Below are 72089 nucleotides of genomic sequence, written 5' to 3'. Positions count from 1 at the left end.
CATGACCTTGCATTGTCAGCCCATGTTCATCTTGGAGTCAACAATGACTCCGAGTTCCCTTTCTGCCTTCATGCTCTCAAGGAGGAAGTCTCCTATCTTATAAGTGTGCTGCTGGTTACTACTGCCCAAGTGCAGCACCCTGCACTTGCCAGTATTGAAACGCATCCTGTTTTTGTTAGCACACCCCTGCAACCTATCCAAGTCTTGCTGCAATCTTTCCCTCCCTACTAGCTTGCTCACCTCACCCAAAATTTTGGTATCATCAGCAAATTTAAACAGGTTGCTTTTCACCCTGTCGTCCAAATTGCTGATAAAGCAATCGAACAGCGTGGGCCCCAGGACCGAGCCCTGGGGGACTCCGCTGCCCACTTCTTTTTAGGCCGAATATGACCCGTCCACCACCACCCTCTGAGTACGACCCTTCAGCCAATCCGCAATCCATCTGATTGTGTAGGCATCAATGCCACAGTTGCCCAATTTTTTTAATGAGGATGGGGTAGGAGACGGTGTCAAAGGCCTTGCTGAAGTCCAGAAAGACTACATCCACGGCGACACCTGCATCCAATGCTTTTGTGACCTGATCATAAAAGGTAAGTATGTGAATTTACAATTCAAAGGGGTCCACATCTCCATTTGAATTTCCAAAGGGGTCTGCACCTCCATTCAAAATTATTGGGACCCTCAAATGAAAAAGTTGAAAGCCACTGCCATACAATATTAGCACTGTTAGGTATACAAACTGCTACTCATGATTCACAACATAAAGTCAGCAACATTAAATTGGAATATATAGTGTCAAAAACATTCTGCTCTGTTGTGGCCTTTCTGAGGTCTGAGAACAGAAGAACTGCTTTATTATTTTTCCATATTCAAAAAACAAGGGATGCCTTAAGCTTAATGAGTTTGAGAACTACTGGGATAGAGTCTGCAAAGCAACCAAAAAAAACTAGACTAGGAAAAGCAGAAAACAAGGGGAGATTTTCATCAGTCAGATACTAACCATGATGGCTGTTTGAACGGCTTTAACTGCTTTCTGGATCTGTTTAAGTTAGCAGAATCCATCAGCTTGTTATCCACAATTTTTTTTTTTTAACATTTTGCCATCTCTCCCTTTCTCTGGATCTCATTCCAATCATCAGCCACAATTAAGCCATCTCTTCTGATAATAATATTTTGGTTAGTCTCGACAATATACGTAGTGTAGCAAAAAACAGCTTTTGTCCTGAAGAACTTACAATCCAAAACAATGTATTTAAACCACAGAAGTATATTTAAAAACAGAGAGTGAACAAGGGACAAAACATGAGAGACACTAAGAAAAAGAATGTGCCCTGATCAGAAAATCCCCTGCAGTAAGGACAAGCCTAAACTGAGATCTTATCAAGAACTGGTATGTCTGAGCAATTAAATTTAAGAGAAGTATGAACAGGGTCCTATGAATTCTGCACATATGCTTTCTGTGGTCAGAAAAAATGGATTTCTGTACCATGAATATGCTACAGACTTCTTGCGGTAACACACATCAAGAACTGTTTCTAACACAGGGGTAGGTGATGTTTTTTGGCAGAAGTGCCAAAAAACACCACAATGCCTACCTCAGAAGGTGCCGGAGTGCTGGCATGGCAGAAAAACAAAACGAGGGCAAGGGGTACATGGCAGGATGCCTTGCTTGTGCCCCTTGCCCCCAACCCAAAGCCCCTAATGCCCAGCCTGGCCACCCTGTGCCCCCACCCAAAGCCCCTGCCCCCTAGCCTGGGCTCTGTGGCTGCCAGCAGCTACCCCAGCTCTGGGTAGCCGCTGGAGCCCCAGCTGGCAGCAGCTCCCCAGAGCCCCAGGCCAACTGCAGCTGGGAGGCTCCAAACAGCTGTGCTGGGCTCCGGCATCAGCTCTGCACCAGCGCGTGCAGGCACACCTCAGAGCGGGCAGTGAGGGAGGGGCCTGAGGGGGCCCAGCCCTGGTCTCTCCCCCGCTCCCAGCTCAGAGGTGATAGCAGGATTCTGGAGCCCAGCGCAGCTGTTTGCAGCCTCCCGGCTGCAGCTGGCTCCGGCTCTGGGGAGCTGCGGCCAGACGGGATTCTGGGCTGCTCCCAGCAGGCAGTTGGGATGCTCCAAGCCCTGCAGCAGCCCCCTGGAGCTGGAGCTGGCCATGGCGTGCCAAGCAAAATGACCTCGCGTGCCATGCTCGGCATGCGTGCCAGGGGTTGCCAACCCCTGTTCTAACATAAGAGGAGAGAAAAGAGAAGTTCTGCCACAGAATTATCATTTTTTAGTTAGTTTTCCTGACTGGAAATGCTGTGTTCCTGGACAGCACAAGGATATCAACTGGACAGAGAGGCAGAGTGTAGCTTGAACTGGATACGACCCACCTAAAGACCTTGCCCTGATTCTCTTGCAAGACTGCAATCTAAATCAGGAGTAAGATTCAACGCCCATTGAACTCAGTGGGGGTCTTGTAACTGATGGTGTAGATAGGCTGTAGACTTGGTCAGTAAGTGAAGCACAACAATATCAAGTTCAAATTCTGGGCCTAATTTGAGACTAAACTCTAATATGTGTTTAATCTTGGATTTTAATCCTAAACAATAGCCTGGGAAAGTAGACTAAGAATCATAGATTCATAGATTCATAGATGCTAGGGTCGGAAGGGACCTCAATAGATCATCGAGTCCGACCCCCTGCATAAGCAGGAAAGAGTGCTGGGCCTACATTACCCCAGCTAGATACACATCTAGCCTTCGCTTGAAGACCCCCAGGGTAGGGGAGAGCACCACCTCCCTTGGGAGCCCGTTCCAGACCTTGGCCACTCGAACTGTGAAGAAGTTCCTCCTAATATCCAATCTAAATCTGCTCTCTTCTAGCTTGTGGCCATTATTTCTTGTAACCCCCGGGGGGGCCTTGGTGAATAAATACTCACCAATTCCCTTCTGTGCCCCCCGATGAACTTATAGGCAGCCACCAGGTCGCCTCTCAACCTTCTCTTGCGGAGGCTGAAAAGGTCCAGTTTCTCTAGTCTCTCCTCGTAGGGCTTGGCCTGCAGGCCCTTAACCATACGAGTGGCCCTTCTCTGGACCCTCTCCAGATTATCCGCATCCTTCGTGAAGTGCGGCGCCCAGAATTGCAAGCAGTACTCCAGCTGCGGTCTGACCAGCGCCCGATAGAGGGGAAGTATCACCTCCTTGGACCTATTTGTCATGCATCTGCTGATGCACGATAAAGTGCCATTGGCTTTTCTGATGGTTTCGTCACACTGCCGACTCATGTTCATCTTGGAGTCCACTAGGACTCCAAGATCCCTTTCCACTTCCGTGCCACCCAGCAGGTCATTTCCTAGGCTGTAGGTGTGCTGGACATTTTTCCTCCCTAGATGCAGCACTTTGCATTTCTCCTTGTTGAACTGCATTCTGTTGTTTTCTGCCCACTTGTCTAACCTGTCCAGGTCTGCTTGCAGCTGCTCCCTGCCCTCCGGCGTGTCCACTTCGCCCCATAGCTTAGTGTCATCTGCAAACTTGGACAGAGTACATTTCACTCCCTCATCCAAGTCGCTGATGAAGACATTAAAGAGTATCGGTCCAAGGACCGAGCCCTGCGGGACCCCACTGCCCACACCCCTCCAGGTCGAAGCCGACCCATCCACCACGACTCTCTGGGTGCGACCCTCCAGCCAATTCTCCACCCACCGGACTGTGCAGTCATCCAAGTCACAGCCCCTTAACTTGTTCACCAGTATGGGGTGGGATACCGTATCAAAGGCCTTCCTGAAGTCCAAGTATACGACATCCACCCCTCCTCCTGCGTCGAGGCGTTTTGTAACCTGGTCATAAAAAGAGACTAGATTGGTCAGGCACGATCTGCCTGCCACGAACCCATGCTGGTTTCCCCTCAGCATAACTTGCCCTGCCGGGCTCTCACAAACGTGAGCCTTGATAATTTTTTCAAAGACTTTGCCAAGGATGGAGGTGAGACTAACTGGCCTATAGTTGCCCGGGTCCTCCTTCCTCCCCTTCTTGAAAACGGGAACCACATTGGCCCTTTTCCAGTCCTCCGGGACTTGACCCGTGCACCACGAGCGTTCAAATATTCCTGCCGGTGGCTCTGCAATGATGTCGGCCAGTGCCTTCAGTACCCTCGGATGGAGCTCATCCGGGCCTGCCGACTTAAAGGCATCCAGTTCTTCCAAGTGACCCTGCACCACCTCGGGGTCCACGCATGGAAGTCTGGTGCCTTGCTGCTGCCTCCCTACACTCCCAGTGAGAGACTTGTCATGCCTCTCGCTTAGGAACACTGAGGCAAAGAACTCGTTGAGGAGTTCAGCCTTGTCCCCTCTGTCCGTCACCAATTGTTTCTGCCCATTTAGCAGGGGTCCTATTCCTCCCTGGGCCTTCCTTTTACTCCCTATATATCTAAAAAACAATTTCTTATTGTCTTTTACTTGGGTTGCCATCCTCAGCTCCATGGTTGCTTTGGCCTATCTAACTGCCTCCCTACAAGCACGAGCAGAAGAGGTATATTCCTCTTTGGTGATCTCTCCCTGTTTCCACTTTTTATGTGCTCCCCTTTTGGCCCTTAGCCTGCCCTGGATTTCTCTGGTCAGCCAGGGAAGCCTCCTGGCCCCTTTCCCTCTTTTACCTCTCACGGGGATCGTCTCGCTTTGTGCTCGAAGGATAGTTTCCTTAATTCTGTTAATTGCAGCCACTAATATTAGGCTGTGCCAAGCATGAATCTTTGCTTTTTGGACAGTTCTGGATTGCAATTAAAAGTAACACTATTTTTGCCCCCTGCCTGCTGAAATAACAATGTGTCTGTGTTAACTGAATATGGAAAGGTGGTGCCAGCCTTGACATTTTTAAGGGGTCTATGCTAAGCTATAGAAGTGCTGCAAAAGCAGGTGGCCCCAAAAGCCTGTTTCTGGGTGACCACAGAATGAAGTGTTGCAGACATAACTAGCTTGGTCAGCAAAGGAAAAAAAGCTATCAAAATGCCTGGGGTAGATCCAGGAGGGTACAGTGATACAGTTGCACCCCACTTCGGCTGTGCATGGCATGCACAATGAGCTTTCCAGGCTCACGGGTTTGTTAGTGCAGCTCTTGCTGGGAATTCTGCATGTGCCCTGAGTTCTGATCAGGAGCCTCTGCTTTCATGGAGCTGTAAAGACCGGGTCAGGGGAGGTGTGCCTCTGTTGTTCATCCTCCCTCCCCATCCCTGAATTCAGCAGCAAGAGAAACGAGGGGACAAGCCGGGCAGCACTCAGCCTCTGGATGCCAGAGCTCCATGAAAGCAGAGGCTGAGCACCACCACCACTGTTCGTTCTGTCTCTTATCCCCTGCAGCAGAATTTAGGGGGGCAGGAGGGTGTACGTGAACAGTAGTGGTGATCATCATCCCCCTGGGCTCTGGGGCCTTGCAAAACCAGGGGCTCCAGCCAGACCCTGTGCCAACCAACTGGGGAAATCAGAGCTCACAACACACATGGGACTCCAGCAGCATCTCTGCAAGCTCACTGGCATACAGGATTTCAGTGAAGGGAGGTGGCCATACTCCCTTTGCAGATGGCACATGCACAATTAGCTCTCTTCATTGCTAAACGGGGTGTGATCACACACCCCTCTCCACAATCCTGGATCCACCCATGAACACATCCACCCGTGAACACATAAAAGGCCTGAAACTCTACAAACTCAAGAAACCTGCTGCTAATCGCCCCCCCCCCCCCCATCTTTACTCTATATTTATATGTGATTTGTTTTAATAGTCTAATAAAAGTTGTCAGATTGGCTTTATTCAGATTTGTTTCACTGAACCTTTTGAACCTGAACCAACCCATTTTGTTATGGTTTTGTGAAAGTTACAATTTTGGAAAGCAGGAATTCTTATCTCTCCCTCTCATTGTAGTGCATGCTGCTTGCCATGGTCCCGTTTTCTTTATTGAAACTGAACAGCACCCTGACTTCTTTCCCTCTCGCAGTCCCACCTCAGCTCAGCCACACCACGCATCCTACACACCAAGCTCAGATACTCCCAGTCCCACACATATGCCCAGACACAGAGTTTCTGTCAATCAGGAGCCCTTCATGGGGGTAGTGCACCTGGCACACCAGGACTCTGCACACAGCACGTGGGTGTGCGCATAGCTCTATTCCAGGGTCTCTTGAGGGTGGGTCAGATAAAGGTTATCTGTTGACCTACTTAACATAAACTAAATGAGCCAAGCCCTGATTTCCACCATTGCACCAGCAGTGAAAATCTACTGTGCTGTTGCGGGTAGCTATCGAGGCACTGAAATAAGTGTTTGTTCTTGTGCTTTTGGGGTGTAAAATGTTTTTAAAAGGCTGTATATCTGTAGATGCTCACCCATGTCAAGGTCCAGTGGCCCCAAGTTTCTCCTGTGGAAGGTCATGTATGTCTCCCTCCCCCCAACTCCAGGGTTCCCCCATCTCCCCCTGTGCCTGGGGTTCTTCATAGCCCATTCTCCCTCCCCTATTCTAGGGTCCCAGATCATCCCTCATGACAGGGGATCTGTGCATGCCTGACAACCAGCCAAACAAATGCCACCAAGCTGAGTATAAAGCCTCACAAGCTCAGCCAAGCAGAGTGAAAGGGTGTAAGTGAGCAGAGAATGAGGGAATAAAACCAAAGGACATGTTAACACACTCAAGATGGTCTTTGATGGTTAATGCCGATGTTAATGGGTTATGGTGGTAAATATACCTTTCTAACACACCTTCAGCATACAGTTCTGAACGTCTCTACTCATAGTGAGGAAACTGTTTCCATTCTGAACACATCAGTGCAGCTTGCATTGGTAAAGACATGGAAATCTCCTGAGAGTTTTACTTCATTGCCTTCACCAGGCAACTTAGAGACTGTTTTTGGACTAAGGATCAGTTTTTTAATGTGAGACTGAATTTGGGAAGTGGCTTTGGAACATTAACAAGCAGATATCGATAGTGCATGAGGGATGGAGAGATTGCAAACTACCTATAATGTCACTACAATGTACAAAGATTCCTTACAGTGATGCTGGTTCATGCTCCAAAACCCCCCCTCAAATTACTGATGCATCTCCTTACCTGAAAAAGAGTAGAAAACAATGAAGTGATTCCATTTATCTACTGCATGCCCCTTGCTATCACTTTCTAATTCCCCAATTATAAATCCTCAAATGTAAGTGTTTTCAATAGGCAGACAAGGTTCTTTGCGTGAATCTGATATCTTTTATTAGACCAACTTAAATAGTTGGAAAACAGTTATTAAGCAAGCTTTCCAGTTCAAAACCTCTTTGTCAGGCTAAGGAAGTTTCAGCAGTCGGTGCGTGCTCTTCCTGGATGAAATGAAAAGTAAAGAAGCCAGAGGCTGGGCTGGTGTGCAATCTGTGTTTTCAGTATGAACATATCCAAAGATCCACTGAAATATTTCATTAGTATTAGTCCCACTTCATTACTAAGACATATTTCCAGAAAGGACTGCCTTGGTTGGCAGAATTATGTTATATTTTAATTTGCCATCACTTTTTTTTTTTTAACTAAGGCACCTTAGAATAGATGCAGTTATCATGACACTGCAGTGTGATCAGGAATGAATTAAGCTTTCTTGCTTTCATTACCTTTCTTTCAGGTTTTTGTAATGAACCTGGATTTCATCACGTTGTAGCTTTACATTCATCTTCATTCTGAAGCCTAGTAATGAAGTCCACTAGAAATAATGCCATATGTTTGAGATCCCAATTTCTGTGTTACCAGCATACCCAGTATTGTACAAGGATGCTGTTGATCCATGTGTCCACACAAGTTTTATTAAATTCCAGAATCACTTAAGCTGCCATTTGTGATGCAAAACCCTGTGATGGTATTTAGCTTAAAGGTCTTTTCAGTGCCACAGACACACAAACAATTGGAATTTTGTTATTTTCTCCACAAGAGACATATGCCATCCCCACCATATGGATAACTACATTATCCTGGTCCCTTGAGTAATGAAGTAGATTGTTTTACCACCTCAAATCTTGGTTTTAATGACTTGTTTACTCCTTTACTGCTTATAAAGAAGGTTCTGACATAGGTCTTGAAGACACAAATGACTTTTTTCTCCACAGAACAAGTATAGGATATAACAGCAGAGCTTTCCTGACACTGTCCAGCCAATGTGCCTTTTCCTGGATGTGGAGGAAATTGCTTGTATGTATGGGAGAGTAATTTGTTTTCTAGGCACATTCAGTCCTCAGCTCTGTGAAGAGCTGTCAGCCAGGGTTGCAAACAGTGCTGGTTATGGTGGTAGTTAATTATATGATCACTTTTTTCTTTTTCTTTTTTTGTGCTGGGAATAGGCCTCAGAGCACCACATTTTTTTCAGGTAGATCATTGATTAATCATCAGGCAATAACTTTCCATCACAGCTCACTACTTACCTGAAATGCTTTCTCATCAGCATGTGACATAGGGGAGGATATCTCTGCATCCTTTTATCAGTCCACTGAGGACCATCCAGTCCTCAAAGTCATTCTTACAGTTCCTAAAAGTAAGGAAACAGTGGTAAACCGGTATATAACAGGCAAGGCCCCCGGGCTGGTCATGATGCCCCCTGGTGGTCACCCTGCTCTTGTGATGTCCTTGGTCCTTTAAGCATTCTCTCTTTTCTGCTCTCCTGCCACACCCTGATGGAAATAAGTACTTGGAGAAGGAAAGCTGCCTTTGGGATCCCTGAGTAAGATCCCATCCATTCCTGAGCGTAGGTCTCATTACTCAGCACCTTAAGGGCTTATTACATGTTTCCAACTGCCCCTTACACCACACTCATGCCTCACAGATGTCACCATTAGTTATCTCATTAGCTGTCCCTCTGTGCTCACACCCAAGCACGCTGCCCATCTTGGCTACTCCCGGGTGCAACCCTGGGTCTCCAACCCGATACTTCCTCTCCTGAAGCGCTGGGCCCCTGGCCCTGATGCTGTCCTTCTATGAGCTGTGGATATGTGATCCTGTAGGTCTTCAGCTGTGGCCTCTCCTTGACTTTTGGCCCCTCGAGGCCTGGCCCCACTCCTAAGCCAGTTAAGACCTCTGGGCTCCCTGGCCCTGTGTGCCCCTCCTGGGCTACATGTTGCTGACTCTGCCTCTTGACCCTTTCAGGCTACAGGTCCCTGACTGTCCTTGCTCTCGTGACCCTTCAGTTGTGGCCCTGCACTTCAGCCTTGTATCTGGGAGGTTCCCGGACTAAGAGGCTCCGGGAAGCCCCTTTGCCCCAGACCCAGGGGGCGTGGTGAATGTTTACCTGTTACAGGTGCCCGGACAGCACGGCCCGCTTAAAAGACGGACCGGAATCAGACCCAGGCACGGGAGCTGTGGAACTGGAAGTGCCGGGGCGAACAGCAATCGACCACAGGGAAGCGGAGGGGCAGATGCACGCCGCCCAGCGTGGAGTCCGCACATTCTGGAGCAGCAGTAGGACACCGCCAGGACGCACGACGAGGAGGCTGGGATCCAGCGGTGAGTCGAGTGACTGTGACGCACTGGAGCAGCGCACTCCAGCGGGAGAAGGGCAGAGGAGAGCCTTGGTGTCCATGGAGGCACAGAGGCTGTTGGCGACAGCCCCGCTAGGCAGGAGTGGAGGAGGGGCACAGGACCCTTCATCAAAGAAGACTCCAGCAATAGGAGCAGACCTGGCACAGGAGACGGGTGGGACTTTACCTACAAATGCCAGAAGCATCCGGAACATTATTCCCCAACACTTCCAGTGAGGTTTGGACTGAAATTGGTTGAAAGAGTTGTAAAGACGTTTTCCACCTGGAGGCACGGGTGAGGGTGTAGGGGTGGAGGAGCCCTCAATAGCTCACGGACCACCGGTCTCACTTATGAACTTTTGCACGCACCGGACAAAATTCCAACTGAACCGTTGAAACATCAAAGTCGTGGCAGACGAGCTCGGCGTGTGTGGACTGAGAGGGAGACTGGTTACAGAAAAACTTGGACATTTGTACCGGACAAGAAAGACGAACGATTGACTCATTCACACCTTGATCCCTATCTTTTAGGCCCTGGCCCTGTTCCCAGGCCAGCTGAGACCACCTTACCTCCTCTTGTCTCAATCCCTAGACTGCCAGCCTGCTTACCGCAGCTTAGGTTTGCCAGCAACCTGGTGCAGCCCTGCTCTTCAGGAGTTCTTCGTCTCTCAACTGCTAGGATCAGACTACTGCCCCAGCTCAGGCTCTGGGTTTATATGCTGCAAGCCTCTCCCCCTTTTGGAACACGTGACCCCGATTGCCTCCTGCATCTGCTCCATCTGCCATCTGCCTCCTCTTAAAGTAGCAGGAGTACCACGCCTCCTGCCACAAGGTGAAATTTTCAAAGCCCAGTCTTCAGCCTCTCTCTTTTTCTCTTTTTTTTTGTATTTTGCACAGTGTCAAGGTTTGTGGTTTTCCAATGACACATTCTGTTGGATCAGAAACAGTCTGGTGACATCTGCAGGATAGTTAATAATAGCATATTACTCCATAATGAACTGAACCGGAGCAGCATGCAAGAGAATCAAATTATCTCGAATCAAATTTACTGAGGTGAAATGTTGGTGCCATAACCTTAACACTTCTGATGTAAGCATGGAGGAAAAGCATCTGTTCTATCTACGTATCCAGGTATTTATAACATATGAATCCTGGTATCTCAGAACTTTACATTTAAAAAAAATTTACTATAGTCAAGGTGGTTTGTTTACACCCAGAATTTCTTTTTCTCCCCTTATCAAAGCACATGACCAATTGTAACCTGCCTTTATGAATGCCTGATTCTGAGGGTAAATTACCTGAATGTTTCTGTGGATTCATGTATTATATTTAAGATGACTTTATTTGGCCATGTGAAGAGGTCTGATTTGGGATGTCCTCTCTCTGAAATTAATTTCATGTCATGCTAAACTGGTTGCAATGTTTGATGACAAACAGAAAAGGGCTCCCTGATTTCTGGAGCTGAAATCTTATAAATGTGAGACAGATGATCATGTCCAAATTAAAAATAACCACTGGCCCCTGACAATTTTTGTCATAGCTGTTGTTTGTTGCTCCATTCTTCAGAGGTGTTCTGGCATGGGATATTCTGAGAACAAGGTACAACTGGTTATTTCTTGTTATCTTCTGTTGTTTAGATAGCTAAGGTAGACATTATTTTTATTCCTTGTGTTAAGAATAACACTTTAGACTACCAGAAATAGGAAGAAATCTAAAATCTAGAATCTAGTTTAATTTGGCTCGGACAATGAAACTAGATTGATCATTTTCCTTTTGTATTTAAATTATTTCCACTTCCTAGTTCATGTGCCTTCATATAAGACTGTTGTGTTTGCATTTTCACCACAATAGGGAAATCTCTCTACTGATTGTGGATTATATAAAATTTTGTCTAGCCAAACCTAAATTGTGGGCAGGAAATACTGGGCAGGGAAATTTTGATATGGAACAATGAAAATTGGACATTGGGGGACCATATCATTTTAAAACAGATTTAAAGAAAAAAGAATGTCTTGCTTTGATTGAAAGTGAAGTTTCTTTGAAGAGAATCCAGGTACCACAGTCAGCCTTTGATGACAAAAGAACTGAGTAAGCCAGAATACAGCACCTCTCCCTGCCACCAAAACATATTTATTTGGTGCCACTTACTTTCCAGTATCTTGGCTGCTTCTTCTTTCACTTGTCTTCTCAGCTGGCCATGGAAATTAAAGTGGTTAAGAGAAGTTCCTCTTGGTCTAAACAATTGGGCTCTACTGTAGGTGTGTCAGTTTTTTTCCTATTTCCTTTGGGCTTTTCCTATTGCTTTTACAGAAATAAATAACATCCTTGCCAGTCAGTGGTACTGCAGTAAATGCATTAAGGCTAGTTAGTCGCCTTGTTGGCTTCTAGTCACATTCCTTCATCTAGTGGAATAGAGATTACTGAAGCACACAGCAAGTGTTTTTCAGAGTCTGCACATACAATAAAAAAATCTTTCCTTTGGTTCCTCTGTGTTTTATGTGTTTTGTTTTAATATGGGCAAATTTGATAAGGGACATTTTCCTTTGTCTTTAATTATATTATTTTTTCCCATGAGATCATGTAGTGTCCATGGGACATTTTGCTTTGGATTCCTGTTGAAAACTTAGGAAAAAACAACCTTTATGAATCTTTCTTTTACACTGAATCCAATATATGCTAGGGCGTGTGAGACATGAGTCAGTGCCATGTGGATACACATCCAGAAAAGACAATAATTAAAGCTATTAAGACTCGGGGTGTCTTTACATGTCCTCTGGGGAGGCAGGGGGGGCACTTTAATTACAGCAGCTCCAAGAGCCACTGTAATTAAAGCACCCACAGCATCTCATGTATTCAGCATCCCACACTTCAAAATAGCAGCAGGCACTTTTACTAAAGTTCATCAAACGAACTTTAGTTAAAGTACCCCTGCTGCCATCTTGAAGTGCAGGAAAACTGAATTTTTAAGACATGGAGGCTGCTGGAGTACAGTAATTGGCATACTCCAGTAGAGTCCATTAATCAAGTCTGCTCTGACATGCTATAATGACAGTGTGTTGCAGCAGTGTCCCTACACATGTACAGATCTTGTTGAAGGAGTGCCTAATAACTGGAGACGCTTACCCAAAATATTACCTATGGATCATATCTAGATTTTACTATAGGGGGCATTTTGCAAACATTTCCTCTCACTTCAGAGATGGATCAACCAAGTAGTGTTTTGATCCAGATTACATTTAGGAGTAGGGTTCTGTAATGGGGCCCCTACACATTATAGAAAAGCAAAAAGAGCCAGGGAGCAACTAGCTGACTCCAGGTCCCTGGAGGGACTAATGGAGGCAGAGAGCCCTTAAAAAATAACTGCTTGACACAAGTATGACACCATAATTGATTGCCTGGTCTTTGGTAGAAGTGGTGGATCAGATGACCTAGAAAGCTGGCTACAGGCTTCATAAGGCCAAGAACATGGCCAAAGAGGGAGGCTGGCTCTGACTTGCCAAAGCAGAAGAACTCCAGACCTCAGCAGGGGGAGCAGGCTTTGGCTCCAAACCCTGGGAGGGTTGAGTTGCAAGGCAGCCCAGCAGCACTAGATATTGAAACAGAGTTGTTTTGCTCATATGCTTATTTGTTACTGTGGTGTGACACAGCTGCCGGCTGCGCAGAAGGATTTCAGTCCAGAAGCAGTTTTGGCCTAGGCTTGTGTTTGTGTTTAAATACTGGGGGACTGCAAGCAGCTCCGAGGAGAAGCTTGTAGACCGCAGACAGCCCCATGGGGTGTGCTGGTATTCTTGCTGGAGGACCACACTACATCAGGCTCTGAGCATGTAACAAAATAGACTGTAGGCACAGGCCCAGATCTAGGAAGGCTTTGGATTCCTTGACCACAGCGTGCACTTCAAGGAGAAAGGACTCCTGGGAAGGGACGGCATCCACCTCACGAGGAAAGGTAAGTCTCTGTTCGCAGCCAGGATGGCCAATTTTCTGGACAGGGCACTGGAAGAGCCACTTTTGTGGGAGCTGAGGGAATGGTTCTCCATCAGTGGCACAGGAAGATGAGGACCTCAGTAGGAGGCTCAGGTGCCTATGTGCTAACACCAGGAACATGGGAAACAAGCAGAAGGAGCTAACCCTCCTAATCTCCAGTGTGCATTATGATCTAGTAGGGATTACAGAGACCTGGTGGGACTCCTCACACGACTGGAGTGTAACTATAGAGGGCTACACCCTGCATAGAAAGGACCAGGGGGGGACAAAAGGTGGAGGCATTGCTCTCTATGTGAAAGAGCAGTACACCTCCTTGGAGCTCGACATCGGCTCCAAAAATGGACAGCTCGAAACCCTCTGGGTCAAGTTGTTTAGGGAGGGTGGAGGGAGGGGGGCACAGTGAAAGAGGCTTAATTATAGGTTTATACAGACTACCAAACCAGGGGGAGGAACTTGATCTGGAGTTCACCTGAGAATTGACTGAGGCCGCATGTGCACGTGACATGGTCGTCATGGGTGATTTTAATTATCCAAACATCCCCTGGGAGGAACACTCGGCCAAGCTGAATCGGTTGCAATCCTTCCTGTCCTGTGTCAAGGAGCTCTTCCTGACTCAAGAGGTACATGGGCCAACCAGAGGTGACACTGCTAGATTTGGTCCTGGCCAAAGGAGATTAGCTGGTGACCAGCTTAAATATAGAGGGAAGTCTGGGCTACAGCAACCAGAAAACCATCATGTTCACAGTCCAACATAAGGTAGACAAATTGGATAGCAGGATTGAAGCCTTGGACTTCAAAAATGCAAATTTCAACAAGCTTAGGTCACTAGTAGGGCAAGTGCTGCGGGACCAGGGACTGAAGGCAAAAGGTGTGCACAAAGAGTAGTTGTTCCTTAAGGACATGATCCTTGAAGCACAAAGGAAGTCCATTCCCATGTGGAGAAAAGGTAACAGAATGGCTGGGAAGCCCTCTTGGCTAAACAGGGAAATCACGGTCCTCTTAAGAAAGAAGAAAGAGGCTTATAAATAATGGAAGCTCAGCCGGGCCCCAAGGAGGACTATTCTATGATGGGAACAGATAAGACAGGCTAAAGTGGCAACCAAACTTAGATTAGCAACGGGAATCAAGAACAACAAGAAGTCCTTCTTTAGGTACTAGGGAACAGAAGGAAAACAAATGGGAGTGTGGAGCCATTGCTCAAGAACTCAGGAGAGCTGGTTACCGGTACCCAGGAGAAAGGTGAACTGAATGACTACTTTGCCTCGGTCTTTCACCGAACCAAGGGGAAAACCACTCCAGGTTAAGTAAAGGATGAGCATGGTAGAAATAATCACCTTCCTATTATTTCCAGAGAATTGGTATATGACCAATTTAAAAAATTAGGTGTATACTAGCCAGCAGGACCGGACGATCTTCAACAAAGAGTGCTGAAGGAGCTGGCTGAAGTTATTACGTAACCCCTGGCAAAACTATTCCACAACTTCTAGCATTCTGGAGAAGTCCCTGAGGACTGGAAGAGGCCCAATGTTGTGCCCATCCATAAGAATGGCAGGAAGGAGGACCCAGCTAACGATAGGCCAATCAGCCTAACTTCCATCCCAGGGAAAATCCTAGAAAAGTTCATCAAGGAGTCTATCTGCAGTAGGCTTGCAGAATGTAAGATTCTGAATGACAGCCAGCATGGCTTCATCACGGGCAAGCCTTGCCTTACCAACCTCATCTCCTTCTATGACCAGGTAACTCACCACCTGGACACAAGAGAGCAGGTTGACATTGTATACCTTGACTTCCAAAAGGCCTTTGATTTAGTATTCCACAATGTCCTCCCGAGAAAATTTGAAAATTATGGGCTTAACTCCAAGACAGTCAGGTGGGTGAGAAACTGGCTGCAGGATAGGACCCTGAGAGTTGTAGTGAATGGATCTGTGTCATCCTGGTGAGAAGTGGGCAGCGGTGTCCCACAGGGGTTGGTGTTTGGTGCAGTACTTTTCAACATCTTTATTAATGATTTGGACACGGGGGGTGAAGAGCTCACTGGCCAAGTTCACAGATATCACCAAGTTATGGGGGAACGTGGTCACACTTGAAGATAGGCTACAGATACAGGCAGACCTAGACAAGCTAACAAGTTGGGTGTATCAGAATCTGATGAAGCTCAACATCAAGAAATGTAAAGTGCTCCACCTTGGGATGAGCATCCCCTAACACACCTACAGGCTTGGCAGCACCAAACTGACTAGCACCATGAATGAAAGGGACCTGGAGGTAATAATAGAACACAGTATGAATATGAGTCAGCAGTGCAATACTGTAGCCAATAGGGCAAATTATAGTCTGGAATGCATCAATCAATACATCTCCAGCAAAACCAAGGAGGTGATTCTTCCACTCTACTTACCACTGGTGAGACCGCAGCTGGAGTACTGAGTCCAGTTCTGGGAACCACGCTTTAACACGGATGTGGACAAGCTTGAGAGAGTCCAAAGAAGAGCCACCCTTATGATCAGAGCTTTACAAGGCAATCCATACAAGGAAAGGCTGAGTGATATGGGACTCTTCAGCCTGAGAAAAATAAGGCTAAGAGGGGACCTGGTAGCAGCTTAGTGCTACACTCAGGGAGTACATCAAGGGCTCGACAGAAGGTTCACCAGGGCACCCGAGGGGAAAACCAGGAGTAATGGTCACAAACTCCTGAAAGATTGATTGTGCCAGAGGGCCAAGGCTCAGACAAAGATTTAAGGCTCAAAGGGCCAACCACCATGTTGAGCCCAGGGGGAGCCCCTCCGAGTCAATACTCTGGAGACAGAGAAACTGACTGGTAGGGTACTATTTCGACCACCCTGAGCTCACTGGCTTATAAGGGCAGCCTCCCCACTTTAGCATCAAGGCATGACAGATGAGACAACAGGGTGGGGCTCTAAGGGGACTTTAAGTAATGGGAATCTTATAGGATCAGTTCTCATATAATTTGGAACAGGAAAGCAGTTTCTTGTCAACTTGAGAACCAATTGTGACTTAAACCCAGGAACAGTTAATTTACACCTGGGGGCCAGCCTCAACTTTCAGAAGTATTTAGGTGGTGGTTTAGGCCTGTCTCTACTTCTTTCTCTGAGGTCATTGCCACCTGGGTAGATGCTGTATAATAACTTTCATAGGTGCGATGATTGTTCTTGACACCTTTTATGCAGGGAGGTCATTGACTGCTAAGTTGTTTGAAATTTGGAAGCTGGGATGTTTTGGCAATATTACCACTAAAGTCTTCCAGTGTCACGATTCAGATTCTAATATAGTCTTTTGTTGGCTGTTTCTTTTATCCACCTAGGAACTATATATATAATTTCTGTACTATATGCTCACATTACCTGTCTGACTGGTGATGAATAAAAAAAGTAAATAAAGCTGTATTTTCATACCAAGAATATCTGCAGATATATTTCCCAAATGCAAACCTCTTATCCTGCATGTAGAGTCAAGTTATGGAAGTGACTTTTCTTAGCTGCTACATGAAGAGACTTTTCTTTCTGAGTATTTAGATAAATAGACCTCTGACAGTTTTGGAAAGCTGTTTATGTGAACTTATGAATCCAGTTTGATTTAATTAAGCCCCTATACAATTATAACTTTAAAGGTGTCTTTTATTGTAAACTGTCATGTCAAATTGCATCATCTGATTTGTGAGGCCTCACTGTCTCTCCTTGAATGGGAAAACTATTAAAGACCACCAAGAGTTGAATAATTTTACCCTGAGAGGAAAATGGGGACTACCAATCAGAGACCCTTGACCTGATGATGAGACTTTCCCAGTGTGAAGAACAGAGAGTTAGAGGAGGCAGTCTGTAGGGGACTGGAGTATAGAAAAGCCTCAGGGGAAGGACAGAAAAATATAAGGTATGAATCTGCTATTAAAAAGAGACTGTAGAAGAGGAAAACCTGAAGAGAGGGCTGAACTGTAGGAGAAGGACTGCAGAAAGATTTTGGGCTCCCTGAAGAACACTAACTCAGACCCAAAAGGCTCTCAGGAGGGGCAAAATATAACCAAGGCTTGATCTTGTGTAAAGGTTTTTATTAGTTCTGTGCACCTCCTGTTATTTTGCTGAGAGTAAAGTGTAAAAGTTTTAAAGGTGCCTCCAAAAAGTCTGTGTTTAATTGGTTATCATGAAGTCCCCAAAACATTCAACTATAGACTGGACTTCTTGTGTTGGTGGAGTTATAAAGAGGGCATGCAGTTGGGGAGACTTAGGGAAGTCTGCACAGGCTTGGAAACAGCATCTAGATGCTGCTCAGATTCAGTTGGTTTAATCAACATGAGAGCTCAGGCCTAGGCTTAAAGAATGAGAGATCCATTTCAAAGGAGAAGCTCAACAAGGACTGCAGCAAGGCTTTACAATAGAGCTGGGTAGATCAAATGGTTCATTTGTTGCACAGCAGAATCTCAGCAACAAGCAGTCACTTTCTCTCAGCAAGAAACAGTCATTTGTTCATCTGCCATGCCCACTGGTTTGCCACCCAGCCCTCCATGGCCACTACCAGCTGCCAGAGCAGGTGGGCCCAGTCAAGGACACAGTGGTGGTGTTGCTGGTGCTTCTGGGCGGCTGTAGCGGCAGGGTGGTGGTGACCCTGCATCAGCAGACCCTGCAGCCTTCCCCCACATCCAGATGTTGGCCCTGCAGAGTCAAGAGACAGAAGGTTTTTGTGAGAGTTTGCAACATTTGAGAGACAAGATGCTCTGCTCTAGGGGCCCTGTGCTGCATAGCCTCAGACTGGAAGGCAGCAGTGTGCAGGCACCCAAGGACCATGGTAAGCTGGCTGGGTAGGTCTGTGCCACCTGAGCCCTGATTCCCCACTTGCTCTCCTGGGGTTGGCCACAGGTTGCCTGCTTCACCCGTTCCTTTCCCAGGGTGGGTCAGACCAGGGTGCTGGCAACACCTGCTGCTGTAGCCCCAGCCCCTGCCCCTGCCCCTGCCAAACTTCCCCATCGTCTGCCCCTGCAGGCCCACCACTGTGTTCCGCTGCCACCCAGCCCCTGGCACCTGTTCTTGGGGCATGTGGGGCTCCTGGACAATGGGGGTGAGGGGCCGGTTACGCCCTTCCCCTCCCCACAGAAGACCTCTCCAGGGAGGCAGCCCAGAACCGTCCTCTGTGCCCCGAGCATACCCCTGCTGTGCGTGTTGCAGGCCATGCCCAATGGGCTGCTTGTGCAGGTGAAGGACTGCCCCAGCCACTATGCTGTGCTGTGCTGATGGTGATCCTGCTGGTGCCCTGGGCACACCTGCACTGCGATCAGGACCCTAAGTTATGACAGTGCAGGGACAAGCCTGGCCTGCCCCGGCCTGCCTTGCAACATCTGCCACCGTCTGGTGGGTTACCTGTCATAGCACTACACATCCCTGCTCCCAACCACCAAGAAGGTCACTGATCACTGCTGGGATTGATGCATTCCTTGGCACGTGAGAGGCTTGTGCTTCCTCAGCCAAGGAGACATGGCCCGCTCAATAAAGTTCTGACCTGTGTGCTGTGGGGGAGAATCTAGGGGAAGGGGAGCGAGGCCAGGCAGAGCAAAGGGTGCAGGGCAGGGGGCAGGAGGCAGGAGCAGGAGGTGGGGACTTACCATGGGTCCAGGGCTTCCCACAGGTCCAGGGCCTGCAAGGCTGGCAGCTCAGTGTGGGTCTCCCCATGGCAAGTGACATCCAACTCTGCCTGGTGTCTGCAGCTGGGCTGGTGCCCAGCCAGGGTCCTCCTGCCTGGGGAGGAGTTGGTGCTGCTAGCAGCAAGCAGTGGTGTAGCTAGCCACTCCTTACGGGTGGTTGTGGGGTGGGGCTGAGGTTGAGGCAGCCATTGGCCAGGGCTCCCCGGACTGCCAGTGCATGCAGCATCTGGGGAGGAGTGTAGAGCGGGGTGCTGGAGGCCTGAGATCCCCTCCTCCAGTGATGAGTTACCAGAGGTGTCAGGGTGGGGTGCAGACATGGCCTCCCAGAGTGCCAAAATGTGGGTCAGCTCCCACATAAAGGACATGGTCCTGGGGGACCCACTAGACTGGTGATTGTAGCTGGTTACGTACCCCACTGAGCCTGAAGGCCTTGCCATTCATGCGGCACTGGTGCACCAACTGCAGATGTCCCGTGCCCATATCCCAGCTGCTAGGGCGTCATAGTTAGTTATATAATTAGATCATATTTACACTAAAGCTTTTAGCAGGATTGTAAATGGATTATAGTTACAGAGTAGCTCAGCTTTAAATCCTCTAACTCTGGCAGTACAAAGAACTTGACAGCATACTCCAACAGAAGAAGGAAGTTAGAGCCTCCTTTTCTGTTTAAGAAACAGAAACAGATTTTTTTTTTAAATTTGACATCGGCTTTATACAGTAGAGAGAAACAATAAACTGGAAACGGTTTCACTTTGCTTTGCTTTTCATTTTGTCTATTTCTAAGCTTTGTAGTTTTTTAGTCTTAAGAACCAAAAGTTGTGCCATGGATATTAGCTGTTTGAAAAGTCACTTGAGAACTCTGAACAAAGGAACTGTAAAAGTACAGGTTTTTAACATGAAAGCTTAAACCTTCACTTATTTGATTTGCACAGCTTAAGAACCCAGCAGTATAGATTTTTTATGACTTAGTTTGCAAGAGCTAACTCTCTTCTGCAGTGACAATATTTGCTACAGTTTGTTGGACAGTTTATTTGCATACAGGAGCCAAACCAACACAGGCTTGCTTTGTCATTTTAAAAAACTGAAGAGACATAGTAACCTCTTAGCTCTTCTTTACTTGTAGAGGAAGGGACTGAGAAGAAATACAGCAGTCATGAATTTGGGTGTTTAAATAGTCAGAAGTTTAAATTGGCTGGAATGCTTTAGGTTCTATTGATTTTAATTGCAGTTGGAAATACAAAGGTGTAGGTTTCTAAGTTTGGCATCTGAAGCTGGATGATAAGATACTGCCTGATGGGGTGTATGCATCTTACCCAGCAAAAAGAAGAAGGGGCACTGAATTTTATTATGAGAGAAAAACCTTGTCCTTTTCTGTGTCATCCCAAGGGGAGCTGTCAAACTTGGAGAGAGGGGCAGACTGCTGGACCTCATTAGGAAAGCAGATCTCTTTAAAAGACATATTAAGAACTTGTGAGGAGAGGCTGGAGGAACTGGGCTTATTCAGTCTGGAGAAAAGAAACCTGAGCAGATTTAATAACAGTCTTCAACTACCTGAAAGGTGGTTACAAAGGATGGATCTAGACTGTTCTCAGTGGCAGATGGCAGTACAAGTTGCAGCAAAGGAAGTTTAGATTAGCCATTAGGAAAAACTTTCCTACCACCAGGGCAGTAATGAACTGGAACAGGTTACCCAGGGAGACTGTGGAGGTTTTTAAGACCTGGCCAGAAAAAGCCTTGCTGTGGTGATATAGTTGCATTCTGTTTTGTGCAGGGGTTCAGACTAGATACCTCCTAAGGTCCCTTTCAACCCTAATTTTCTATGATTCTATGATTAAGCCTACTGGAGAGGGTCATCAGCGCTAAGGTCTGGTCTATAAGTGATTAGGATCTAGATTCTACTGCATATTTTTGGTGGCACAGGTATGTCAGTGAGCAATGTCTGTTGTTTGGAGATGCGGTGTAACTAAGCTGATAGAAAACCCCTTCTGCTACTGTGTGCCATGTCTCCACTTGGGTACTCTGCTGTGCTGGCAGCAGCCCCTTTATGTAGGCAAGCCTTAGCTTTAGGGAGGAATAAGCTCTGCCAGACTGAGTGCTGGTGTCTATCAGGTTAAATAGTGATGGGGGTTGATGTACTTAATGCCTTTTTTATCTCTGTCTTCACAGGCAAGGTCAGCTCCCAGACTGCTTACTACACCAGGCAGCACAGTTTAGGGAGAAGGTAAGCAGCCCTCAGTGGTGAAAGGTTAGGGACTCTTTAGAAAAGTTGGAAATGTAAAAGTCCATAGGGCTGAGGGAGTTGGCTGATGTAATTGCAGAGCCACTGGCCATTATTTTTGAAAACCTGTGGTGCTTTGAGAAGGTCCTAGATAATTGGAAAAGGGCAAATATTGTGCCCATCTTTAAGAAAGGAGAAGGATCTAGGGAACTACAGGCCAGTCAGCCTCACGTCAGTCCCCGGAAAAATCATGCAGCAGGTCCTCAAGGAAACCATTTTTATGCACATGGAGGAGAAGGTGGTGATTATGAATAGTAATAGTAAGCATGCCTGACCAATCTGACTGCCTTCTATGATCAGATGACTGGCTCTGTGGATGCAGGGAAAGTAGTGGATGTGATATACCTTGACTTTAGTAATGCTTTTGATATGGTCTCCCACAGCATTCTTGCAAGCAAGCTAAGGAAGTATGGGTTGAACTGTAAGATGGATAGAAAACTGGCTGGATCATTGGGCTCAACTGGTTGTGATCAATGGGTTGATGTCTAGTTGGCAGCTAGTAACAAGTGGAGTGCCGCAGGGGTTAGTCCTGGGGCTGGTTTTGTTCTGTATCTTCATTAATCATCTGGAAGATGGGATGTGGTGCATCCTGAGCAAGTTCACAGATGACACCAAGCTGGGGGGAGTAGTAGAAACAGTGGAGGGTAGGGCTAGGATTCAAAGTGACCTAGACAAATTAGAGGGTTGGGCCAATAGAAATCTCATGAGGTTCAACAAGGACAAGTATAAAGTCCTGTACTTAGAACGGAAGAATCCCATGTTCTGCTACAGGCTTGGGACCAACTGGCTAAGCAGCAACTCTGCAGAAAAGGACCTGGGGGTTACAGTGGACACTAAGATGAATATGAGTTGACAGTGTGCCCTTGTTGCCAAGAAGGCTAACAGCGTACTGTGCTGCATTAATAGGAGCATTGCCTATTCTAGGAGCAAGGGAAGTAATTATTTCCCTCTATTCCGTACTGGTGAGGCCACATCTGGAGTCCTGTGTCCAGTTTTGGGGCCCCACTACAGAAAGGATGTGGACAAGTTGGAGAGAGGCCAGCAGAAGGCAATGAAAATGGTTAGGGGACACATGACTTCTGAGGAGAGGCTGAGGGAACTGGGTTTATTTAGTCTTCAGAAGGGAAGACTGAGAAGGGATTTGGTAGCAGCCTTTAACTACCTGAAGGGTGATTACAAAGAGGATAGAGCTAGACTGTTCTCAGACGACAGAACAAGGAGCAATGATCTCAAGTTGCAGCAAGGGAAGTTTAGGTTGGATATTAGGAAAAACTCTCTCAGTAGGAGGGTGGTGAAGCACTGGAATGGGTTACTTAGAGACATGGTGGAATCTCCATCCTTGGAGATTTTTAAGGCCTGGTTTGACAAAGCCCTGGCTGGAATGATCTAGTTGGGGATGGTCCTGCTTTGAACAGGGGATCAGACTAGATGGCCTTCTGAAGTCTCTTCCAACCCTAATTATCTATGATTCTATGGAATAGCAGAAAAGGTGCTTTGAACTCAGAGGTTCTTGGGGTAGAGATACACAAAGGATTAAATGTACTTGCTCTTTATTAACAACTCCAATAAGGCTGAAGCCTAACTCTCCAGTCCAAATCCATGACTCTTAGATGCTAAAGAATACCAGTAATAAATAAATATCTACTCAATATTTGAGTCTTGAACTTAACTAATGCTGGACCTAACCCCATTGGGACTTGCAGTTATCAAGAAAGTGAGATTCCTGAGCATATGGATAGACAGAATGCACAATGTCCTGTCTGGCTAGTTCTAAAAATTCTCTGGTGTTCTTATGCTCAGTATTTTAATTGAGGATGGGATAAAAATAATTTATTTTAGGTCACAGCAGAAGACAACAGATGCTGAACATAGACAACATCATATGGCAATGCAAAAGATTTTCTCAATTCCCTGTGTTCTTAGGGAAATCTGTTCATAAAGTTGTCCTTTCTTGACCTGAATTACTAGCCTCATTTGGAAAGTTGTGGATCATTTCTTTTAGGATAGGGGAAGTTGGTAATGGAGTCAGGTCTATCTTTCATAAGAATTTGGTTTAAAAGAATGAACAAAGTTGTGCTTCTCTAAGCACAGCAGGAGCAAACAGCAAATAAGGACTCAAACAGCAAAAGGCATGGTCATTGGAGTGTGGGGAGTAATTGTATTTTGATGTAGATGATATTGTGGTCATGCTGAAGGTCAAAACTGAGTCTATCCTTGCCCCCAGTTCCAAGCTCCTTCCCAGTCACAACTTACCTCAAGATATACCTCTCAGCTTTTATCAGGGCCTTACTCCCTGCACTTGTTCAGATTGAGCCCTTGGTTTTGCCGCCCTTGGTTTTGCCACCCCCATTTCTCTACCATTTTCTTCTGTTCTTTCAAATACACAGATACACATGCAGCTCCACCAAGCAATACCCTACCACCTGTATTTGCTATATTAGCCCCAAAAAGCATGTGGCAAGCATGGTAGTGCATATGCTCAACCTTGCCACACAGCAGCAGTGGCATGCAGTGGCATTTGGGCAGTAGCATTGTTTGGGCAGTCTGTTGTTTTGGTTGCTACTAATTAGAGGAGATCTTAACTGTTCCCTGACTCAGAGGGAAGGCAAGTGTGGCTGTTACAGCCAGTAATTTCAATGAGATTTTACCTGAACCATAGCAATAGCTGCAATAATTAAGCTGCAAGCACTGAATAATCCGTAGGATACAACATATTGTAGACGTCCCTCAAGTACGTTGAGAGGCCATTGAGGAATGGGTTGTACTGTGTAGCTACTTATAATTTCATTTGCAAATTAAAAATTAAAGGACTAAAATAAAAATACACAGTCTTAAGAGCAAAGGAATGGAGTTTTGGGGAAAAATGAGGCTTGAGTTATTCAGTCAGATATTTAACAAACAAAGCCAAGAGCCTTGATTAACTGAAGGGAAAAATGGCACCACATGCTGGCTCTTCACCTCCACCCATTGTCTCTCCTTCTGTGCCCATTCCCTCCCTCTATTTCATTGCCAAGTGCACAATTTAATCTTCCACTTTTTTAAGTGACTTCAGGAACTGTGACCAGATCCAGCACTGCTCTTGGGAAGAAGCAGTTAGAAGCAGAAAGAAGTTCATTCTTCTTATTTGAATGGAAACATTCAGCCATGTTGTTAATTTACCCCAATATCTCTTTAAAGAAAAATGGGGGGGATAAATACAACTTTGTTTGAAATTGACTTTATCACCAGCCAGGTTCCAAGATATGTAGAGTAAGAGACTGTGCACACCCTCCCCTCTTACTAGGCATCTATACTCACACTCCTTTGTGTACTGTGTATTGATCAGCAACTTCAGTAAATACATGCCGGCCCGACCCCTGGACACAACAGGTCTGCTTCATGCCTGGGGCTCGGGTCAGGGACATCACAGAAAGGATCCCGGCCTACATCTCACCTGCAGACCAGTACCCCATGGTTGTCGTCCATGTGGGTACGAATGACGCAGCCAGGGGCAACCCTGATCGCATTATGAAGGATTTCAAGGCTCTGGGAGACAAGCTGAAGGAAACGGGGGCACAGGTGGTATTTTCTTCTCTTCTTCCGGTGAGTAGGCGGGGACGGCGACACAAGGCCTGTATTGGCGTGGTCAACTGGCGCTTATGCAGCTGGTGCTGCCAGGCAGGCTTTGATAATGACCCATGCATTTGGGCGGGGGACTTGCTGGGGTGGGATGGGCTTCATCTCTCTCCTAAAGGCAAGCGTGTCTTCTCTTCCAGGTTGGCTGATCTTGTACGGTAAGCTTTAAACTAGCTTTTCCGGGGGAGGGGGCCACAGTAAGACGAAGAGACGCCATCCGAGCAAGACAGGTGACAAAGGCAAGGAGTGTTAAGGTAAGAAATGGGGGTCCAGACAATCTCCCTAAATGAGGGGTGGCACACACAGTCTTGCAAGGCCTTAAATGCCTATATACCAATGCTCACAGTATGGGGAATAAACAGGAGGAACTCGCCCTCAGAATAGCTAGTTCAAACCCAAATGTCATAGGGCTAACAGAAATGTGGTGGGATTCATCCCATGACTGGGCAGTTAGCATTAGGGGCTATAGGCTTTACAGGCAGGATAGAGAAGGAAGGAAAGGTGGGGGTGTGGCACTCTATGTCAAGGAGCACTACACATCCTCTGTCAGCAGAATGGGGTCAGAGGAAGGACAGGCTGAAGTGCTCTGGGTTAAGATTCAAGGGGACTGTGGGGAGAGCGATTTGATGGTGGGGGTCTACTACAGACCCCCAACCAAGGGGAGGAGCTGGACCGGGAATTTTCGGGCCAGCTTGCAGTGGCACTTAAGGCAAGGGATATAGTTGTCATGGGTGATTTTAATTACCCAGACATCTGCTGGGAGGAACAGTCAGCCAGGACAGACCGTTCCAGGAGGTTCCGAGCTGAGATACAGGACCTCCACTTAATCCAGGAGGTGCATGGTCCCACCAGAGAAAATGCTGTGTTGGACCTGGTCCTGGCCACAGGCAATGACCTGGAAAGGGGCCTCCAGGTTCTTGACCACCTGGGCAATAGCAATCATCGCTTGATGAAATTCACCAGCCAGCGCAGGGTGTCAAGGGCCTGCAGCAAGACGGTAGCCCTAGACTTCAGGACGGCCAACTTCAACAAGTTGAGGAGACTAGTGGGTGAGGCGTTGGGGTCCTTGAGGACAGGGGAACTCAGTGTCCAGGACAAGTGGTCGTTCCTTAAGGAAACGATACTCAGGGCCCAAGGGGAGTCCATCCCAACAAGAAGCAAGGGGGGCAAGAGTGCCCGAAAGCCCCCCTGGCTTACCAAGGGCGTCCGGGAATGCCTACTTACCAGAAAGGTGGCGTACACCCAGTGGAAGGGGGGTGCTATCTCCGAAGAGGAGTATAACTCCTCTGCTCAGGCCTGTAGGGGGGCTGTCAGGAAAGCTAAGGCGGACATAGAGCTAGGACTAGCGTCCAAGATCAAGGATAATAAAAAGTCCTTTTTAAAAAATATAGGGAGGATGAAGAAGGCACCAGGTAATGTGGGGCCCCTGCAAAGTACGCTGGGCAATCTGGTGGTTGCGCCAGAGGAGAAAGCGGAACTCTGTAACCAATTCTTCACCTTCATTTTCTTGTGCAGGGACCAGGACTTCCCCACTGTGATGCCAGACGGACTCGAGTGGAACGCCTCTAGACCTCAGGTTGGGGAGGACCGGGTTAGAGAGCTTCTGGAGGGGCTGGACGTGTTCAAGTCAGCGGGTCCAGATGCTCTCCACCCCAGGGTGTTGAGGGAGCTAGCTGGGGTTATTGCAGGGCCAGGTGCCAGATGACTGGAAGATATCTAACGTGATCCCCATCTTCAAAAAAGGGAAGAGAGAGGACCCAGGCACCTATAGGCCCGTCAGTCTTACCTCTATCCTTGGGAAACTCTTTGAGAAGATCCTCAAGGAGCACATCTGTGATGGGCCAGCTTCAGGGATGATGCTCAAGGGCAACCAGCATGGTTTCATTAGGGGCAGGTCATTTCAGACCAACCTGATTGCCTTTTAGGATCAGGTCACAAAGGCAATGGATGCAGGTATCACCATGGACGTAGTCTTTCTAGACTTCAGCAAGGCCTTTGACACTGTCTCCCACCCCATCCTCATTAAAAAGCTAGGCGACTGTGGCATTGTGGCTCAAGGGTCATACTCAGAGGGTGGTGGTGGATGGGTCATATTCAACCTGGGGGGAAGTGGGCTGTGGAGTCCCCCAGGGCTCGGTCCTTGGGCCTGCGCTGTTCAATTTCTTCATCAGCTATTTGGACAACAGGGTGAAATGCAACCTGTGTAAATTTGCTGATGATACCAAAATTTTGGGTGAGGTGAGCACACTAGTAGGGAGGGAAAGATTGCAGCAAGATCTGGATAGGTTACAGGAGTGGGCTGACATAAATAGGATGTGTTTCAATACTGACAAGTGCAGGGTGCTGCACTTAGGCAGTAGAAACCAGCAGCACACTTATAGAATGGGAAACTCCCTTCTTGAGAGCACGGAGGCAGAAAGGGATCTTGGAGTCATTATTGACTCCAAGATGAACATGGGCTGGCAGTGTGGGGACGCAGTCAGGAAGGCCGACCTCACCTTGTCGTGCATCCACAGGTGCATCTCAAGTAGAGCCAGGGGGGTGATCCTCCCCCTCTATGCGACGCTGGTCAGGCCACAGCTGGAGTACTGCATCCAGTTCTGTGCGCCCCACTTCAGGAGGGATGTGGACAACATAGAAAGAGCCCAGAGGAGGGCCACCCGCATGATCCGGGGACTACAGGGCAGACCCTACATTGAAAGACTGCGGGACCTAAACCTGTTCAGCCTTCACAAGAGAAGGCTGAGGGGGGACCTGGTGACTGTCTATAAACTCACTAGGGGGGACCAGAAGGGTTTAGGGGAGACGCTGTTTCCCCTAGCGCCCCCTGACATGACAAGGAACAATGGACACAAATTATTAGAGAGTAGGTTTAGATTAGACATCCGCAAGAACTACTTCACAGTTAGGGTGGCTAGGAACTGGAACCAACTTCCTAGGGAAGTGGTGGTGGCTCCTACCCTGGGGATCTTTAAGAAGAGGCTTGATGACTACCTGGCTGGACTCATTTGAGTCCAGTCTTTTCTCCTGCCCAGGTGGGGGGTCGGGCTTGAAGATCTACAAGGTCCCTTCCGACCCTACTTCTATGATTCTATGATTCTATGAATGAGAAGAACAAACCTTAAGGCTAGGGACAGACATTCAAAAATTCTGAGCCTGAATTCATTCAGTCTTTGCAAGCTAGTCTAACCTGGCTAGGCTAAAGCAGTTTGTAGCCATTAAGACTCGATGATCTCCCGAGGTCCCTTCCAGCCCTGATGTCTATGAAATCTATGAAATCTATGAAATCTATGAAAGACATCCCAGAAATGCAGGCACATGCCTGCAGTGACTCAGGCTAGAAGCTGGGGGGTGCTAGAGCAGCCCTCCCTTCCCTTTCATGGTGCTGAGCCGAGGGGGGTGTGGCCACGCCCCTGCAGAGTGCTCTGATTAGGAAGCCCCCCCACTGCCCTGCCCGTGATAACAGAGCATTTATCAGCTTTGTTATCAGCATTTAACACCCCATCAGAAAACAAAGCCCCTCCCATTAGTTCAAGTGCTTCTTAAATAACTTTTTCCAAGGAAGGGTACATTCCAAGGAGGGACGTTACCAAGATACCTGTTGATCAGCTCCAAAAAGGACACAGTCTTGTCTGCCTTTGTCCTGTCTGCCACAGTGTGGACCATGGCCATCACGTGGTATGGCAGCTAATGCTGAGAGGTGTCTGTGTAAGGCAGAGTGGAGTGGGAATCCCTGCTTAGCAGAGAGTGGTGAGGGGACGTGGGTGGGGGAGCAGGGGGAAGCCAGGCAGATGCCTGCAGTCTCTGCCAGAGCTCCAGCCAGGCAGCAGAAGGGAGGTGCCAGCTCTGCTGTGGAGCAGAGACCCCAGCCTAGAGAGCATGCTGGGGGACTTTGGTTTAACTCAAACTAGGAAAGGGTCTGGGACAGACATTGCATAAACAGGTTTGACCCATATCAGTTAAGGCTGATACTATATTTAATCAGGTTTATTTCAAACTGGTTTCAGCCATTTTCAAACTGGTTTATGTGCAATGAACATCTATTATGTTACAGGCATAAACCAGTTTCTGGTCATTTAAACCAGTTTATGTGTAATGTCTGTCCCTAGCTTTATTGTGGAGTGGTATACAACCTCTGCACATCCTGTCTGTCTAACTGAGGGACCGTGGCCCAGTTACCAACTTCCTCTAAACTAGGGGGAGTTTTTAAATATAACTTCTATCACTCCTGCTTTGTACCTAAACAGAACTAAAGGGTGGTGATTGGGAAAAGCTGTATCAGTCAGAGTGCAGGTCCACACTACAAAATTTTGCTGGAATAGCCATGTCACCTAAGTATGTAACAAGATAATGCCACCTAGCCAGCAAAATCCTCACCTGGGTGACAGAAGAGGGCCCACATTATATTGGTCAAGGAGGTGGTGCAAACTATGCCAGCAGAAAAATCCCTTCTGTTGGTTTATGCTTTGTAGACTAGAGGCTACTCCTGACAGAGGCTCCATAGTGTACCCCAATCCAGGCTGATTTCAAAGTCTCTTCAGAATGGGATTTCCTCTAATAAGGAGAATGAGTGGGCTAACTCTCTTTTTTCTATTTATTATATATATACATGCTGGGAATCACATTCTGGCTAGGGTCTTTGGGAGCTACTGTAGTACATGCAATTGTTTGGGATTTCTGTACTCTTGTGGTGATGGCTTTCTAGAGAGAACCTTTGTGTTTTTGTGTCAACTTCTCTCCCTGTGCTCACAGCTAATAGTCCTACTCTGTCTGGACCGTGCATGTAGAGCACTGCTTGATCCCCTGGGTGATCACTCCAGGATGTAAGTGCAGGGAAAAGAGAAATAAGCTACCTCACACGCAGATGCTCTTCAGGTGCACTAGGAGTGTCCACACAGGGGAGTCAGTGCAGAGCAAATAGTTATAGTAATAGTAATAGTTATATTACTAGCAATGGTAAATTCACTCCCCTGCTTACTGCAGACCAGCTTCCCTGTATACACAAGCCCTTATTTGCTTTACTGTGGAATGTGTCACTTCACCCTGCCAGTGGGATGGCTCTATGATCTGTCCAGATTCCTACAAATCTGTTGTCACATCAATCTTCATTTATAACACTAGCTTTCAAATAGTCAATGGGAGATTTGTGATGCAAGGTGCTAGGGTCAGGCTTTCACTCCAGGCATCATATCATCAACTTGGGTCAAATAGCTCCTCATTGTATATTGCTTTCTGCATCTGGGAGCATATATTTATTCCAAGCTCTTTGCTTTTAAAATACAAAACATGTATTTTTAACAGCGTTTCCTCCCCCAGGCTCTATTAATGTATTTGTGTCTTCCCCAAAAAAGGCTGACTCAATATCCCATATTTTTTTCTGTGCTTCAGGGAACCTCAGCCCTTGAACTTAAGTGAGTGGTCTTTCCAGATCTTCCAATTAACCTACCTTCCTAACTACTGCACTTGATCCTTTCTGATAGCAGACCTTATTTAGCTTCTATCCTGCCTTCTGCCTTATTTCACTTGCCAGTCACACAGCTTCACCTCAGGTGGTCAGCCTGTATTAAAACCCAGTAGGAAGATACCATCCAAAAATCAAATATATAATGGTGCAATTTATCATTGTAGTTGTACTAAACGTACAGCTGAACAAAATGGTCACAATTCCCTTTGGCTTCAGTAAGATTTTGAAGATAGCTCCCCCTTGTTCTAACTTGCAAGAATATTCCTCCCTCCTATTCTAGCTCTAAAATACTCCTTCTCGTGAGCTATAGACAGGAATTATCCCTGCTTTGACTCCTGATCATCACTTCCTTACTTTATAATGACTCCCAAATTCAGCAGCCTCTAATCCTCTCTCCCTTGCAAGAGTAGAGCTGACAAGTAGAACAACATTTTAAAGATAAAACTTGAAATTTCAAAAAGCCACGGTCATTAGAGTGGAGGGAGTAATTATACTTTGATGTAGATGGGACTGCTGTCATGCTCAAGGTCAAACATCCTTCCTGTCTGGTTTGGTTCAGATGAGGGTATTTAAAAAAAACCAACCTCCTGATGAGCTCCAGCCATCTGCTGCAACCAGCATAACTGCTCCCAAGAGGTGAATTGCTATATCTTTCTCTTTGGGCTGTTGCTAGGATTTGGGGCCAAGTACATGCACACATACACAGAGCAGCTTCATGACTCAGACAAGTGTTTATTATACTAAAATATACTCATTCACTGAAAATGTCAAACAATGGCCTTTAAGGTCATAGTAAGGGAAACTATATCAACAAAAATTAATAAAGACATCCTCACTTTGGCATTGTGGTCAAATTGAGAAAGAGAATGAAAAAGGACAGCAAGGACACTGTTGTATGAATAATAAAAGGAATCTAGGAGTTGTGAAGGGTGTGATATTCACAGCCCTCAGTTTATAAATTGTAATTCTCGTGGTCCTTTTCACTACAGGGTTGTAACTAAAGAGAGGCATTGCCTAATTGGTCTGTCAGGTAATCAGGGACCTAGAAAAGACCTGAAACTCTAATTAAAGAGTAACACTTCAGTCACAGAAGCCTAATCATTCTTGTAACAAGGCTTTGCTTTCCATAATACCTATCAGATTGGCTCATTCTTTTTATAAAAGAGAGAAAACTCTAGCCTTGAGTTTTTAAGCTTGATAGGGACAGATCTTCAAAAAGCCTAAGCCTGAATTGATTCAATCTTTGCACATTAGTCAAACCTGGCTAGGCTGAACCAGTTTGTAACTGTTAAGACATCCCTTCTGGACTGAGGAAGTGCTGGCACATGCCTGCAGTGGCTCAGGCTAGAAGCCAGGGGTGGTGCTAGAGCACCCCTCCCTTCCCTTCAACACTGCTGACCTCAGTGGGGTGTGGCCAGGCCCTAGCAGGATGCTGTGAATAGGGAGGGGCCCCCTCCCCCCCACCACCCAGCCAGCAGGGATATGCACAGCATTTACTTACACAGAAGGGAGTTACACAACATTTATCAGCCCATCAGCAAAACAAATGCCTCTTTCATTAGTTAAAGCTCTTCATAAACAACCTTTTTCCAAGGATGGAATGGAGGAATATTACCAGCTACCTGCTGATTAGCTTAAAAAAGCCCTAAGCGGACACTGTTCTGTCTGCCTTTGTCCTGTCTGCCTTGCATAGACACCTCTCAGCATTACCACATGCTGACTACGGTTTGTGCTGTAGGAGAGAGGAGGGAGGGATCCCTGCTTGAGCACTGAGTGGTTGGGGGGAGGCAGGGGGGTGGGGGGCAGAAGGAAGCCAGGCAAACCCTGCTGTGCCTGCAAGTCTCTGCCGGAGCTCCAGCCAAGGAGCAGAGAGGCAGGGCCAGTCCTGCTAGGTTGAAGCATAGACGCCAGCCCAGAAAGCATGCTGAGATGCTCGGGGACTCTGGTTTAATTTAAACCAGGAAGGGGTCTGGGACATTGCATAAACTGGTTTGACTCAAATCAGTTTAGTCTGATACTGCCTTCAACCAGGTTTCTCAAACCAGTTTCAGCCATTTTCAAACTGGTTTATGAGCACTGAATGTCTGTTCTGTTACAGGTTTAAACCAGTTTCTGATCACTTAAACCAGTTTATGTGTAATGTCAGTCCCTATCCTTGGTGTCCCACTGAAAACACTTGTTGCCCTGAAGGATTCAGACTTCAGCACCATATTTTTCTTTTCTGTTCAGCCAGCAGTAGGCACTGAATACTGAATGCCTTTTCATAGTTCTCTGCATGTTCTGCTACCAACACTCTGCAAAGCCTATTTTGCGAAGGAGAAGGAAAACATCTTCAAGCTAAAGAGGGTCACTGTACCTGGCGACCTTACAGGAGTCGTCTGAGTGCTAAGGGAAGATATCCTTCAGCAGTCTGGACACTATTGAAAAGAAGGATGTTCTTTGGGGAAGTGGAAAGGATTGCAACACTATCCAATAATTTACAGTACAAAAAGCATTGCATTCATTCAGATCCCAAAGCATCTTACAAACCATGCTGTAACAGGGTGGCCTGTCTTCTTAAGAGAAGGCAGCTATCATAGCTGAAGGGCTGCAGCTGTGGGAAGGCTGGCTCACTGGGAATTAAGAATCCCAGCAAACAGAACTAGGGGGAGGGGTGAAGGAGAAGTACTAGAGGTAGGAGATCTCTGGACTATGAGGAGAACAAGCCTATGCCAGGAAGGCTGAAGCCCCAGGAGTCTAATCCCAGAGTTCAGGATAATAAGGTTTTTTGTTTTCTTTGTTTGGTGAAAGACAAGGACTGCACCATCAAATCCTTGCTGTACTTAAGATATACCAATGTCATTTTCATCATTTGGACTGAAAACCTGGAATGTCTGATTGCTTTCCATCAGAAATTCAACAATCAACACCCCATCCATCAGATTCTCTCTTGAACACTCCACCACCACCATTTCCTTTTTAGACACTTATGATCACTATCCAGAATGTTAAAATACAGACTATCATATATACAAGAAACCCACAGATCAACATACGTATCTGCACAGAACCAGCAATCACCCCAAACACACCAAGAAAGCCATAATATACAGCCAATCCCACCAAAGTTGCACTGAGGAGTACACCTGTGATCTTCACCTCACAAATCTCAAAAGGGCTTTCACGCAACAAGGACACTCCCCAAGAGAAAGATCACACTTTTGAAAGAGCCACTCAGATATCATGTGAAGAACTGCTGCAGTACAGAAAGAAAACCCCCATGAATCCATTGGCAATGCGTAGGGGGTGCACATGGGTGCACGTGCGCCCCATGAGATTGTCCGTGCCCTCTCTGAGAGAAGCGCCAATGGCACTTCTGGGTTTGCTGCTGGCACTTTCATTTTTGCCACTGGCTCTTCTGCCGGTGCTAGTGATCGGCTGCCAGGGGACCCCCCCCCAGTTGGCGATTGGCTGCTGGTGCCCCCCCCAGTACTAGGAGGCACCAGTCACCCATGCATGAATCACACACCACTAGTTATGAGATGTTGTCATTCCCTAGAACCTATATGGAAAATCCTCAAATAATTTTAACCCTTCCCAGAACCACCCATCATAGCCTTTAAACAAGCACCGAACTTCGCCAACCTCATCTCCAGAAACAAAATCCCTATGGCCCAAAACACACTGAATGATCCAGACCATGCCATGACAAGAAATATAAAACCTGCCAACATATCTCCACTACCCCCACAATAACTACACCCCACAACAGAGCCATCAGCATTCCCGGATCTTATACCCGCACCTCTAGAAATGTAATTGTCAACGCGCCGGTCAATGAGTTAAAACGTTCCATAGTCGGTGCACGTCCGTCCAATAATTCCTAGTTGGGGCGCACTCACTCCGGAGATGTATGCATCAAATCCGCCTGCCACGACTTTGATGGTTCCCTGGTTCAGTGTCTTTCTATGACGTGTGCATGTCCGAAAATGAGACCTCCAGTCATTCCAAGTCCGAGATCCTTGAGGGCTCCTTCCTCCCCTACACCCTCGCCTTGGCCTCCATGTACAAGTCCGGGTTGCCCTCCAAGTCTCCCCTCTGGTGAGTGGGGAGGGGCAATGCCTCTAATACAAAATACAGAGTTAGCAACCGCAAGCCAAACAGTCAGTTCCACCACAGGGGCCCCTGGCTCTGGGTCCTTGTGTTTGCCGGCTTCCCTCAAGTCCAGCTCTCCTCTTTCAGGAGTCCCCTTGTCCGTCTTATTGGGGTGGGCTGTCTGCCCCCTTAGAGTCTTTTCCCCTGTCTGGGGTGGCTTCGCCTCCTGCCCCCAGCGCACTGTGGCCGAGGCCTGTAGCCCACTTCTCCAGGCTACCGGCCGAGCAGCCTCCAGCTGGGGTGAGGTGCCTCCAGCCTTTACAATTGCCTCGAATAACTTCGGGGCTTGTCACCCCTGGTGCCTCGCCCCTGCAAGACCTTACCCTTTCCCCAGAATGTGCGCGCAGGGTGCGTGTCGGCATGCCTCCGTCGCTCTGGGCTTCTGCCGGGGATCTGCTTCCGTCCCAGCTCTTCCAGTCCCCCTCCTCTCTGTTCCGGTGTGGCTTTTGTGCCCGCCGGCGCCGCCACACACCTGGGAGGGGTAAGTGAGGCTCCCGCCCTGGAGCCCTGCGGGGGACTCACACCTGTAGCCACACCCACTTGGCGGCTCGCGTGCTGAGCTGACCCCGCCACACCTGCACCGCCTGCAGTGCACCCCGCACTCCTCAGCCTCCGGCAATTTATTGCCGCCACGGCTCCCGTTTCGCTGCTTCTGGGGCTTATCGGGGCTGGGTCTCTCTCCCACTCCCAGGCACTCTCATAGTAATATATCTCATTCAGTGCACCAAATGTCCTGATGGAAAATTAGTAGGAGAAACCAAACAACAACTGTGTACCAGAATGAATGCATACCGAAAAGCTATCAAAGACAAAATTATCCAATTACTTGAGTGCACGCTTCTCGCAACACAACCACTCTTTCTCCAATCTCTCAGCTCTAATCCTCAAAGGGAATTTACAAAACACTTTTCACAGACTTCACTTCATCAACCTCCTGAATACAAAAAATCATGGACTAAATATAGACATTGGATTTATGACACATTATAACCTGCCTAACATCTGACACCAGGTAACCTCTCTACTATTTACCAGCTATATTCTTATTACCAGGTCTACATTTGCCTTACCTCCTCACGCCAATACATGTCTTTCACCCATTGACTGACTCAATTTACATTTTCACTTACTGGCTTTCTCGCATGCATACTGACCTCTGGCTTCTTTTCTGTTCCATGCAGGAAGAGCACAGACCAACTGCATATGCTTCCTCAGCCTGACAAAGGGTGTTTGTACCTGCAAAGCCTGCAAAGAAGAATTTTTTCAACTATATTAGTTGGTCTAATGAAAGATATCAGATTTACCCAAAGAACCTTGTTTATATATGGTAAGGGCATGCTGAGAGGTATTTTAGACAGCAACAACTGGCAGGGTGAAGGATGGACTGCAAGTGTTCAAAGGCATTGAGGTTACACATACCTTGATATGCAATTACCTTTGGGGCTGAACAGAATAGCTGTTAATGGCCATAGAAACTCTGCAAAAATGTTTGTGAGAAGATGAAGTCTAATTGAAACTTCAGGGCAAGTGGTTAGATGAGTTGTCTGTAATGACCACATTGGAATCTGATACTGCTCCTCACTCTCATGGAGAGTTCTATGTGATTGTATATTTCTTCTCTCCTCCCTTCCCTCCCGCCCCCCAATCAAAATACTAGTCTTCTTACGGCAGCATTTTAAAACCATGCTGAATCACAGACTCAGCACTGGCTTAGTGGGAAGGGTATACTACTATGGACAGAACTGCCACTACCCGCTTCTGTCACACCTGGGCTTTCCTTGGAGGTGTTCTAGGTCTTGTGTGCATGAGGAAAATACCTGGATATAGGTATTACAGAAGAGCTCTGTTCTGGAATGGTGGGCTGCTGTCCTGCAGGAGTTGTAGTATGCATGGTGAGGGGTGCCTGCTTTCTCTGTGGATGAGGAGGATGTTGTTATCAAAGAAGTGACAAGAGGTAGAGTTCCTGCATAGCTGGGTATCTATGGAGGGGGGCTATGCAAGGGCAGGTGACTAATTGGAATGTGGGGACAACAAAAGAAAGGAGAGTATCAAATCCCAGATATTCCATAGCTTCTAGAGCTCAAGATCATGGAGTTAAATGTTATAAGAGAGAACACATGAGGAAGGGAAAAGGGGAGAAGTGTTTTGCTGCTTTCTGCACACCCTAATCTGGTCACTTGAAGAACAACAAGAGGTCAGAACGTAACCTCTTGAGGAAGGACAAGAGATTAGAAAGCAAGTCACTGCATTTGCATTATATGGGCTGAATTGGCAAGGTGGGTTTGGATTTATCTGAACAAATTCTGCAGGCCTCTATTTTATCAAAACCACTAAGGTTTGGGGAGTGGATATGGATAAGTGATCTTGAATGAAATGTACATCTTCAAAAATCCATTTTAGGTACCAGTTGTCTAGAGATTTATCTTTTCTAGTTGATATTTTTAACTTAACTCACTGCTATTAGATTCCTTAAGAAACATTTTCATTGCAACAAGTTCCATAGGTCCCTTGGTCATTGTTCAGAGGTTTAGTAGCTGTCTCTGGGTACAAGACAGCTGAAATCACTGAACAAATGGTGAACTCAATGACACATTATCACTAACCTTCTTAATGCAGAGGTGAGATTGCCTGCAATTATCTCAGGCCTTTTGAGAATGTTGAGTGCAGTAAACCTGTGTTCTGAAAACCAGGAAGCCCAGAGTTAAAGTACAAACCAAAACAACTGTCACTACCCTTTTGGAGCTGGAAATAACCTCTGGGGAATTATACGCCTGGACTCTAACTGCATTAGGTTTCAGCTGTATGAAATGGTGGTGCAGTGATTATTGGGAGGATTTGGTAGATGCAATTGTGTTAGGAAGGTGAGCTGGAAGAGGCTCAGCCCAAGCAGAAGAATGAGTCTTGAGCACCTTTTTCTGCTCTGCTCTGTGCAAGATTAAAGGGAAAAAAAGTGCATATGCCCCTTGCATGCCTCCTTTCTACCATGAGCGCCAGTAGCTGTGCACAGGGCTTCTCTTAGGGAGGTGGGAATCTGAAAGTGGTCTGTCATGTTCGGGCTGGGTAAATGAAAGCACAGCATGAAATGATGCCTTACACAGAAGGATGAAGAATTGCACAAATGTGGCCACTTATGACCAGATTTTCTTGAGATGAAAATGAGTGATTACAGTTGTCCATAGGTGATGCATAGGCAGGGTATAGGGGAGAAACGTGCCTCCCCTGAGACTGGCTGCTGCTGGCTGGGGAGTGGGAGGGCCAGTGAGGGACCCCCCTCCCCAGTCGACAATCAGCCACTGATGCTCCCCCAGGATCAGGAGGCACCAGTCATCCATGCTGTTATCACTTCTAGAATTGGTGTTGCCAGGATCTGATGGCAAAGGAGGGTTAACCTTGAGCCCAGAGGGGACCTTGGTACAGCAAAAGTCAAGAAGCAGCGGGCTCCCTGGTCTACAGGTTATTGCTTCTGGACAGCCACCTGCTTCTGGCATAGAACCTGGACAACTTCATGAAATGGGTTCAGGGGACCTAAATCATTGCTACAGCTACATGATGTGATTCCAGGGAGAAGGCAAGCAGGATCTGGATGTGCGTGACTAATTCAGCTGGCTCTCATACCTCATGCTGCCATCTGTCAAAAGAGGGTAACCTCTTGGATTATTTGGGCACCATTTAGACTTAAATCATCCTGGGCTGAGTGAGATGTTGACATTCACTCTGTATGTATGTATGTACTGGTGCCTGAACAGCTGCCTATAGCATGAGCCAAAGTGCAGCCAAGAAAGTGACTGGCAAACATTGTTACAGCCCCAGTTGTCAAGGTGATAAAGATACTATTGAGATTTGTGCCCCTCCATCCATCCATCCAGTGAACCAAATGCCTTGATGGAAAATATGTACAAGAAACCAAACAGCAGCTGCGTACCAGAATGAACACACACCAAAACTCTATCAGAGACAAGAATATCTTATTAACTATGGGGCACATTTCTCACACAAAAACCCAATCTCTCAGTTTTAATCCTGAAAGGGATTTTCAAAACAACTTTCACAGACAAGCCTACAAACTTCACTTCAAGCCTACAAACTTCACCCCTAGGGAGCCGCATGACCAGAGCCGCATGAACAGAGCGTGCAAACAGGCACTCTCTGGGCCTGGCACAGGACTTAGCATGGGAGTTAGCACAGAAGTTAGCATGGGAGTTTGTGCAGAAGGGCAAGCAGGAGGGGCACAAGGCTCTAGGTGGCGAGCCTGAAGAGAAGGGTCAGCACAGCAGTAGCCTGGGCTGCTACCTGCGCAATGGTGATGACATGCTGCACCCTGAAGATCCCCCCACCCCTCCCCTGCAGCTGGATGCCCCCTGTCTGGTACCACTGAGGCCTCTACCCAGAACCAGCTCATGGCTCCAGCCTCCATGCAGATGGAGCCCCTGGTTCTTGGCTGTGGGGGCTGCCTGGCACATACAGGCGTCTGGGATGAGGATCAAGGACACATCCCCTTGTGGGGTGTGCTCCACGTTAGAGTCTCTGAAGTGCCAGACAGGGGAGCTCTGGGCTGCAGTGCAGAGGCTGCATGCCATCAAGGATGGTGAAGAGGAGATCAATGCCTACTGCCAGGCTTTTTGCCCAAAGAATGAGGAGGGAGGAGCAAGGAAAGCTAACAGGATGAAGGCACACAAGAGGAGTTCCCATGAAGTCCAGCTGGGGGTCGCTTGGACAAAGGTGGCCTCTAGGCCTAAGGCACCCTGCACCAGGGTCACCACCCCCCTGGAACTTCACAACACATATGAACTCCTCGCAGCACCAATAGAGCCCAACTGAGCTGCCAGCTCCAGCGCTAGAGGAAGAAAGGCAACTTGCAACCACCCCAAGGAAGAAACATGGAGTGATCGTTGTGGGTGACTCCCTCTTGAGGGGGACAGAGGGAGCAATCTACTGTTCCAACCCCTTGGCCTTTAAGATCTGCTGCCTCCCAGTGCCCCATATCTGGGATGTAGCTGAGAGGATCTTGAAACTTGTCCAGCCCTCCGATCACTACCCCATGCTTCTCATCCATGTAGGCACAAATGACATGGCTCAGAGCAATCCCAGCCAGGTTATGAGTGACTACAAGACTTTGGGGGTGGGGCTCAAGGATTTTGGTGCTGAGGTAGTTTTTCCCTCAGTCCTCCTTGTTATGGGTCACAAACACAGGAGGGAGAGATGAATTGATGAAGTCAGTAGAAGACTGCAGCACTGGTGCCATCACAAAAGTTTTGGCTTCTTTGACTATAGCCTGCACTTCAGAAGTGGAGGCATTCATCTGTTGGGAAGGGATAGCCTCCACCTCACTCCAATGGGGAAGAAGCTCTTCTTGGCCAGAATGGCTAGCTTACTCGACAGGGCTGTAAATCAAGGCTTTAAGCTCACTGGGGGATGGGCGGACAACCACCAGTGCAAGCCCACCAAGCAACAGTCACAGAATTAGGAAGTCATGCAGCACAGGGGACACAAGTAAATTCCCAATGGATCTCACTCCTACCCCAGCCCAGGGACAGGACTCTTCTAGGAGTGCTGGGAAGTTTAGGACTTCTGATGGCAGGTGTATTTGCCTGTGCACAAATGCCAGAAGCCCAGGAAACAAACAGGAGGAAGTGGCCCTCCTGCTAAATAAAAATCAATATAATCTCATAGGAATAACAGAGGCCTGGTGGAACTCCACCTATGACTGGACCCATAGGTATAGATGGCTATCCCTTGTACAAGAGGGATCGCCTTGCTAGAAAGGGTGGAGGTGTAGCTTTCTATGTGAAGGAGCAGTACACTTCTCTACAAGTGGAGTTTGGCACCCAAGAAGAGTGACTTGAGACTCTTTGGGTCAGATTATGAGGGGAACATGGTGAAGGGGATATATTGGTAGAAGTGTACTACAGACCTCCTAACCAAAACTATGCATTCGCAGGGGAACTGGCAGAGGCTCGGTGCATGGTTGTCATGGGTGACTTCAACTACCCTGACATGTCATGGGAGAAGCACTCTGCCAAATCTGATCAGTTACCTTTGTCACCTGCATTGATGGGCTCTACTTGTCTCAAGAAGTCTATAGGCCAACAAGAGCTCCTGGATCTGGTACTGGCCAAAGGGGATGATCTAATGAGTGACCTAAGAATCAAAGGGAAGCTGGGAGACAGTGATCATGAGTTGATCGCTTTCTCTATCCATCACAAAGCTGGCAAAACTGGCAATGCAGAATTCCTTGATTTTAGGAAAACTGACTTTCATAAGCTCAGGAGGCTGGTTGCCAAGGCCCTGAGAAACCAGGACCTAACAGAGAGAAGAGTCCAGGATGAGTGGTCGCTCCTTAAGGATGCGATCCTTGAAGCACAAGGGAAGTCCATCCCAGCCCATAGGAAAGGTAGCAGAAGGGCTGGGCAACCCCTGTGGCTAAATAGAGGACTCATGGATCTCTTGCATCTGAAAAGAGAAGCCTATACGAGTTGGAAATCAGGTAACATCATCAAGGAGGATTATTCGGCACTGGTCCTCACCGGTAGGGAGCAAAGTAGGAAAGCCAGGGCCAAAACTGAACTCAAATTGGCTACAGGAATCAGGGACAACAAAAAGTCCTTCTTCAGATTTGTGAGTAGTCAGAAGAAAAACAACGGCAATATTGGACCCTTGCTAAACCAAATGGGGCAGCTGACAACTGATACCCAGGAAAAAGCTAATTTCCTTAATGATTATTTTGTGTTGGTCTTCCACAACCCCAAGAGGATCACCCTGCCAACAAGTTACCATTGCCAGGGTATGGGCAAACACACGCTCATCATTAGCAAAGATCTTGTGAGGGGACCCCTTGAGAGGCTGGACATCTACAAATCAGCTGGCCCGGATGGAATGCACCCGAGTACTAAAAGAACTGGCGGACATCATAGCACAACCAATGGCAAGGATATCTGAGAACTTGTGGCACTCAGGTGAGGTTCCTGAGGATTGGAAGAGGGCCAGCGTGGTGCCCATCTTCAAGAAAGGGAGAAAGGAAAATCCAGGGAACTACAGGCCAATCAGTTTGACCCTAATCCCTGGAAAAATATTGGAAAAAATCATCAAAGAAACCATCAACAACAGGCTAATGGAATACAACATTTTGAAAGATAGCCAACATGGCTTCATTGTGGGTAGGTCTTGCCTGACCAACCTCATTTCCTTCTGTGACCAGGTGACACATCACCTGGACAAAGAAGAAGAGGTTGACATCATCTAGTTTGACCTCAAAAAAGCCTTTGACTTGGTCTCCCATGAAGTCCTCATCATTAAACTGGGGAACTGCGGCCTTGACACCCTCATGGTCCAATGGCTTGGGAACTGGCTCTGTGGTCAGACCCAGAGAGTAATAGTCAATGGAACCATGTCAGTATAGCACATGGTGACCAATGGCATCCCCCAGGGCTCCATACTTGGACTAGTACTTTTTAACATATTTATAAATGATCTAGATTCAGGGAGCAAGCAGACTGGCTAAATTTGCTGATGACACCAAACTATGGGGAAGTGTGATCACACTAGAGGATAGGCTGGCAATTCAAGCTGACCTGGACAGGCTCACAAAGTAGGCAGATCAAAACCTGATGGCATTCAACATTGAGAAATGCAAGATGCTCTACCTCGAGAAAAAAATCCACATCATACTTATAGGGTCAGAAATGCTACACTCACTAACACCATGACTGAAGGGGACTTGGGGGTCATGATTAACCACAAGATGAACATGAGCCATGAATGTAATGCTGCAGCTGGCAAAGTAAACAAAAACCTGGCTTGCATCTATCAATGCATCTCAAACAAGACCCAGGAAGTCATCTTCCTGCTGTACTTGGCTTTGGTGAGGCCACAGCTGGAGGACTGCATCCAGTTTTGGGCTCTGCACTTTAGGAAGGATGTGGAGAAGCTTGAGAGAGTCCAGAGGAGAGCCACACACATGATCAGAGGATGTCTTATGAGGAAAGGCTGAGAGGTATGGGACTCTTTAGCCTGGAGAAACAAAGACTCGGGCAACTTGGTGGCAGCCTATAAGTATATAAGGGGTGTGCACCAGGAACTGGGAGAACGTCTGTTTTCCAGACCACCCCAAGGGAAGACAAGATGTAATGGTCACAAACTTGGAGAAGACTGTTTTAGGCTGAACATAAGAAAAAACTTCTTTACCTTCTGGGTCCCCAGAGTCTGGAATAGACTCCCCCCAGAAGTGGCACAAGCACATATGCTGCACACCTTTAAAATACACTTGGATGCTTATCTTGCTGGGATCATTTGACCACAGGACACTTCCTGCCCTTTGGGCAGGGGGTGGTGGACTCAACGATCCTGCAAGGGTCCACCCTTCCAGCCCTAATATCTATGAAAAATATGGAAATCTAAGTGAAGTGCCCAAAGACAAGGTATGATCACTTAGTGGTGTCACCCAAGTTTTGAAAAAGCCTGGCATTCAAATAGAAGCCCTTTTTCAGACAGAAGTGTGACCACCATCTTGACATTGGACTGGACATTAATTTCATGCCCATCAGGATTTGAGAATTAACTGAATGGGAAACAGATGCCTCCTTTAAGACTGGGGAAGAAGGGTTGGGGGCACCCATGATGCAAGGGCTTTGATCTGCCATTATGTGGCCATGTTTTCATTTGTTTCTTTTTGGCAAAACAAAACTTCTTGCAAAGAACAGCTGAGTTAGCACTGGGCTGAGGTTGAAGATGAACCTGTGCACCATAGACAAGAACTCCATCTAATGAAGAAACTGGTACCAGAGAGTAGCAGGTTCCCAAGACATGTCATGGGGATATTGGCATAAACAGATCAAAGCTCCTATTGAAACAAGCTAGTATCTTTTCAGTAAATAGGAACAAAACTCTTTCAGTGTGGTGCCAGCTGGGCTTGTGCATTGTTTGAGTGGGTCCAAAAGCATATTATGGTCTCCTGTGTCAAAAGCATTGCCTGTTGAGGGTCTTTCACACTGAATCAAACTCAAAAAGGGAGAACAGTTGGATAAAAAGAAACATACTTGGCTAGTCATTTTCAGTGTCCACTTAGCTATTCTTGGAGATATTTGCATTTGAATAAAAACTTTCTCTCTTTGCAGCCCTGTTCCTTCTGCTGCTTGAATTGGCAAATTAAGTTGTTAAAACTGTGGGCCTGAGACATTACAAAAGACTATTGCTATGGAAATAATGGATGTTGAACAGAAAAAAATGGCTGGAGCCAATAGGAGACAATGAGTTGTGGAGGAGGAAAAGTCTTGTTTAGGCACTCAGCTTCTTCAATAATTAGCAAATGTGTACCAAAAATGTATGACTTGACAGTAGAAATGTATACTGGTTCACCTAATGTAAAACTTTCCCATGTTACTGACAATCTCTGCTTCAGATCAAAATAACTAAAGCAAACAGAGGTAGCAGAAACAGCTGAAACATCATAGCCAGTTGGGTATTGCTTGAAGATACTGTCAGATTCTCTGTGATTCTGTGTCATGGATTCAAGTGGAACTGAACTAGACATGAATTCGTTATGCATGGTACTCTTTAACCAAAAAAGGACTTGCCTTTGCAGTGAGGAATCTGGGAATCAGTGCTGATATTCTTTGAAAATTCATTCATTCACACTATTTGGTAAATAATTACAGATGCAGTCTATATATGGCATTTGCAAACAATTCTCTGCTGCTCAGTGTCCATTCTTGGGGCTTTGCAGTGGCTGAAGACCATGGCTTTAGTATGTGGTATTACTATCTCTTGACTGTCTGCCTAGATCAGTTGGTACAGAAAGAAGTGAACAGAAAAAAAAACAAATCTTGTATGACTTCTGGAACTTCATGAAAACTTCAGAATGTTTCCAAGAGTAGTTACTGGTCATTCAAATATTTAAGATCTGTTCAAATAGTCTTAAGATGTTTAATGCAGCTAGCACTCTCTCCAGTTGACACAACTTAGAAAGCTACATTGTGTTAAACTTCTTGGTAAATAAAATATTTCTATAGAACAGAGGTGGCCAACCTGACGCCACAAGTGGCATGGGCAGATCAGGGAGAAGCAGAGAATACCAGCAGATAGAGCGGAAAGCAGAGCAGCTGATGAGGAGGGGAAAAGGATCAGAGTGGCATTCAGGGAGGGTATAGGGCTTACCTTGTGGCATGCCTATCAAAGCAAGCACACAGTGCTTTAGAACATGATATTCTTACTGGGAGGGATTGAAGCTTTTTATAAAAGAGGGATTTGGTGCCCTTTAATCTAGAGCAGTGGCTTTCAACCTGTGGTTCATGGAGTCCTGGGTATCTGCTGACTATGTCTAAGGGGTCTGCAAAAGATTACTATGATCAGTCAAAAGTGTGTGAATATCCGCACTTACAATTCAAGGAGTCCACATCTCCATGCAGAACCTTTTTAGGGGTCCACAAATGAGAAATGGTTGAAATCCACTGATCTACAGGGACAGTTTCAGGAATACATAATTGAAGCAGTATATGTGAAAAGTGGTTCAGCCTTACTGCAGAGGGAATTTATTGTGAAGTGATTCTAGTTTGCTGAGTGAGAACTTTTAAAACAGAAATATTGTAACATGTACATTAATGCCATTATTTAATCAAACAGTCACCTTTATTGGACAGAAGTACAGACATTCTTTAGGCTAACATGCCCTAGGCAAAAGGAAACAGAATGATGGATGGCAAAGATGAAGACAGCTTAGGCCTGTCTATACTTATCCTGCATAATACAGGAGCTGCCACCAAGTCACTACATCCATGCACTCTTGGCAGTTCTGTACTATTCCACACAGCAGCTGTGCTACCAGCATATGAAGTGCACCCTGAGAAGGCACCAGCTGCAGAAGGGACCTTGGAAGCCAGCAGAAGGCAAAGGGATGTTTACATGTGCCTTCTGCCAACTGAAAGCATGGGTATTACTGTACTAGGCAAAAGCAGAATAACTACTGACAGAGAAGAAGGATCTGCCTCTGCAGGGGAGATTTGGGGTGTGGGTGCACTAGAGATCTGCACAAAAACTTTGTAATGTAAGTATGGCCTTTAATAGAATTATTCATTCCTAGGTCTTCCAGTCTTACCCTGTATTATATTAGACCATGGAGCTGGATTTATCAACCACCACCATTACGTAGCAAACATTCTCTGCCTCACTTAAGTAGGGTGCTGGGTCTCAGGGCAGGGAGGGAGAGGATTTCACCCATTCCCTGTGAAGTGCTTTCAGAGATGTTGGGACAAAAGGGACTACTTTCATGCTGTATACTCATATATTTTATTTTATTACTGCGTGATGGAAGAGGAACGTTTTGGAGAAATAGATTGAGATCAGGTTGAAATTTGTCTCTTACCCCTGGTAGAATGCTCTGCCTTATTTTGGCAATACCATGCTGTTGGTTGGTATTCTCAATACTGTGAAACGCCTAAGAAAATTAGGGTGTTGATACAGCAAATGCTATAGCACGTATTGATGCCTAGGAGCTATTCTTTCACAGGAAAGAGTGGCTTTGGATAATAAGTAGAAAGGAAGAGTTAAGTAGAAAGGAAGGAAGTAGATAAGTAGAAAGGAAGAGTTCCACTATAAACCAGTAGTTATCTTCACTGGCTAGCATAGGAGCTGGCATCCCATTCCAAATGCGGCACAGTGGTGTCTTGGGCATCTACAGAATTATTGTCATTGACCTTGTGTCTTCACTATATCACTGTGTATCATGCTTAACAGTTAAATACTTGAGATGTAATAGGCTCATGGGTAACACAGAACAGCAGTCAAGGAGCTTTTTAAAAATTAATTAATATATTAGTTGTTAGAAAAAAGATCTTAACCCAGAGACTAAGAGAACCAAATTTAATTTGAAGCCTTCAGTTGCTCTGAACTACCAGACATAAATTAAGACTCAATCCAATTGCTAGTGACAGGTCTGGGTAATTGAGAAACAGATACTATGTTCCACCAAACTGTGACTATGCCTCTGGGAATGTGATATCAGAGACAAGTATTAGGAAGGGGCTGGCTGGCTGGCTGGCTGGCTGAGCGGATTACTAATGTGGTTAGGGATTCTTTTACCAGCAAAAATTCCAAGTGGGTTTGACTGAAAACTTGATCTTATCTTATGTCAGTTTCCTCATGACCCACACCTGGTAGTACAGACTCAAGCTTCATGGCAGCTGGTTACAAGAGAACACATAAGGGGTCCTTACACTAGGTTCTATGATGTGATACCCCACTGCTAAAGAGCCATGCAGAGCTTGTTGGGAGGTTCACTCACCTCTCACGGCCTCGCTGGTGGGAATATTATGGTTCCTTGATGTTCTCCAGGGCACATGTACATGTAACAGGGGTTTAGTTCTCAGGGTTTTATTCTGTGCTCCCTAAATTGAAATGATGTGTTTCAATTTTTTCATTGCATCATAGCAAGGGGCCTGATCCTTTTTGTAGTTGTAGTTGGAGCTGAAGCCTGCCTGTGGCTGTGGGTAAGCCGCCAATGGTCTGAGCGGTCCCTGAGCTGTGGGGTGGCCTGGTCCTTCCCTCTGTGGTGGCAGCACCCCCTGGGGCCATCTGGGTGGGCTGCTAGCAAGCTGGGAGCTGCTGGTTCGCTTTGTGGATGGTGGCAGGAATTAACTGAGTGGAACAGTGGATTTCCATGTTGTGGGAATGCCCTATACCTGGGTTTGTAGACAACCATTTTGTTCAGGTTTCATTTTAGAATCTCAATGACCAATTTCCCCAGCTCCAGCTTGCAGTACAGGGTCTGTGTTTGCTCTTATTCATGCTAGCCAACTGGAATTGAGGAATGTTAGCTCTTAGGACTCTCTGACCTCCTCTTCCCTTCATAGAAGAGGATCACCATTACTGTGGTAATGCAGAAGAAGAGGTTAATATTTAAAATGTTATAAATGTTTTAAAGTATTTCTTTTGTCTGCTGTTTCAGGCTGCCAGCTTGGATAGACTATTAGCCACCGATGACTGGCACTTGTGTGCCACTGGGCAAATGAGGCAATTAGTATTGATCAGAAGTGCAAAAAAGGGACAGGTTTTCCTCTCAATCAAACAGCAGGAGTGGGGACAGAGACGGAGCATTTGATTTGTTCTCTCTGTGTGTGGATATGTGCTGCAGGCAGAAGAGCAGAGACCCCTACTCGATCCAACTGACTGTTTTCAGAGCAAACAATAGCAAAGCAGTTGGTAGGAAAGTGCCATCCTTCCTTATAAGCAATGTCTGAAGAGGCTGCTCCTAATTATCCTGTAAAAGACTCACTCTCAGAAGGGGAGATCAATGCAGTCTTTAGTGAGCCCTATACAGAAAGCCTGTGTTTGAATAATGGCACCAAGTAGTTCAAATCCCTTAGAGAAACACTTTCATCTACTCTGAAAAATAGCTCTGTAAAAATGGCATCATGGGGTTCCACCTTTACTGCATCTCAGTGGTTCTGGATTTGATCTGCTTCCTCCTCAAGTAAAATGACAGAGGTTTTTCCTAACATGCAAACTTTCACTGGATGCTGAAAATTAAGATGGGCTCTTTTCAGCATATGCATTACTGTTCATAATAAAGGTCCTGTGGGCCAAATACTTCCCTTGTTTGCACCTGCATGATTCCATCTTCCTTCACTTTTATTCTCAGATACACCACTGCATGCTAAGTGTCCTCACTGGAGTGGCATAGGCTTAATTAGGAGAATGAGTTTGTCCAGGTTGCTCTGTAAATGACAAAACAATCAACAATTCTGTTGATGTTTGAGCCAGGGAAGCATCCCAGCTGTCTGCCATTGTTGTACTGGAGGGTTAACAGTTTTCTAAAATCGTACTTTGCCACTGAGCAAGCAGATACGACTATGGTACAGACATGGAGCAAACTAAAAAAAGCAACTTCTCATTTTCCCCAAAGTCACTTTTTCTGCTTACAATCATAATCTGGCCCAATGGAATTCTGATCTGAGTTGGGGGTCTCTGCCGCTAACGATTGTGGTGGAACAGTTGTATTATTTATTTATTCTCTCCAAAAATGTGAGCAGCTCTGTTAATACTCAGTGAAAGTTACTCTTTTACTGTACTTCCCAGCAGGAGACGGTCTGAAAATGTAAAGCCCTGTGATGTGATTCCTGCTCAGATACACAACAAAGGTTCAACTAGAGCTTCAGTGACAAAAACTTTGATAAAACTAATCATGGTTAAACTGCTTTAGGGTTAGCTACAGAAAAAGAAATGATCAGTAATTGAGCTTGCCTTAGCACAGCTATGAAAGGCTCCTGCCTTCCTATGCAGCCAAATGGAAACTGTTCCCTTTGTTCTGCTCTGCATCATCCCACTGGTCAGATACTAGTCTCTTAATCCAATGTTTTTGTTGTTATCTCTTGGTGTTTGTACACATGATGAAGATCGGCCATTTTTGCAGTTTAATTTTGTCACATTGTACACATGGGTTTTTTTTACAATTTAAATGAATTTGCTACATTGCAAACTACCACATCCACATGTAGTTTGGCTTGCAACTAACATTGCAAACTTTGACAGTTCCCCCTTCCTCCCCCCCACCGTGGGAGAGGCAGTCTGAAGGCAGAAGCGGCAAGGGGCCCAATCCCTCCTTTTTCTTCGTGGAGCCTGTCTGTGTCTCACATGGTTGTGAGGCAAGCTGCCGGCAGGCCGAGAGATCCCTGAGCTGCAGAGGGCCCTGGTGCTTCCTTCCATGGCAGCAGTGCTCCCTGGGGCTGCTCGAGCAGGCAGCTAGCATGTGGGGGGCTGCCCCAGCTTGGGCTCAGGGAACAGTTGGATCGGGCTGGGTGTTGCCAGTGAGCTGGGGCAGCCCCTGCCCGCTAGCTGCCCACCCAGGTGGCCCTGGGGGGCACTGCTTCCATGGAGGGAAGGTGGGGGCCCCCCTCAGCTCCAGGCCCACAGGCAGCTCACCCCTGGCCACCGGGGAGCTAAGCAGGTGCCTCAGAAAAAAATTAAAGGATTTAATTTTTTGCTGCTTTTTTTTTATCTTCAGTGTCGCCTGCCCGCATGAGCTGCTGCTGGGCCATACAGCCTCTGAGCTGCAAGGGGCCTAGTCCTTCCCTCCCTTGGGGCCGCCTGGGTGAGGTGCTAGCTGTATGGGTGCTGCTACAGTTTACAGGCAGCACCTGCTGGATCCAACTCTTCCCCGAGTCCACGCACTGGAAGCTCGCTGGGCACTGCTCTTTGCACAGGCCTGAGGAAGAGTTGGATCCGGCTGAGAGTTGCTGCCTGTGAGCTGGGGCAGTACCTGCACATCTAGGACCCAACCTGGGCAGCCCCGGAGAGCACTGCCACTGCGGAGGGAATACCAGACCCCCCCCACAGCTCAGGGGCTGCACAGCTTGGTGGCAACCCCCACCTGCTAGCAACCCACCCAGGCGGCCCCAGAAGTCACCACTGCTGTGGAGGAAAGGACCAGGCCTCCACAGCTCAGGGGCTGCTTGGCCCACCACAACTTGCACGCTGGCTGTGGGAGAGGCAGGCAGGCTCCACAGGGAAAAAAAAAGGACTGGGCCCCTTACCATAAGTGATGGAAGCCCCTAAACTGAAACAGTGGGTTTTTAATCATCGCAATTAGAAATCCACTGTTTCAAATTAGGGGACTAAACCCCCATCACATGTACAAGAGGCCTCTGAGACTCTTAGGACCTCTGAGATGGAAAAAGGACATAGGTGTCTAAAGCGGGATTATATGACATCTAATTCCAAAACTGTGGTCCTGATAACTGTCTTGCATCTTCTGCCAAAATTCCCCAGGCACCTAGAAGAGCACCTCTACATATTGTGACAGGGCTGAACAGGCACCTACCTAATGCCCAAGCCTGACTGGCATGCAGAAACTAGGTGTGCTCCAAGTTTTTGGAAAAGCTTGGTATGGTAGGCATCAACACACAACAAAACAGGATGACCGGACTCCCTGCAAATTTCTTCAGCAATCTCTTGCAGTGGAGGATGATTGCCTTCCATGATTGTCTTGTCTGTGTGTCCAGAGATGGCTGATGAGGCCTATCCAAGATCAACAGACTACTGCAGCTCAGACATATGTTTGTGTGTGGGGTGGGTGGTGCTGGAGTCTTGATTTGGTCCACAACACACTGTTTCTGCCTCTCCTGCTTTCCCATTTCCTGTTGTTGTTGTGAGGTTTCAAAGTACTGCAATCCTTGCAGCAGATTCTTCCTCCATTGTGGGGCAGTCCTGGGTGATAGTCTCCCTTGACTTGACATCAATGTTGTATTTTTTTTAAATTGGCTTTGAGGTGCTTTCTCTACACGGAAGTGCTCTACCCTCCTCTTGAGCATATGCCTTGGCTGAGCTGGGAGAATAAACTTGCTTCAGGAATCTGGAGTTGGACATCTGAATGACATGGCTGGCCCAACAAAATTTATGTTGGTTGATCATCACTTCAGTGCTCATGGTGTTTGCTTGCAGGAGGATGCTAGAGTTGGTGCATCTGTAGCAGAAAGCCCCCTTTGTACATTTCCCTTCTGGACATTGATATAACAGAAGCCCCTTCTTGCCTGCAACTGCCCCCGCCATTTTGTGCATTTCTTTTCCTTCTCAGTATTGGCGGAGACCTAGCACACTCATTGCATGGGTGTGGCAAGGCTCAGAACAAGCCAGAAAGCTGAAGTGGCTTTCTGTAGAAGAAACCTAGAAACTACATCTACTTATCAATTAAGTTCAGTGTCACTAAAGAAAACAAAAGAACTAAAATATCCACTTCAAAGACTGTAAATATATCCTGTGCTAACCTAACTCGGTTACTGCCACTAGTAGTCTTTGATCCTCACTACCCCACATTGTATTTTTATATATTTCTCACACTGCATTTTCATATTTCATCTGTCTCATCTTTACCATGGCATTTTGTATTTTATATTTTATACTTTTAAACTCTTAAGGAATGTACTCCCTGAAGAATGAAGTTACACCCTGGACCATTGTTAAAATCTGCATTGAAATTGTAATTGTAAAGTGATAAAATCTGTTGAGTGAATGCGAGTGAGTGATGATCATCAGTAGACAACAGCCTAGTCTAAGGAACTCCATTTTAAGCTAATCAAGCGAACAAACTAATTCCTGGAACTGAGCACTCACCCTATGGAGTATTCCTGTAACCCATGACAGTACAGCCATTAAGTCAATAAGTCAAGGGTGGACTCCCAAAACTTCAAGTGCTAGCAGGCAGAGACCCCTGTAACTAACAACTGTCAGGTACTACTCAAGACCCACATGGGACAGTGACCTCCAGATTCAGTAGCCAAGTTCATGCTGGGGAATCACACAAGTTTGCCAGAAAGGGATAAAAGGCAGTGAAGTGTGACCCTCAGTGGTGCCCTCTCATCCAGCACCTGACCTACCAAGATAGAAGGACAAGCAGGCGACCCTTTTCTGGAGAAGATATTGCCTTGAAGGAAGCTGACCATCAACAGCAGACTCCAGAGCCTCGGATAGGAAGATGTATCGACACCAGTGCTCTCACAACCATTACAGCAGCTACTATACACTATATTACATGAGTTTGAAAGAGTGAGTGCATGTGCTAAGGTGACCAGTACCACCCATAACTCAAAGTTTGCATTATTTTATTGGTAACTTCATATCCTGTCCAATAAACTAGAATTTATTATGATCCCGTGAGTTGGTCCTTTGTAGCCAACACATCTGTCCTCCCACTGCATTCAGAGGATCTCCCATAGGTAGCATTGATGGTATTTCTCCAACAACTTTAGATGTCTCCTGTACGTTGTCCATGTCTCAGCTCCATACAGCAAGGTGAGAATCATGACTCCTTTATAAACCATGAGCTTGGTTTCAGATCTGATGTTGCAATCTTCAAACATCTGTTTCTTCAGGGGTCCAAAGGCCGCACTAGCACATTTGAGGTGATGTTGTATTTTTTTGCTGATGTCGGCCTCCTGTGAGAGATGGCTTCCAAGGTACAGGGAAATACTCAACATTCTCCAGAATCTCACCATGGATCTAAATTACTGGAGCTGGGGACTGTTCATTAGTAGCTTGTTGGTGGAGGACCTTAGTCTTCTGAATGTTAAGAGTCAATCCCACTTCCTTGTATGCCTTGGTAAAGATATTGGTGATTGCCTGAAGGTCTGCACACACTATAGCATCATCAGTATACTGGAATTTAATGACTGAGGTCAGGATGGTCTTGATTTTGGCTCAGAGTTGGCTGAAGTTAAACAGCTTGCCATCCATTCAGTAGTTTAACTCCATTCACTCTGGAAGCTTGTTGGTCAAATGTAACATTGTGGTAAGGAATACTGAGAAGAGTGCAGCCTTACTTAACTCCCATTTTAACCTAAAAGGGATCTGTGATGGATCCATTGCTAAGAACCACCACTTGCATACTGTCATAGAGCAGGCAGAGAATGGTGACAAATTTTGGTGGGCATCCATACTTCAGAAGGCTCCTCCACAACACTTCTCAGCTTACAGTGGTACTAATTCCACTTTAATCCTAGTTCCTAGAGCCCTTGGCTTCCGCAGGAGGGGTGGAAAGTGTCCATAATCAGGATAACCTTAAGCCTGATGGCTAGGGCATGCTCCTGGAAGGAGGCAGCCATAGATTCGAAACTTTTCAGGGCAAGGAAGGAATCGAGCCTGAGTTTTCCATTGTTCAATGAGTGCTCTAACTACTAGGATCCTATATAAGAGGGAAGCATCACTTCTTTCTCTAGCAGCCATCTTTTATGAGCTCTGTCCAGTTCCCTAAAAAATGTGGGTGCCTACCTCCAAGAAAGGGTTCAGGGCTGTGGCTCTTACCTGGATAAGCACCTTTTGGTATGCCTGAATAAGGTGTCCATGTCTCCTCAGATGTAGGGGTCAGCTGTAGCCTAGCTCTAGGCATCTCTGTCTTGAGCCTATGCTGACATTGGGCAGTTCCCTGCTCAGCTCACTAGTTTAAGATACCATTCTCTCGCTAGGTGCTGTATAGAGAACATAGGCACCTGACAGGGCTCAGAATTTCTTTGTGAGGGAGAGGCACCTGAAAGCGAAGTGCCTATATCCTTTATTGGATATGGCCATTAGTGATTTATTCTTCCTCTTGAGCAAGTGATTAGATCATTTTATTGATTACCACTGTTTATCAGACACACTGTTGGATGTGGCCCCAAGTGATTTATTCCTCTTGGTAATTAAATGATTAGATAATACTTTCCTCAAGGAATGTCAGCCAAGCACCTGGATTCCTTTCCTTAACTCCCACATAGCAAAGGACCAATGCTCTTACCTAATTTTAGGTATGTGCTTCCTCCCATTGTTGCTGGTGGGAGTACCCAGGTATTTCAGTACATGAAAACACATGCGTGCACACACACACATGCTTGCATGCTTTGCTGGATACAGCCTTTATTGGCTAACCTTAAGAAACAGCTCTTATTGTGTGGGCTTGCTCGTGTTCCAGTTTATTTCCAGAGAGAGAATTTTGGGGGTGCAAGACCTGATCTCAACCTCCCCTGGAAACCATAGACTGATGCCCTTAGGAGGACTGGTCATTATAGTTTCATAGTTTCATAGTTTCTAGGGTTGGAAGGGACCTGAGTAGATCATCTAGCCCGACCCCCTTCCATGGCAGGAAGGAGTACTGTGGTCAAACGACCCCAGCAAGGTGTACATCTAACCTCCTCTTAAAGACCCCCAGGGTAGGAGCCAGCACCACTTCTCTTGGAAGTTGGTTCCAGATTCTAGCCACCCTGACCATGAAGTAGCGCCTCCTGATATCTAGCCTAAATCTACCCTCTGCCAGCTTGTGACCATTATTCCTGGTCACTCCTGGCGGTGCTCGGGAGAACAGGGACTCCCCCAATGCCTGATGATCCCCCTTGACTAGTTTGTAGCAGGCCACTAGATCCCCCCTCAGCCTTCTCTTGTGGAGGCTGAACAGGTTCAGGTCCTGTAGCCTCTCCTCGTAAGGCCTGCCCTGCTGCCCCCTGATCAGGCAAGTGGCCTCCTTTGGCCCCTCTCCATGCTGTCCACATCCCTCTTGAAGTGCGGCACCCAGAACTGGATGCAGTACTCCAGCTGCGGCCTGACCAGTGCTGCATAGAGGGGGAGAATCACCTCCTTGGACCTGCTCGAGATGTATGTGTAGATGCATGACAAGGTGTGGTTGGCCTACCTGATGCATCCCCACACTGCTGGGCCATGTTCATCTTGGAGTCAATATGACTCCAAGATCCTTTTCTACCTCTGTACTGACAAGAAGGGAGTTCCCCAGCCTGTAGGTGTGGTGCCAGTTGTTCCTCTCCAGGTGCATCACTTTGCACTTGTTTGTGTTGAATCCCATCCTATTCTCATCTGCCCACCCCTGTGACCTGTCTAGGTCAGATTGCAGCCTCTTGCTCCCTTCTAGTGTGCCCACATCCCCCCACATCTTAGTGTCATCAGCAAATTTGAACAGGGTGCATCTACCCCCTCGTCCAAGTCACTGATGAAGATGTTGAACAGTGCGGGCCCGAGGACCGAGCCCTGGGGGACCCCACTGCCCACATCCCTCCAGGCTGAAAATGACCCATCCACCACCACTCTCTGGGTGTGGCCCTCCAGCCAGTTGGTGACCCAGTTGATTGTGTGGGTGTCGACACCACAGTCCCCCAGTTTCTTAATGAGAACAGGGTGAGAGACAGTGTTGAAGGCCTTCTGAAAGTCCAGGAAGACTATGTCCATTGCTACCCCTGCATCTAATGATTTGGTGAGCTTATCATAGAAGGCTACCAGGTTGGTCTGACAGGATCTGCCACTAATGAACCCGTGTTGGTTGCCCCTAAGCATGATCTCCCCTGCTGGCCCCTCGTGGATATGTGCCAGAATAATTTTCTCAAGAAGCTTACCCAGGATCGAGGTAAGACCAACTGGCCTATAGTTTCCTGGGTCCTCCTTCTTCCCCTTTTTGAAGATGGGAACCACATTGGCCCTCTTCCAGTCCTTTGGCACCAGATCCAACTCACTGAAGCAGGCAAGAAGGAAAGAATGAGGAAAGATTCCAAGAGAAACAGGTGCTGAATAATTAACTGAGGTGAAAGGCATGTATTAGGAAAGGGATGTGTAAATGTTTTATTTTATTTCTGTATAACTGCTGCGCAGGACTCTCACATTTATGTGATGTTATAGTTCTGGCTTTTAATCAAAATGAAAGCTTTATATTTTCCCACGCTTGTATTAAACTGCACATGCGTATTTTGTAAGTTTCATTTCTTATCTGTAAGTGTCATTCCTGCAGAAACGAAACTTATATAGAAAATCTACCTAGTAACTATTATGTAAAAGAAAACTATCCTATCCCTGTATGCTTAGCTTGTATCATAGTTAGTGTCACAGAGGCAGTCCAACCAACATCTATAAAGAGGCATAGAGGCAAGAAGTAGCAGAGACGATGACTGAATGACCCTTCACGCTTGATCAACCTGTAGCCAGTCCTCAGCCTCCCCGCCTGGGCGTATCCCAGCAAAAACCAAGGCCTCGAAAATCCGACAATCGACAGCGATTCACCGCGTTACAGTTTTGTTATCTATCATCCTATTCATGAGCTGTTGACCAGCCCTAGGACTAACTAGTGAGTAGCCACACCTATCCCGCAAGGGGTGGAAAGCAAGAGCTCGCTAGTGAACCCTGTGGGCCAACAGACCCCCTTTGTATCCGGGATACTGTAACTGAAGAAACATCGGAGACTCCACCTCTTAACTGCCTCTCTTCGTAGTTTAGGCAACATATCTATGCTTTCTATTCTTATATTTACTGTAACTTCGTTCCAGCTGGTCTCCCCTCTTATTCGTAAGAGGGTAAGGCCAGGTGAGTGAATAAAACAAATTTTTACTTTACCTTATATTTACTCCGTAATAACTTCTACCACTAACACCCTATCTCAATGAGCTGTTGACCTGTTCTGGGACTTAAGGAGTTGGCAGCCGCACCTAGCCCATCGGGTTAGAACGCAAGGGCTTACTCCGGAACCCCGTGAACCAACAGACATCCTACAAACTTATTATAGAAAACTAACAACTTACTCTAAGTCGTCTACTTGCGCCAACTTGGTGAACCTTGAAGGCGGTCATAAAGCTACCTCCAATCCCGCCCCACAAGCCGCGCGCTCGCCCGCTCCGTAAAGCCCGCGGCTCCCCAAGCGGTGCCGGAATTGCTAGCCCGGCATTCTGCCACAGGATGGAGAGTGGAAGGGCTCCTCTCTGAGTAAATAATGATAGATTGATACAACCTGTGAACAGCTAAGGTGAAAACCTATCCACCCACAACTTCCTTCCGTTCACTTTCACAGTCATCCTCTAAATTATTTCCCTCTTAACCACTCCTGTATTTCACTCTGTGCCAGAACCTTGTGGCTGGGATAGACTGCCAGGAATATTTTTAGTGCAGTGAACTTTCCCTCGTGCTCTTCCACCCATTTTTTCCTCCCTTCGCTTCATTCCCCTAACTTCTACCTTTCTCTGCTTCTCTTTTGTTGGAACCTTGTTTTTTCTTCCACCCTATAGTTAGATGCTGCTGTGGGTCGTGGATACGAAGTTGGTGCATATGCCCTTGTGAGTAAGCTGAGAGCCTGGGGAGTAGGAAAGTGAAGTCTGTGCCAGCTTCTCTGTCTGCAGCCCTGTACTTATGTGCTGTTGCTGTGGTGAACTGCATTAGGGCCCTCCGTGGGAGGTAAGCATCTATCAAGGAGCATCGCAAGCAAAGTGCTTATTAGTTGTAAGGAACAGGATGATTCTGAAGCCATGTTTGTTTCTGTACAGTACCTCCTCCTCCCCCTATTGTGCATTCCCTCAACTAACCTTGTATGGGACAGCTGACCTATTCCATCCCTCTCCCCCCATATACTATTGCTATGTTATATTACTGTATAGCCTCACAGAGGTACTTTAGGATGAACCAGTGCTTGATCCAGTTAAGAGCCCTTGGAGAACTTACTGCCACTGCAATAAGTGGTGAGACTGGACAGGATTGACTGCCATTGTCTCCTCCTTTTTTCCTTGTCTCTTAATGTTCTGATTCTGATGTGCTAGAACAGTATGATGGGCAATTTCCCCCATCCTTAAAAGCCTCTAATAGGAACAATAATGTGACAAGGATGAAAAAATTAGGGTCCTATTCATAAAATCAGCAGTGTGCAATGATCATGTCGCATACTTTGAAATAGGATAATAGAGAAGCAGCCACGGGCAAAAGACTGTAATTCCATCAAGGGCTTCTAGGGAGCTCATAATCGAGATGAGTGGAGAGACAAAGAGACTGCCTTGAACCATATGTCCTCGCTTTAATTTTTTTTGTTTCAACTTGTAAAGATCCCTCTCTTTCTACAGTCCCTTTCTGGCTGCTCTGCTCCTCTTCCCTAAAACTAAACCCATGTTACTTTTACTCTCTTTCTTTTAAAATTAAACAACAAAGCAAGCCAAATATTACAGAACAGGTTATTTAAAGGCTTAACGGGTTTTGCAGCAGCACTGAAAATAGAAAAAAAATCACCTTGCCTGTTCTTTGTCCCAGGCAGAATTGTTTCTCCCTTCAGTGCAGCTTTTGTATTTTCTTGTCCTTTGACCCATCTTAAGGGTATCAAGTGATGGGATTTCCACCAGAGAAAGAGCAGAGTAGGGACTGAGTCATGAGTTGCCTACTTTAATGCCAGTTCAAGAGGATGGGAAGTCTGACCTACAAGTTGCCTTCCCTTACTTTGTTGCTATATGTATTTCATCAACACAGCTTCAAGCAGAAGTTGGTGTTTCAAATACAGCTGTCTTCTAAAAAAACATGAGTGTATTTAGAAATAGAATAGAACCAGCAGCAGTCTAGCTGCTGCAGAATTGAGCTTGGTGCTTGGTAATTTTACTGAGCAGTATAAATTGTCTTGCACTGAACATTGTGCTGCCACAGGTCAACTCCTACCAGCATCCTGTGTACTGCAGCCTGTAGTACAGACATATTCAATAAAAAGGGGCACTTTCTTACTCAGCAGTTTTGTTACTTCTGTGCATTAAGGCTTACAGGTTCTTCCTTTCCAGAGTAATGTAAAGCTTATAGTTTTCTGCTGAACTGATGCAACTAAGGGAGGAGGAGTTTATTTCTGGTAGGTCTCAGAAGTTCTGGCCAAGTTCCACCTGCAGAAAGTTCATTGTTAATGATGAATGAGCCAGAAGGAATCTTGCTTAGTCTCATATTCAAAGCTGAATTTACAGGGCTGAATTTACAGATGGAAAAAATGTCTTTCAAACTGAGCAGATTTGAGTAGGAAGTTTCTGAAAATTGGAGCCCCTCTGTTTAACTTTCACAAAGTCATTGTGGGAGTACAACACTTCAGAGTTCATCCTGGTTGTTACCATTGTTGTAAACTAGTCCAGTTGCTAATAATGCTGCATTTATTTTCACTGAAGTCTTATGGGACATGCATTTTATCATATTAACCAGCAAATTGCCTGTCAAGAATGATGGTGCAGGCAGTGCCACCATGATGGTGGGGACGGGGAAAGGGGGGGGTGAGGCCAGCGCCATGCCACCACCACCTTGCGCCACCACCACCTCCAAGGAGCAGGGCCGGGTGGGGAGTGGCAAGGCCAGCAGCCCTGGCCTTGCCCCCCACTCTGTCCCCTCTGTCCCCACCACCATGGTGGTGCTCTGTCCCCACTGTCCCTCTCCGTCACCACCCTGCACTGCCACCTCCGAGGAACAGGGCTGGGGGAGGGAGAGGGGAGGCTGCTGTATCTCCTCCGTCCCCACCGTTATGGCTGCTCTGTCCCTGCCATCATTCCCCCCCACACCATTCTGCATCCATCCCCACACCGCCCCCCCCGCCCTGTCCCTGCTGTCATTCTTAATGGGCAATTTGACCTGTGTGCAGCACTGGCTGGAGCCATGGCCCACTGGGAGCCACGGCCCCCAAAAGCATTGCGTGCACACGCACAGAACAAGCCCTTTATATCTATAGAGAGAGAATGTTGACAAGAGCTAGGCAAATGCAGCAAAACTCTGCTTATAGCTACTCATTTGACTTCCAAATAGTTGTACTGTTAGTCCAGACTACATTTTTTCTTGCATTTTCCACTAACATTTGGAACAGAGTGCTTGCTTGCCTGAGTATCTGGTAAATAGCTATGTAGGTGTCTTTTTTTGCACCCCCATGGATCTGATCCAGCTCCTAACATTGGTGCAGGTATCAAGTTTAAGCTGTCCCAAAAATGGTCTCCCTTATTACAAGGAAAGCAAGGATTTGGGGGTTATCTTTTATTGGGCCAACTGCAAAGTTTGGAGTGAGTTTTCTTTTCAACAAGGTTTTGGCCATAAAATAACCTTCCTATCAGCCAGGCTTAACTAGCCAGGACTTGACTTGGGTCAGCAAGCCCCTCTTTCCCCCTTCCCCCTTCTCCCTTCCCCCTGTACCTTTTTGCAGGACTCTGGATCTGGCAGCAGGTGGTAGGGCAGTCATGGTAGCTGATGTTTGTAAATGCTGAGGAGAGATGTCACCTCTCTTTTTGCCCCCGACCCATCTCCTCCCACACAGAGCAAAAAAGCACCGGTATTTGGCCAAAAAAAGGGGTGACATCTTCTTCCCCACCCCTGCTAAACAGAACTACACTTCCCAGAATGCCCTTCACTGCCATGCTCCTATGCCACCACTGCTTGTTGCTAGGATGAAGGTGCAAAAGGAGGTGTGATGGGGAATAGGAGGGTAAGGCACCCTTATGCTCCATTCTAGCACCCCCAACCCCTTAGGAGTTTATATCCCATTTGCCCACTCATCCTTGCACTACTGTGCAAGTGCCTGAAGTAAGGTACCGTCTGCCTGAAAGCTTGTCTATATCTCTGCCAAACATGCAGCTGGTCCACGAAAGATATCATCCACAAATCTTTGCCTCTTGAATATTTCCTGACCCATTATGGCTGCAACATCACTCTATGACTCCTCACTAAAAGGTAAACTTTCTAAATAAAGGAGATCAAAACAATGCCACGTGGCTGAAATAATCAGTCATATGCCAGGAAAAATAATTGAATATTTGGTAAACTGAATAGCTCCAAGAGAATCAATAGACTAAAATGTCTTGAACATTCATAAATGACACACAGATAGATAGATATGATATTTAGTCCAGTCTGTCTGCGAGTTATTTGCACATGAATGTGAACTTCATCTGATGAAGTCCTTGCTAGCTAACTCTACCTGGATTTACCTCCTGGAGGAAAAGAAAAAACATCCTAAGTAAGTAGATACGGTTCTTTAAGTAGATGTGATATCTTTTATTAGGCCAACTGGGTAGTTGGAACTTTTTTCCAACTACTCAGTTGGTCTAATAAAAGATACCACATCTACTCAAAAGTACCTTGCCTGTCTATGTCCTTAGACCAACGTGGCTACAACCAAAAACCCAGCAGCATCCTAAATAGGTGGCACTGGATAAAGAGTAGTGTCTTTAGCTCCAAGCTCCTCTTTCTTGGCAGACATCTCCACCCTCTGGTAAAGCCAGTCAACAGGACCTTTTACTTCATTTTCTTTATTCATATTCATCCCATTACCACTGGATCACAAGCCTCCCTCCTCAAGAGATGTATTGGAAGGATGTTAAATATAGACGTGAACAGTTACTAGCTATCCTGACCAGGTCAGAACCAAATGCTGGGAAAGGGTTGGGGATGGGCGGGGGGTGGGGTGTGGAATGGGAATGCAAAAGCCCTCTGGCTGGCAGATGGAATCAATGCTGAAGACAGACCCCTTAGCTGATAGTATCAGAACAACATTAAAAAACCCCCAAAACTTGTCACACCAGGGCTCTAAGTAACCAGAAGTTCATATTGTTAACAGGTACAATGACTCTTCTCCATGAACAAGACTGTTACTTCCACTATCCAGTTATCTGTCAGATTGAGTTAAGAAAACATGGCCGGACCAAGTGTGGAATTCTGTCCTGCTGCCAGACACATCTCTGCAGCTACCAGAGTGAGAAGCAGTGTGGTCCAGGGAATGGGAGCCAGAAACCTTTGCAATTCAATTCTCACTAACTCATCATGTAACATTCAGCAGATCACTTAACCACACTGTATCTCCATTTCTGTGCCTGTAAAACAGAGGGTAGCATCCCACTCACATCGGGGAGTTTATGGTTAAGATACTGCATTGGATCCTCACATTTTGCTGAGCTGTGCAGACCTAGAGATTGGGATGAAGGAAAACTGGCTTTGCACCACCTTTCTGATTTCACAAGCTAGGGGCTATACACTGCATTCAGCTGCGGTGTGCTTCTTCCCACGCCAAGCTTATCTTGGAGTTTCTCAGCTATGAGCAAATTCTACCTTGTTCTGGGTATTGTAAGCTCCAGCATTTCTTTTTTCTCTTATGCTAAAGGAATTTTTTTTTTCTTCAGAGCATCTGTTGAGCTACTCCTATGGCACAAAGGGGCTTCTGATATTGAGGATGCTCTCCATGTGAATTCTCCAGTGAGCCTTCCCTTTTGTGAAATAATATCTCTTCCAGCCCTAACATCTATGAAATCTATGAATATAAACCTGGTGTACTGCTCTCCTCCTTGGTTGCTGAGCTCTGTGGATTGATGCAAAAATCTCATTTTTGAATTTCAGGTGGAAATGTAGACACAGATAATACCGGTTCAGTAAAGTATGGCATACCACAGCCCTCAGCAACAGAGCTAGCTGATTATTGTGGCAACAGAACCCAGAGGGCAAGGACACTGATATATGGGACTGGTGTACTAGGATACAAATCCAAATTCCCCACAGAGTAAGATGGTTATTTCTGCCTTAGATTAAGAAAGCCAACCAGAAACAACAAAAGTTAGGTTTTCCAGTGAGTGTGCCACATGTGTACTCTGCTGAAGCATCAGCAACTTTGAGAACCAAAGAACTATTGCATGCATGGAGAGATTTCTTGGGGATATGAAAGTGCAGTACAGGAAAGATTTTGGCTTATTTCAGGCCTGCTGTTTACCTCCCATAATCTTTTTTCCCCCTGTGCAAAGTCAGTGTGAAGTGCTCCTATTGAGAAGTTCATAATGGCTTTCATTACACTTGCATTTACTCCCCAGAGGTGAAAATAGCTACACAAAGTGCAGGGCAGTGAATGAGTCCCACCCACCTCATCCAGAACGCCATCTAGCAGTGAGGATGACAACTGTACAAGGATAAGCATTTGCATGTACATAGTTTGGACTGAGGCTGATTTTTGTTTGGGTTGCTTATGGAAAGCCCTGGCTACACACAGTTGCTCCCATTCAGGAGACTGAGGGATTGGAACAGGGGTAAAATGTTTCCTGGATTAGGGCAGGTTGTGCTTCCAGGCCCTGAGTTACATGGACACATGGATGTGTTTTCTCCAGTAGGTCTGAGCAGAAAATGTGACCATGTCCCCACTATTTGCCAAAGGATGTGGAACTGAAGATTTGTGAAGGCTGATTTGGAGGTACATTGTTTCAGTGACGTTTTCTGGGTTCATCACATTATTACGGTACCTCATAGGGCAAGGGCCAAGGTTGACTGTAATCCAAGCAGAACAAAAACTTGATCTGGCATTAAAAAAGGAAAACCCTGTTGCTCTGAACAGGGCAGAACAAGAACTTGAACCAGGGCTATAATCAACAGGCATTAATAATGAACATCCCTAAGTGATTAGGAAGCCTCGGAATAAGCAAAATTGTTCTTTGGTGATTTGAGAAACTGTGCTATTGCTCCACCTGTTCAGGGATTGCCAGTTAATGCTTGCAGGCTGAGGCAGTCTAAGGATGTGGGATAAGGATCTGGTTTTTAGTTTCAGTTATGACTTGAGCTTCTTGCAACGAGGTGAGTTAAATACCCTCTCTGTTCAGAGGTTTTTATATTGCAGCTATAGGGAAGGGAAGGCTGTGAAACCTAAGGAATCCCAGTTTAAAAACAGATTATTCAACATGAGATAAAGGAGAGTGAGTCTTTGCAGCAGTGGTTCTCAGCCAGGCTGTCATGAGATCCCTACACTAGATGTGCAAACACTTGCACATGCTTCACAAGATAAACCAGAGATTTCAACTAAGAATCCATTGCATCAAAACCATTCTGACCTGTTGTGATCTTTCTGAATTATTTGTAACAGAAAAATGGGGGGGAGAGTTGTTTTTCCCCCTGTAGTCAAAAAATGAAAGCTAGAGCTGGACACTTTCTGAGGGATGCTCTGTGTCTACCAAGGTTGAGAACCAATGCTTTACACTGTCAGTTTCTCCTCAGCACCTATCCAAGTGTGTGCCCTTTCACTGCCATCAGAGCTAATCAGTAGTAGTTTGGCTCTTCCTGGAATAAACTCCAGTAATTTAGCTGTCACTTGTTGAGGAGCAAGAGCTTGCACCTGGGCAGTTGCCACAGAACGCCGATGTGCATTAATGACATTAAGACTGTTGCTGTTTGCTCCCCAGCCCACTTGCGCACTGCTGAATTCAGCAGCAGGGGAAAAGCAGAGCAGGGAGTAGTGACAGCTTTCATCCCTGGTTTCTAGAGCCATGCTTAGGGAGCTTCCTGTGCATGCACCATACAGCTGAAGGGGTAAAACTGCACCCCCGATGTAGGGATTGAAAGAGTCCCACTTTTACAATGGGACTACCCCAGTGAAACACCAGCCCTGGGCATCCTGCTGAAAATGGGACAAAAGTATTAATTTGACCAAAATGACAGGACTCCCAGGACAGTTATTTTAAAATGGGCCATATGGTCACCTTAAACATTCCTGCAGAGGGTTGGACCAGCTGCCTTTTGATTTCTTCTCAAGATCTACCTGGTGTGTTTGCATTGTGTCCCTGCACACCCATGGTAGCAGAGACTGGAGGCTTTTATACTGGTTCTTAATAAAAGGATTGGTGCTTAGGACTGTGCAGCTGTCAGGGGCTCCCACTGCATTACAGTTACGTTCTGGAGAGAGGTAGTTAGCCATGTTAGTCTGGAGTCAGACAGAAGGCGGGGCAGGGCAGCACCTTTTCTGAATGAATCTTCAAGGTGCCACCCTGCCCTATCTTCAATTAGGTTGTAATAACTCTGCCTGGTAGAGAGAGGGGGGCTTAAATCGAACTTTTATATAGGCCTCCTCTAAGGTAAACCCCACCACTGAATGGCTTTCAGCTGTCTAGCTGAGGTCTGCCACAGACATGACAGCTCTTCTGCCTGCCAGCAAGGAGCTGCAGAGCTCCCCCACTCCTTCCCTCCGGAGACACCATTCCTTTTTCTTCAGCATGAAGCTGTAGTTGTTTGAAATCTCACAGTCCCTAAATGGAACTCATGATTTACATCAAATTTGTTCTAAATTAATGTTTAGCTCCTTGGAGAAATCAGCACCTCTTATGTAAGAGCTCAGTTCTCGCTAAATTGTTAGGTCTGAATTAAACATTGAGATTCCTCCTGTGTTTATTCTGCTAGCCCTTAACACTCAACAAGGAAACAATTCTCCTGCTCCTTATAACGGTAATTGTGAATCCTGACCTTGTGTGACCTAGACTTGGTCTTGGCCAAAGGCAATGATCTGGTATGTGGCTTGAAAAAGGGTGTACATACAGTGGAAGCTAGGGACAGTCCTCAAGGAGGACTATACCACAATGGTCTGCACTTGTAGGGAAATGATTAAGAAAGCTAAGGCGGCGACTGAGTTTAAGTTATCCAAGAGAGTCAAGGACAATAAAAAGTCCTTTAGGTATGTAGGGAGCAAAAAGAAAACAAATAGAAGTGTGGAGCCCCTGCTTAACGCCTCGGGACAGCTGGTAACTGACACTCAGGAAAAAAATGAACTCCTGAATGTCCACTTTGCTTTGGTATTTCACGGGACCAAGGAGAAAGACAAGCAAGATAAGGATCACAGGGGGCATGGTGGGAATGATAGCTTTCCCACTGGATGCTGAGTTGGTGCAAAACCAACTAGAAAAGCTAGGCATTTATAAGTCAGCAGGACCAGATGGACTTCACCTGAGAGTGCTGATGGAGCTGGCTGAGGTTATTGTGGAACCAACATTGTGCCCATCTTCAAGAAGGGGAAGAGGGAGAGCCCAGGCAACTATAGGCCAATCAGCCGAACCTCTGTCCCAGGGAAAATCATGGAAAAACTCATTTAAGAATCTATGTGCGATACACTCATTGAGGGTAAGATTCTGAATGACAGCCAGCATGGCTTCATCGCAGGTAGGTCTTGTCTTACCAATTTCATCTCCTTCTACGAACAGGTCTCTCACCACTTGGACATGGGAAAGAAGGTTGACATATACCTAGACTTCCAAAAGGCTTTTGATCTAGTATCCCATGATATCCTTGTGAAAGAATTGGAAGATTGTGGGCTTAACTGATCAACAGTTCAGTGGATGGAAAACTGGTGGCATGGTAGGACCCAGAGAGTTCCCATGAACTGATTTGTGTCATCCTGACAAAAAGTGGCCAGTGGTGTCCTTCAGGAGTCTGTCCTTGGACCGGTGCTTTTCAACCGCCTTATCAGTGATTTAGACATGGGGATGAAAAGCTCGCTGGCCAAGTTTGCGGACAATACCAAGTTATGGGGGAGCATGGTGATGCCATACAAAAAGTTGCAGATACAGGTGGACCTGGACAGGCTGGAGAGCTGGGCGGACTGGACCCAGATGAAGTTCAACACTCAGAAGTGTAAGGTGCTCCATCTGGGGGCAAACAAGCCCCAATGTACCTACAGGCTTGGTGGCGACAATTTGACTTGCACCACAGCCAAAACGGACCTAGGGGTAGTGATTGATCATCACATGAACATTAGCCAGTAGTATGATGCTATGGCCAGCAGGCATTAACAACACACTGGCATGCATTAACCATTGCATCTCATGCAAAACTAAGGAAGTGATAGTCCCACTGTACTCCGCACTGGTGAGACTGCAGCTGGAGTACTGTGTTCTGTTCTGGACACTGCACTTCAGCAAGGACGTGGAAAAATTTGAGAGGGTCCAGAGAACAGCCACTTGTATGATCAGAGACTTGCAAGACAAGCCATACCAGGAAAGGCTGAGGGACTTGGACCTTTTCAGCCTACAGGAGAGAAGGCTGAGAGGCGACTTGGTAGCAGCTTACTGCTACATAAGGGAGTACATCAAGAACTCAGTGAACAGCTGTTCACCAGGGCACCCCTGGGGAAGACCAGGAGCAATAGATACAAACTCCTGGAAGGCTACTTCAGGCTCAATTCCAGGAAAAACTCCTTCAGAGTCAGGGTGTCCAGACTGGGATAAACTCCCTCCAGTGGTGATGTAGTCACCTACCCTGGAAATCTTCAAAAGGAGACTAGACAGGCACCTCGCTGGGGTCACTTGACCCCAGTTGTCTTCTCCTGCCTAGTGTAGGGGGACTGGACTGGATCTACCAGGTCTCTTCCAGCCCCTAACAATCTATGAATCCATGGTCCAACCCAGATCTAGTTACTGGGCCCCTGCAAATGAAGTTGAATACCCTTTTCTGAGAGCTTCACCATGTATATTTACTGGTACACAACTCCAGCTTTATAAAGTGGTATCTTTCTAACCCATTTTGCAATTGGGTGGGCAGTGAGTGAACTGGTTTTCAGCTTGTCTGCCTTCACATGATGGCCTTGTACTTTAGAACATTTGTAATGAGACGCTTCCCTGTACACCCAAAGCACAGCACTATAAATCACGTCTTGTTTCCACTTTTAGTATATCTCAGTGTGATTTATCTTGTGCAGGCTAAGCAAGGCAATTTGATGGATTCAATCTACAACTATTAGAATGGATAACACCTGTTTGGCTCGCTGCCGCATACAAACAACAGTGATGTAGGACCCAGTCATGCAAGGTGCTAACTGCTTTGCAGGAAGGAATGAGCACCTTCATCTTTCACTGAGGCTTATGGGAACAGTGAACCTTTGGCTTAAGAAACTGTACCTTTTAAAGAGGTTTTATCATGAGTCAGTTGTAACTTCTGGTTATTATATGCAGAGAATAATGTTATGCAAAGCTAGCTATTTAGAATGGAGACACTGAATGAAGCAGATATTTGTTAGACTTCTTGGCTCTGATTAATTCCTGAACAATGCACCTACAGTGAACACCTTCAAGAGTAAATTGGATGCTTATCTTGCTGGGATCCTATGACCCCAGCTGACTTCCTGCCCTTTGGGCAGGGGGCTGGACTCGATGATCTCCCGAGGTCCCTTCCAGCCCTAATGTCTATGAAATCTATGAAATACATTTGCTGACAAGAATTGGGCCCATAGCATTTAGATTTCCATAAAATCCTGATACTGGGTTCTATTAACCTGACTCCATGAAAAATACATTAAGAAATATGAATAGTCTTAAATAAAGCTTATCTGATTTTCTGATTTTAATCCATTTTGGGTAAGTGAATATTTCCCAAGGTGATCCTTGTCTTCTGAGACTATTAATTCTTTAGCATTTTCTCAGTTCTTGAATGAAAAGGGTTCATCCTAGGAGTTGCTTGTGACCTTTCAGAGGTGTTAATTTTTGTAGTTTTATATCTAGTCTCATAATAGTTGTAGTCCCTTTACTCTCTCTGCCTCATGGAATCACACAAATGAATGCATGTGAATCTCCATTTTCATTTTCTATGGAAAAGTTCCTTATATATCTCAAGGTTGCAGACAGTAGTTGATACTGCAGTTCCAAAAGGCAAGAGAAAGGGATGCAAAATTAATTGGTTTAAAAACAATATTATTGTATTATTTTTATAAATCTGATTTATGATTTGGAAGTGCCTGATCCATGATTTGGCAATAAGAAAACATTTTTTTTTCGGTTTGATTCTTTGCTGTTTGTGTTATGTGGTTGATTTCCTGGATCTTAATGTTGATTCTCCCCCCTGATTAGCTGCAAAATATCTTTTTTTTTAAAACAGAAAAATAGCAAAATGAGAGAGGCTGCACTCTTAGACCAGTTTAACCAACACATTTTTCCTTGTGTGAGTTTGAGCTGTGGTTTGTGTTTTTTCCCTGTAGTGAAATATTTCAGACTCTGGTGCAGAAATTCTCAAAACAGCACCTAAATTGGGGATTGTAAAGATTTGGCCTGTGGGTCAGATCTGGCTCATGGAACTGTGTCATCTGGCCCCCCTGTGCTGCCTTGAGGTCTCAGTGACCCACAGACAGGATGTGAGGCATGCTTGATGGCCCTGCACAGCACTCACTCCCAGGTGGCATCCAGGGCTGAAAGAGTGGCTACCACATGCAGCACAGCCCAGGACAGATGCAGAGCTATAGAACAGCAACTACAAGGAGCGCTCTGCACTGTGGGGTAGGAGCTGGTGATGCAGGGTATCCACAGAGGAGACCTGAGAAGAGGAGTGGGTGAGGCACTGTTCAGGGGTTGGGCTGGGGTTCCCTCTGGTTGCTGTGACTCCAAGTGGCTGTGGGGAAGGGGGATGCTGCACACTGGCAACTGCCTGTGCTCAGCTCCTGCTCCCCAGGTTGCATGATGGGCTGGATCTATGACCCAGGCCAGGACACCCCTGCCAGGGCACCTCCCAGCACTGCATTAGGTTGGTGGGACCTCTGCCAGGCTTGTGATCCCTGCTGGGACCTGAAGAGCAGGAGCAGGGATGGTGTGGGCAGCACCAGCTGTTTTGCCTTCAGTGCACATGGAAGTGATCAGTGCAGGCTTAACCAGGGCTGCAGCACAGCCTTGATGCAGCCAGAGCAGGACCGCACTGCATATGTCAGCCATTCCCACCATTCTTGGGCACATACAAAGTTAGTTTGTGGGTCTGGTCCAGCCTGAAGACCAGCCCCACACCACTTATAAACCCACAGGCCTGGATGAGTTCAAAACCTCTGAGCTAAATGGAGACAAAGCATTGGCTTTGTGTGAGTCCCAAATGAAAAGATACCAAGAAGGCTATGGATGCTCAATAGGGAAAGAGAGTGTACTGTGGGTCGCATATCATTCAGTATCACTATACAACATTGATAAGGATTGTTAAGCAATGGAATAGATTACTTTGGGGGGTTATGGAATCTCCATCTCTGATTTTTTTTAAGAGTGGGTTAGACAAATATCTGCCAGGAATGGCTTAGAACTAATTGATCCTGCCTTGGCAGCAATGCAGATGAGATGAGCTTCCAAGGTCTATTCCAGTCCTGTTTTCTACGACTGATATTTTGAAGCTGACTGTGAAAGATGCACAGGAAATGAGGTGAGGTGTGCAATACAAATAGGTTGAAGAATGGTTATCCCCATGTCTGGGAGGAGACTCTCTGCCTGGAGGGGAGGTAGAGCAACAAGCAATATTTTCAGCTATCAATATATTTGCATTTGTTTTGTGATTCTCCCCCTACCTCCCCAGTGAAAAGTTTCCTAGGGAAAGGAAACCTTGGGAGGAAGAATGCAAATGGGAGACTGAAGTTCAAAGCATGCAATAAATGAATGCATTTAAGTGTTCAGATCTCAAATCCATCCCACAGATTTAGTCACATTTTACCACAGTCATTAGAAAATCCATGTAGCTCATAGCTAGTTCCTATAATCAGTTTACTAAAAAAGCATGACCTTTGAAGAAAATGAAGTTGTTTTGTATTATCCAAGATCACAGGAGCACTAAGGTACATTTGATTTGCAAGGCCTTTAATGAGTCTCACATGGTTCTGAACAGAAACTGTTGATATAAAGGGAGAAACATTCAAAACTTCAGACACTTGGTAATGGCAGCAAAAACACTTGTTTTTCTGAGAAATCTATTTTCCCTGGGCAGAAGGACGTATTTAGTTTCTCTTCCCTGCTGCTTATTGACTAGGATGATCAGCTGTGCTACTAGGGGGTGACATTTCTGCTAAACAGAGCAGTAAGGGAACTGTAACGGGCTTTGGCAGCAAGTCTTCTTTAAAGGGCTGATTCTGCAAGCTGCTGAGCATTGGCTTAGTGGTGCTTAGTGCTTGGGAAGGTCAGTACTTTCCTGCATATGCACTTGGAATTAGGGTCTCCCTTAGTAGCCGCTAGGAGTTATCACAGCCACCATGGTAGCCCTGTACATTGGGTAAGTTTAGCAAATTAACTATAAACCTCCATTCAGTTATGTAAGTGCAGATAAAGCAGGTGCTGTAACACTTCAAATTAATGAGGATTTCATCATTTTTACAGTGGGTGCGCTATTAATGTCAGGCTCAATGTGCAAGATATTGCCCTCCAGTGTCAACCTAAGAGAGTGGATATAGGATAATGCTTGTACTCTTTGTATCGCTTGCTGTTCCATGGCTTCTTGCAATGTTAGTGTACACTATTTCCCACATGACTCCTACAATATAAAGCTCTTTTTTTAAAGTTTGCAGTACATCAGTGCCTGGTTATCTGTTACATTTTAGGTTAGGTAATTGTAACTGATCTGTTACAGCAACTGAACTGTTTCTCCTTTTACTATAAAAAAATTCAGTCACAGCACTAAGTTTAACTCTAGCTAAAACTCTCCAATGGAGTCTTAGAGCCTGGATTTATTTTTTTATTTTTTTTGCCCTAAGTTACTTCTTTGTCACTCAGCATTTGAATACAGAATAGGCCATTGGGAGCAGTACTATAAAGAGTTGGGTTTATGTTCTTACCATTGCTAGGGTCACGGTTGCCATCTTGTGTGCCCCACACAGTCCTGCTTCCTTTTGACAAATGATTTGCTGTGAGATTAGACTATCCCATTCTTGTGCAGAGATGGCTCACCTCTTTAAATCTGTTCTCTTTTATACTTTCTCCCTCCACATTTCTTTTCTTCTCTTTTGATTCTCTGCTGAATTGTTAATAGAACTTGGGAACAAAAAAATTCCATCATAAATGCTTAAAGAGTTATTTTTAAAAACCCCTCTGGCAACCAGAGGAATAAGGCAGAAAATTTCATTAACAGGTTTGTGAATCAGTATGCAGCTGGGCACTTGTACAGACTTGTTCAGTAGTGTATGTTATGTTCTGGTTTATATTAATATCGGTAGGACTTCTGGCCATGGAAGGGACTGCCAAATATTCTCTGTGTATCCATACCTACAAATTACTGTGAGGTAAGGGGGAGTAGTTTACTATGCATCACCTACTCCAGTGGTGACCAAAACTTTTGGACAAGTTAAGCACTGACTCTCCCCAAGTGCCACTGTGATCCTCACCAGGAGGTAAGTATGCTAGAGTTTGCTACTGGGGCTGTTGAATAGAGGCAGGGGGGCTTGAGCCTCTGGCTACACAGAGCAGAACAGGGGACAGGGCCCTGAGAGAGGTGTCACCACCAAGAATCAGGTTAACCCTCCCTTGGTCCTGCAACTGCAGCTCTTTTATGTGGTAAGTGAGGATCCTGCAGGGTTATGGAAGGGTTAACCTGGCTCTTGGCAGTGACACCTCATACAGCAGCATTCTGCCCTTGTGACCCAAGGCATGAGCCCCCTACCTCTATTCCAGTGCCTCCCTTTACTAAGCACCTGGGGCTTGTAGAAGAGCCACACACATGCAGCAGTTGGCTATCCCTGACCTACCCCATGGTAACTACACACATTCACTTTCACTT

General features: G+C 46.3%; 1 long non-coding RNA gene across 1 annotated transcript; it reads right to left on the bottom strand.

Annotated features, from left to right (window-relative positions):
• Window positions 1-17939: 17939 nt before the first annotated feature.
• LOC149871897 (uncharacterized) lies at window positions 17940-71259 on the bottom strand. The gene is made up of 3 exons (XR_016440559.1): window positions 71152-71259; window positions 35765-35855; window positions 17940-18136 (listed from the first exon to the last, which is right to left on the bottom strand). It is a non-coding gene; the product is annotated as an uncharacterized LOC149871897 (long non-coding RNA).
• Window positions 71260-72089: the final 830 nt, after the last annotated feature.

The sequence above is a fragment of the Crocodylus siamensis genome, chromosome 2 (genome assembly GCF_052110815.1).
Source record: "Crocodylus siamensis isolate JL-2025a chromosome 2, ASM5211081v1, whole genome shotgun sequence".
Classification (NCBI taxonomy): domain Eukaryota; kingdom Metazoa; phylum Chordata; order Crocodylia; family Crocodylidae; genus Crocodylus; species Crocodylus siamensis.
The sequence above is the reverse complement of the archived record's forward strand: the minus strand, read 5'-3'. Positions and strand labels throughout refer to the sequence as shown.